Source organism: Cardiocondyla obscurior, unplaced genomic scaffold (genome assembly GCF_019399895.1).
Source record: "Cardiocondyla obscurior isolate alpha-2009 unplaced genomic scaffold, Cobs3.1 scaffold33_214576_698314, whole genome shotgun sequence".
In the NCBI taxonomy this organism is placed as follows: Eukaryota; Metazoa; Arthropoda; class Insecta; order Hymenoptera; family Formicidae; genus Cardiocondyla; species Cardiocondyla obscurior.
In genome coordinates, this window is record NW_027228790.1 from 318,533 (window position 1) to 373,932 (window position 55,400).

At 39.9% G+C, this 55,400-nt stretch overlaps 2 protein-coding genes, 1 long non-coding RNA gene and 2 pseudogenes across 3 annotated transcripts; 1 reads left to right on the top strand and 4 right to left on the bottom strand.

Moving 5' to 3' along the window:
* Nucleotides 1-522: 522 nt before the first annotated feature.
* LOC139112647 (uncharacterized) lies at nucleotides 523-3,393 on the bottom strand. The gene is made up of 5 exons (XM_070673727.1): nucleotides 3,255-3,393; nucleotides 2,047-3,137; nucleotides 1,474-1,849; nucleotides 1,075-1,320; nucleotides 523-1,016 (listed from the first exon to the last, which is right to left on the bottom strand). Exons 1-5 carry the CDS (start codon nucleotides 3,391-3,393, stop codon nucleotides 523-525), a joined length of 2,346 nt encoding a protein of 781 aa, XP_070529828.1.
* Nucleotides 3,394-15,855: 12,462 nt separating this feature from the next.
* Nucleotides 15,856-19,176, bottom strand: LOC139112648 (uncharacterized; annotated as a pseudogene).
* A 53-nt stretch (nucleotides 19,177-19,229) lies between these two features.
* Nucleotides 19,230-21,693, bottom strand: LOC139112660 (uncharacterized). Its single transcript, XR_011547408.1, has 4 exons — nucleotides 21,425-21,693; nucleotides 19,854-19,941; nucleotides 19,456-19,764; nucleotides 19,230-19,366 (listed from the first exon to the last, which is right to left on the bottom strand). It is a non-coding gene; the product is annotated as an uncharacterized lncRNA (long non-coding RNA).
* Nucleotides 21,694-31,862: 10,169 nt separating this feature from the next.
* On the top strand, nucleotides 31,863-34,706 carry LOC139112655 (inositol 1,4,5-trisphosphate receptor-like). Its single transcript, XM_070673734.1, has 6 exons — nucleotides 31,863-31,947; nucleotides 32,428-32,776; nucleotides 32,844-33,009; nucleotides 33,090-33,306; nucleotides 33,404-33,944; nucleotides 34,026-34,706. The coding sequence occupies exons 1-5, from the start codon at nucleotides 31,878-31,880 to the stop codon at nucleotides 33,733-33,735; spliced, it is 1,134 nt and encodes a 377-aa protein (XP_070529835.1). The 5' UTR covers nucleotides 31,863-31,877; the 3' UTR covers nucleotides 33,736-33,944; nucleotides 34,026-34,706.
* Nucleotides 34,707-42,430: 7,724 nt separating this feature from the next.
* On the bottom strand, nucleotides 42,431-48,311 carry LOC139112663 (uncharacterized; annotated as a pseudogene).
* Nucleotides 48,312-55,400: the final 7,089 nt, after the last annotated feature.

The following is a 55,400-nucleotide window of genomic DNA, read 5'->3' on the forward strand; positions in this document are numbered from 1 at the left end:
ACGATATGAGCGGTCCTTAATTAATTAAATGAGCAATGAGCAAACCGGCACGGTGATTAACACACGAAGAGCAGTCTAAAAGAATGAGGTGTATTCCGCAAAAATGAGCGCGCGTAGCGAGAACGCCGTGAGCGTGTGCTCGAGCACGTTGCAATCACGTGCACGGACAGTGAAGCTGTATCCGTACTTTTCGTGAGCCGACTGTGTTGACAATGAATGAAAAAGATTCTTGCACTCCCTAAACTACCACCGGTTACTTTACTACTGAGCTATCACCACAAAAAACTATGAGATTGCCAAGACACATCGAGAGCCGTCTGTACGCACTGACTTTCGGAACAAGAAGAAGGATTAGAACCGGCAAAAGCCGCACGTGGCGCGGATTATCGATAAATTACCGGTCCATAACGTGGTGCCATCGCGTAATTTTGCGCGACACTAATTGAAAGCGCGGTCTCACTGAGCGGGCCCGTTAAATCGCGAACATTCTGCCCGCCATCAGCAGAAATGCTGATGTAAAGTTTATGAGCGATCCGGTAACGGGGCAAGCTTGACGATTGGACGAGTGAGCGTTGTCGTTGCTGTCTTGATCGTCACAATCCTGGTAAGTCCATCCGTTTCTGGGTGTAATTCCAGTACTCTGGCTAAGGGCCACCTTGAAGGAGGAAGCCTTTCATCCGTGAGCAACACCAATGATCCGACCTTGACGAAAGTTTGATGGATGATGCCATTTTGATATTGCTTGTTGTCTCTGCAAATAATGAGATGACCACTGGGTCCAGAAATGCTAAACTCGTTGTTGAATGAGCTGCCATCGTGACAATCTTGATGTAGGAAGATGAAGCAATGATGGCTCTGGCATTGCATTGAGAGCGGAGCCGATAAGAAAGTGTCCCGGCGTGAGCGCTGATACATCATCTGGATCATCACTGTGCGGTTCCAGTGGTCGAAAATTGAGAATTGCCTCGATTTGAGCCAGCAATATTGCATACTCTTCAAATGTGAGCAGGGTTTCTCTAATAATGCGTCGTAGATGGAATTTGACAGATTTAACTACTGCCTCTCATTTTTCACCCATATGAGGAGAGGCAGGAGAGTTGAACCTCCATAATGTACTTTCCTTTGATAAATTCTGTATGAGGTTTTTATGTTCTTGTGAGCTATCTTTGAAGAGTTTCTTGAGAGCCATATCTGCGCCGATGAAATTTGTTCCGCAGTCTGAATATAATACTTGAGCAGTTCCTCTGCGTAATGAGAATCTTCGATAAGCTGCAAGAAATCCATCAGTGGCGTAATCAGTAACGACTTCTAAATGAACCGCTGATGTTGTAAAACAGACAAAGACGCAGATCCATCCCTTATGAACTTTAGCTCCTCTGTCCTTCCATGTTTTGAGTTGAATTGGTCCGGCATAAATTACTCCAGTGTGTTAGAAAGGTCTTGATGGTGTAACTCTTGACAACGGAAGCTGACCCAAAAGTTGTTGAGCTCGAACGCCTCTTTGGCGAGCACATGGCACGCAACGCAAAATGTGAGCTTTAACTGGAGCCCTTCCGCCAATTATCCAGTAGTTTTGGCGAATTTTTGAGAGCGTAAGCTGGGTGCCACCGTGAAGAGTTACTTTGTGAGCTTGATCAATGATGAAAGCTGACAATTGTGAGTTCCTTGGAAGAATCGCCGGATGTCGTTCTTTGTAACTGAGCGGTGCTTTATCAAACCGTCTTCCAACTCTAACTACTCCTGAGTCGTCAATAAACGCAGTAAGTCGAGAAAATGCATGTGCAGCAGGTAGATGCGATCCCCGAGTGAGCAACTTTAATTCATGAGCAAAGTATGTTGCTTGAGTAGCCTTAATCCAAAAGAGCTTCGCTTGTTCCAAGTTTTGAGCTGAGATTTAAACTGGAGGTGAATTAATCGAGCGACTGAGCCGATTGATAAAGCTAGAACAGAGTGCAGTAATTCGAAGTAATTTGTGTAATGATGAGTACTGAAAAACTAACTCCCAGTGCTCAGATGGTGATGAAGATGTGGCAATTAATGTCACACCAGCCGAGCTTCAGAGCTGCCAGCAGATGACGACAATTCTGGTTGACTTGGCCATGAATTGTAATCTTGCGTGAGCCACTGTGGCCCGGTCCACCACAATGGATGATCCTTGAGCTGTTCGGTTATAACACCTCGAGACGCACAGTCTGCTGGATTCATTGTGCCAGGAACATGATGCCAGGTAACAGTCGGGCCCAGTTCTTGTATTTGCGCGACTTTGTTTCTGACGTAATCTTTCCAGCGTGATGCTTGTGACTTGATCCACGTGAGCGTAACTTGAGAATCCGTCCACAGATGAGTTGCGCCTACCTTGAGCTTCAATGTGGCTGTTATGTGAGATACAAGCTTGGTGAGCATGAGTGCTGCTGTGAGCTCGAGCCGAGGTATAGTAAGTTTCTTCAAAGATGCTACCTTAGTTTTGGAACATACTAAGGCTGATGATTTTTCTGAGGACGGCGAGCTAACAGTTAAATAAATAACTGCTCCCATGGTTAATTGAGATGCGTCGGCAAATCCATGAAGTTCCACTGCTGACTCACTCCATGTGTTTAACCATCGCGGAATTGAGATGCTCGCGAGCGAGTTGAGTTGAGTCCTTAATAAGAGCCACCGTGAGTTGACTGAGGCTGGTAAAAGATCATCCCAGCTGAGCTTGAGCAACCAGAGCTTCTGCATGAAAACCTTTGCTCTGATAACCACCGGTGAGACAAAGCCAAGAGGATCAAATATCTGAGCCACTTTAGATAATACAAGGCGTTTGGTGAACTGATTCGGAGGTGAGTCGAACTTAGACGAGAAGATGAACTGATCCTTATGAGGCATCCATTTTAATCCGAGTAATTTGGTTTCGCAGTTGTCGAGTGATACCATTGAATCTTTCGCTTTTGAGTTCAGAATTGAAATGTTAGAAAGCAGCTGATTATCCGTTGCGTGCCACTTTGCGAGAGGAAATCTGCCCGCATTGCACAAGCCGAGTACATCTTGAGCTACTGCCGTTAATTCGTTAATTGTATCCGCTCCACCGAAGATGTCATCAACATATCGACCATTTGTTATAGACGGCACTGCTAGAGGAAACGACCTGCCTTCATCTTCAACAAGTTGAAGAAGAACTCTAGTTGCAAGAAAGGAAGCAGCTCGAGTGCCATATGTAACAGTCGTAAGATGAAAAGAGACTTCATTGAACTGATCGTCCACTCAGAGAATACGTTGTAAGTCCCAGTCGTCTGGATGTACTTGAATTTGTCGGTACATCTTTGTGATGTCGGTGGCAAAAACATGACGATGGCGTCGAATCCAAATGAGCACATCCATGATGTTTGGTAGTAAATTTGCACCAGTGTGCATAATATCATTAACTGATTTGCCCGATTGTTGCACCGGAGCGGTGCACGGGGTCCGTCCTTCGAATATACACGTTCCGAATGGAGTTGGTGTAAAATAAATTGTGGTAGTTTGATATATTCGTTGAAGTATTTATTCTTCCTTGACTCTCGGCGTTGGAGTTACGGGACGCTACCTCGTATACTTCGACTGACTTGCACGAGCTTCGGAGCTCGTGCATTATATATTATTATTTTCGGTCTTGTCAGCGAAATAACAGAAGAAAGTGGCCGCGTGCCCTACTGCCTTCTGCTGATAGCGCGCGATGTCGAAAGGCTGACAAGACGGATTCTTAGGCTCAGCAGATTCCAACAGTTTGGCAATCTGCTGAGTTGTGTATAAAAATGTGGCGCATGCGGTGGTCAATGACCAGCGTGCGCTGTCGGGTTACAACACGATGATGATGGGTTTGAGCCGTTGTAAACTACCCTGAGCTTCGTCGTTGAGCTGTCTGGTCGTAACACTCCATGATGAGGTAGATAATAAGGGCAATACACAGATGAGACGTCAGACGAGACCGCATTTTGGACCCTTAACCCTCTTGACACCGAAGTGTTATGTGCCAGGTTACCCAAGGAATTGGAATCATCGTTCGCCACTCTCCGCATATGGCCGAGCTCCTCATATTCTTGCAAGAATTTTCTGTAGAGTTGATTGTATTGGGTGCCTCAACTTAATCGACGAAGCAATCTCCAGGCATTGAGACGCTATTTGCTTGGATTGTCCCAAGGCAGATGTTAAGCAAATGAGCGGTATTCGCACCACATATCTTTCAGCTGAATCTCTTGTGTAAGTTGATTGAAAATGAGCTTCACATTCCTTTTCCATTTGTGTGAGTGAGGGCTGAACAGACAAAGGTAACTTCTCTTGAATCCAAACTCGAGTAAACAATTCATAAAGAGCGTCTTCCTTTTGCATTAGTGATTGATAAAAACAACAGGATACTGAGCTGGTCACATGAACAGGTCCAAGAATGATCCATTCAAAAATTGATCGTTGAGCAATGGGTGACGTTGGCGCGCTTTTCACAATTTCATAAAACATAAAAAAGTATAATTTTAATTTTACTCGTACTTATTAAGCAAATTCTAGCTCATTGTAATTTATGTTTGCAGGTTTGAAGCTTTTCTCGTCCTTGTCATTAGTCTCTCTTATGGTAGCAATGTATTGCTTCTCGTAAAACAATATAATTCTTTCAAGAAGAATACTCGATTATTTATTAAATTTAATTAATAAAATCTTTTATTGTTTCAATTAGATTATTTAAATAAATATCACTATACTTTAAGTACATACTTTAAGTACACTATATTTAAAGTACATTACGAATCAACAAATATGAATGTTTAAATCTATATTTGCGAGAAAGTTGTAAGCCATTATTATTAGTTTTGTTGTAAAAAAGTTTCTTACCTAGACTGTCGATAAGGGCGAATCCCTCGAAGAATGGAGATAGCGTCAGTGGAAGAAGCCTTCAGCGAGGGAGCTGCGAAACGTTGGTCTGTCAATAGCGTTTTGCCTTGCTTTAGCTGTATGGAGTCATGGACTTGACTTGGACCGCTTGGAGTGCAGTCGCCAACGCGCACAGCTAGCGTGAGCATCCGTTTTGTCGGCGTGAGTTGTAAAGTGTCATCCGGGAACATCGCAATCTTGGAGACAAATATCAAGGAACACTGCAAAAATATTACGTGTTAATAAAAAAAAAAAACAGGTGCGATATTGTGAAAGAGATGTGAGTTAAAAATACAATTGCTTTAAAATAGTAATTAATACAACAAATGCTTGAAATATAAAATTATAACATGGATGTAAAAATCAAACTGATTATCAAGTTATGAAATAGTTTCAAAAATATATCGAGAAATAGTGCGTACTGATAAAATTAAGTAGATACAAAAAAACATTAGTTTAGTCCACTCGTGACTTAATATTAATTATATAAACTTTGTAAGAATATAAATTAAGTGTTGCTCAATAATTTAAATAAAAGTTAAAGTCAATACCATAATTTTAACATGCCGGATAATTAAGCAAGACGCAAAATTAATTTTTTACTTGTCAGATTTTGATCGGAGATTAATTGATCAGAGCTCCCTATAAAATAATTGTTGTAAATGATAAAGCGACTTTCTACTGACTAATTGAACTGTCGTGTTTCAATTTGAAAAAAAAGACAAAATCGCAGGCACGACTGTTTTAAGGACAGTATTTTTATGACCCAGTAATCTTTTCCTCTCCTCCACGAAAAATCGCGGAGATTGCGGAGTCGTGGAGACCGGATCTACGCTCCTGATTCTCACAGTTAGGTGAATGTCGAGTAGAGCCGCTCATAATTAAAGAACAAAGAGTCTGTTCCCTACGGCCGCCTGTTATTCGATTTAACAATGTGTTTTGGAAATGAGATTACAACATACGTGAGTCTTCAACAAAGCTCGTAATTGTACGAAATGTTAGATATTGCGTAAATAAGATTAGACCATTAAATTAACTGCCGTTTTAATTATGTCACTAACGTCGTCAATACGATCTAGGAGTAATTACCGAAGGGACCAATTTAATTCGATCTAATTATTCGATCTCTTTTCATTCAAATTCCTCATTTAAATTATTTATTTTTATTTCTTTTTTTAATTATTATTATTTTTTAAATTATTGTCTATAAATGGACCATGTCGCATCAATCACGTTCGAGCAAGAAATCACAGAAATCACGTGCATTTATCGTTCGAATGGTTTTCGCTCGTAATACGGTACTCTTGGGCACAACAATGGCTTCTGCTGTTGTGCGATGTAGCACCGCGTTGCGCAACGTAAACCGAAACTATAGAAACGTAGGGCGCTAAACTCGTTTTGTTGTTCGCCGCGATCGACCTTCGAGCGCGTTCCCGGGACCGTCATTGAAAGTCCAAGCGGACAACTTCGCCCACGGTTTTGTGTCGACAGACCTGCGGCATTGAAAAGCCGCTGGTGAACGCTCGGAGTGTCCACGCTTGTAGGAAGCGCAAAGGCGGAAGTTTTTGCGAAGCATTTGCATAATCCGGTGAAATATAAATCAAACTATTAACTATCGAACTATTAACGCAGAAGAGAAGCAACGCTGAGTTTGCGAAGTAAAGCGTATCGTGTTCCAAGAAAATCAAAGGGCCCGCTTGGTTGCTCTCGCGCGTAATTCTTTCCGCGGCTAGTGCTCCCGTCGACCAACGGAAGGATGACGTTTCTTGAAGAACACGTCGAGCATTTGCGCGTGTTAGACATTAGACGTTGTGATTTTAATTAAAATCGAACGGGACCGGGATGCGTTAGGACGATTTAACACCTGTTACTCGTTGACAATTCGACGCGCGCGAAACCATTCTCAGCGATTACCGTCAATGAATACGCGATATGTACACATTTACACTGTAATGCATCGTATTCACAAAATCGACAAAACAAAATAATGCTATAGCGACAAACTTGCTCGCATGCGATTATTATCTACCGCGAGGGTCTGTCTGCAAATTGCAGCGAAAGAAAGATCTCTTACGTTGGAAATTAGTTAACTCTCTGCTACGGTACCAATTTTAACTCCATCGATGAAGACAGTGAATCGACATTTCAATTAATTCTTTAAACAAAAGATAGATTAATTAGTTGTTAAAAAGTCGAGAATCAATCCGACTACATCAGAGAAAACAAAGTCAAAATCTCACGATCTTTTATCGCGTGAGACGTGTCTAATAAACTTACGTAAATCCGAAGAGTGACGTTCCAGATTGATTTGTCAAGAACCGACGGTGATCGATGCCACACCTGGGATAAGTGAGGAAGAGGCGACGGATATAGGTGATCAGGGTACGCCTTGATGATGTTCACCCGAGGGTGTATCCGGGTCTCCCTGCCTACGATCGCCCAACAATTGAACGGACGAGGGGATCATGCGATCATCGTCGTGAGCTGAACAGGGGAGTCGAGGCTGTCGGGAATCGTGACGTGGCGGCCTTCGAGCGATCAAGACAATCGGCCGGGCGATTCCCCGTCTCTCCCGCGCGGCATCTGAAAATGACAACAAGTCAGTGGCGGCGGCGATGATGAAACGTCCCGTATGCGGCGTTAATCCGCTGTCGCGAGGATGACCGGAACGTGGACGGTATACGGTTTCACGGGGCTGCTCATCTTCGTACCCGTTACTGTCTGCGCGACAATCACCTACGTCACCGGCAACGAGGACTACCTGCCCCCGCGATGCGGCGACCGCGTTAACGCTAATCGCAGCAACCGTAAGCTCAAGACGAAACGACGTCGGTGATATCGTGGCGCAATTCGGCTTTCATTAATCAATAAGGACGAGGCGGTTACGTCTTGCATGTCGGAAGCTCGTAAAACGCAAGGCTCCTTCGATCGTTCATCCTTTACGGATCGTACCTAATCGATTATCCGACCGTGCTAGTTGCGTCACGGTTAATTGACCAGCGAATAAAGCCGATTACGTCACGTATCCGCTGACGTCTCTCTTTACTTTTTTTTAATTAGACGTGAATACAATTTTACGCTTAATTTCCCCTTTCTTTTTGCTTTTTTTTTCTTTTCTTTCTGTCACGAGGTAGCCACAAAAATTGTTGATTGAGGTCCGGTTACACCAACACGATGAACGCGAAGTTAATTCAATCGGTCGGTTAACTTTCAGGGCTGCAACTGCCGCATATAAAATTAATGTCAAAAATACATCAGTTTTATAAAACATCAGTTGCAACTCTGAAAGTTAGTCGACCAATTAGATTTTTGCGTTTCACGAAACCGGGCCTAAGGGCACAAACGATATATATGTATCTAGATTTTACCTTATAAGTAATTATTTTCTAAACAAGATAAATATCCTTTTCTTTTTCTCTTATTTCAGAAACATTCTCCCAGTGTAAATACGACGTCGACTGTATTCCGAATGCATTTTGCCGAAACCAGCAGATCTGTTCCTGCAAAGACAATTACATTGAATTTAGGAATAATAACAACTACAAATGTTTGAGAGATATTGCCACACTTTTCTTTTACGTTCACATTGCTCGGGCGCAATAACGTGATCGATTACACGTTAACGTTTTATTACCTCGCAGTCAGAAGTAAAGTAGAATTTTTAGAGGAAAGAATAGGAGCGGAGAAGGCTGCTCTAGATCTCGATCTAATTATTTTTAATTTATTACTAGGTTAGGTTAAATTAAATAAAATTAAATTGAAATTTAATGAATATATTACTTTATTATAAATTTTATATTGCATTTATATTGTTTCTTTTATGCATTAAAATTATAAATAACAAAAAATCCTATTACAATTCTTATGTTACATTTTCATTACAAAATCCTCAAAGAAGAACAAAACAGTCGTTCGTTTTACATCAACATCACCGGTGCGACTCTGTTACTTTCATGTAGCGATCTTAGCACCTATCAGCTTATTCTTACAATACAACGCCGCATAAAAATAAAATAGTTTCAAAATAACCATTAACTGTTACTATACTTCTGTTAATTACTGTAAAACAAAATTTAGAATCGCATTTTAATAACAGAAAACATAAATATTATCGTAATAATTATATATAATTCGAAGTACTTTTCAGACTAGTGTAAAACTATCTAACAATCTCATATTATACCTTATACATGTAACATCTTTTCTAAGTAACGACAAATTAAAATATATACGCGGCATTCCAAATTTTGCGCTTGAATTTTAACGAAAATTACATATTAGATTACGTTAAGATAATTTACGTTACTGTAACATGTTTCTGTGTTTGCCGATAAACAGTCACCAATCGATACGAAAGAATATTCCTTATTGAGTACAAAACTATTGAAAAAGAACATAGCAGTCGTTCGTTTTACACTAATATCACCGGTGCGGACTCTGCCACTCGAAAGTGACAGTCCCAGCACCCACCGGAGATATTAGTGTAAATCGAAAGACTAATTTATTTCATTTTCTTTCTTTCTCCAGACGTCCTTTGGCATGGGCCAACCATATTTTGATGGGACTTGAAATATCTTCGTCCGTCGCATTATCATGTAGTCTTCTTATTGCACCTACAAAAACACATAATGTTTATTTAAATTCTCATAAATAAATGTTAATCAAAGTACGTTGTCAAAGTAAATTAATTTTACTCACACATAATTACTTTACAGATTTATAATTGCGAGAATTTTTATTTCTTTTTGGCTCCATACCAGCTGTAATTTGCTGCTAAATAATTTGAAAATACTTTTCTCATCAAATGGATACATGATGTTTTTATGTCGCGACATGTTACGCGAGACAATTGTTTATTCTGTAATATTAAATAATATTAGTACAAAATTTTAACTTTAGATTAAATTGATATTATTAGATAATCGTAATGGACTTACCAGTTGTTTTCTGTAGACTTCATTGTCTTGTAATTTATTTTCCATATCTTGGAGATCGTTTTCATTTTTTAACGGAAAATCGTGTGATACGTCAATATTTTCTTTGTCTTCGTTGTTATTAAATGGAAGTTTTTCCAGAATAAGCTTTTGATGCCTTTTAATAGCATTTATTTTTAATTCAATGGCCACAAATTTTTTTATTACAAATCGTTGAAAATTATCCGTTTCTGGAACACATAAAAGAGAAAAATAATCATAAATAAATCATTTTTAAATTAATATTCACTGAATTTTAAATTAATAAAAAATGTTCAGTTACATTAATTACCTATGTTGTTAACAGAGACATTTGAAGGCTGCGAAAGAAGAGATTTGCTATTTTGTATTAATACGTTTGGAATATTTTGTTCATTTACAACAAATGATGCAACACATGTATCCAGGTTTTGTTCATTCAAATACAAATCTGAAAATTAATATTTCAATAAATACAAACTTAAAGCGTTCTGTTGAATAATCTTTACAATTGTTAATGTATAAGAAAATATTCAAATTATTAACTACAATTACGTGTTTTTTACCTTCTTCATTAATTACCAATACATTTGATGTCTCTGTTTCTGAACATATTGGCATATTTAGATAAGAATCGGATGTAGTAGATGTATGTGGCACATTTTCATTTTTGAGTATATCTGTAAATATAAATTTTAGTATTATACTATTTCTAACGCAATAACGTTGTTGAATAAAAATGTGACTTACTAGGCTCATGTATTTGTTTTCAGAAATTTTTTGTTTTGTTTTACTCCTTCTGAGAAATGGTGATCTGTAATTCATAAATTAACATTTAATTTTAACAATATTATTACATATGTATAATCTATTATCAATACTTTTTACCTATTTGCAAATTCTTGTTATTTTTGAACGGTGTAAGTCTATTTTCGGCAGTTTTGAAACGTTTGGTAGGAAATTGTGGAATGTCTGTCAATACCAGGTCGTCTGATAATTGAGAAATTGAACGAACTTACCTAGTGAAGTTCGATTACAATTATGCTTGTCTCGTCCGGATGGATACTTGTAGTAGCGTTCCGCTGCTGCTCACTTACAACAGGCTAGTTCAGCTAAAAAATTTAGGATGGCACCCCGCGCGGCGCCGCGTGCGCCACTCCCGCGCACGCACCGACCCAACCGTCATTAGTTTAACACATACAAATCTGAGGAAAGAAAAAACCCCTGGGGTTGGGAGGGAGGGAATCTCCATCCGGACGAGACAAGCATAATTGTAATTGAACTTCACTAGGTAAGTTCGTTCAATTTCTCAATTATGCCCCGTCTCGTCCGGATGGATACTTGTAGATGTTCAACCTACAGATTTGTATCCCTAACACACACCAAAGGTAGGAACAACAAGGAGAGAAGGGGAGAAAATCATTCTGTGACATAGTCAAGAAATGCAGCCTTTAATCCTCATGGAACTAAAAAGAAAACCAAACTCACAATCGCAGAAAAGAAAAATTAACGCAGGGATGTCAGAACTTAAGATTACAAACATAAACGCTTTGTGCAAACACGATAAAATAAAAACGCTTAATGAGAATTAAGAATAGAGGCTTGAAAGGAGTTCTCTATTATGGGTCGATTATAAAAACGAGCAAAAACGTTGGAGGCGCTACTCCAACCTGCGGTGCGTCTAATTTCCTCCAGGCTGACGCCCTTTTGGGCTGCAAAAGAAGTAGCCGAGTGGCGGGTAGAATGTGCCGAAAAAACCGAGGTATCTACGCCAGACGCTGTCAAAATGGTTTTCACCCAACGAGCCAGAGTTTGGGACGACACTGGGAGGAAGGGTGGACGAAACGAAATAAAAAACTCCTCACCACCTTCTTTCCGAAGGGGTCTAGTGACCTCCAAGTAATGCCTTACTATTGAAAAAATGCATAACTCCGGACGGGCCGTAAACGGTTTAAAGCTCAGTAGAGGTTAAGCCCTACCAATACCCGACGTTTTAAGTCTGTCCGGGACCTTAATAACTAGAGACTCCGAAAAAATAATATTTTTTAATCGAAAAGCGGCGAAAGTTTGCATCCTTTGGGCTGTTGATAATGCCAATAGGGTGATTAGTTTTTTGGAAAGGAGTTCCAAAGAGGCTTTCCAGCGGATGCAGTGAGGCTAAGTATTCAATCACTGGGGTAGGTTCCCAGACGAACTCATAACGCGGTCGCTGTGGTTTTAAAGCTGCTACACCTCTAAAAAATCTTTTAATCAAAGGGTGCGAACCAACCCCGTCTACCGAAATTAGCGATACCGCCGATCTATGTAGGTTTACAGAAGCATAGGACCGGCTGTTAGATAGCACGGTAGATAAAAAGGCTAAAAAGGAGTTGATAGGTGGTGAGAAGTGATCTATTCGGTTCTGTCGGCAAAACAACCACCATAAACGGAGTGGTTTTGCGTATTGCGCTATTGTGCCCGCTGTGATGGACGCCAGCATCGTTTCCACGGCTGCCGGAGGAGAGCCCTTGTTTAAAAATGCCTGGCGGATAACTTCACGGCCACCAGGGAAATCTTCCGCCAATTCGGGTGAATCTCTCTAAAAGGGGAAGATGGCAAATTACTATTAGGTTTAAAACGAATCGGTTGATCAATAGACATACGTTGCAACAAAGGAAACCATGGCTGGGTTGGCCACCATGGAACAAGTAAGACACCCTCCGCTTTGTCTGCAATTATCTTTCTTAGGCATTTTAAGATGAGAATAAAAGGAGGGAAAGCGTAGAAAAACAAATCATTCCAGTCTATGGAAAAAGCATCCACTGTCGTTGCCTGAGGATCAGGTCGCCAAGAAACGAAACGTCTACACTTAGCATTAATATGCGTGGCGAACAGATCGATATCAAAGCGACCAAAGTGAGCCTCAATTTCTTCAAAAAAGACTTGTCCCAAAGACCATTCTGTTTCGTCTGAAACCGTACGTGATTCAGCGTCTGCTTCAACGTTCTGTGCGGACGGAATATATGACGCAAAAATAAATATGTTACGGTTCTCGCACCAAAGCCAAATCTTTCTAGCTAAGTCTGAGAGATGTGGAAACCTAATCGAACCCATACGATTTATATACGCAATAGCCGTAGAGTTATCCATTCTAAGGAGAATATCTATATTCGTCAACTGCGAAGCGAAACATTTCAAACCGTAAAATGCAGCTAAGAGTTCCAGATAATTAATGTGAAATCTCTTATCTTCCTTAGTCCAAAACCCGTGGGTGCGGTATCCTCCACAGACTGCGCCCCATCCTGTAAGAGAAGCGTCCGTATAGATTTCTTGTTCAAAACGCCCGGACCTAATCTTATTACATTGAGAATCATCCTCCAACGTCGCCTTCCACCAAAGGAGATCGTCCCTAATGGAGGCTGGCAGGCTCATTCGCGCTTCGAAGTCATCATCTGCCTCAGAAAGAGCCAAGAATTTTTCTCTTTCTAAAATCTTGGTATATAGCATACCATAAGGCACTGCCGGGCAAATTGAAATTAGAGATCCTATAACACTTGCGAAAAAACGAATCTTGCAACTTTTCTTTGAAAAGGTAGACCTGACCAATTCTAATAAACGAGATCTCTTATCCGGCGGTATAGAGATAGAAAAGGATTCTGTGTTAAAAAGAAAACCTAAAAAACGACAAGATCTTGCTGGCTTAAGCATACTTTTTTTCCCGGTTAATTAAAAAAACCTAAATCCGAAAGCAGATTCGTTGTAACAATAATGTTTTCATAACATTGCTTATATGACGGGGCTATAAGCAAAAAATCATCTAAATAGGCTACCGAGAATAATCCTTTCCCTCTAAGTGAACATAACACTGGTTTCAGAATTCTGGTAAAAATATAAGGAGCCGATGCCAGGCCAAAAGGAATGATACGAAATTGATAAAGCTGGCCCCTGAATCTAAAACGCAAGTATTTTCTGTCCTCATGATCTACAGCAACGAGCAGATAAGCATCCTTCAAATCTATAGAAGCTAAAAAATCTCCTGGAGAAAGTAAACGAATTACGGTTTTCCAGTCTTCCATTTTAAAATGGGGGACAATAAGGAAATTATTTAAATTTTTCAAATTTAGGATAAATCTCCAACCTCCTGAGGATTTCCTGAGGACAAAAAACGGAGATAAGTATTGTCCCTCACAATCGTTTACTGCTTCCACCGCTCCCTCCTTAATTAACCTGTCAATTTCGTTGGCGCAGGCTTGTTCTTCCAAATTGTCAAGGTGGACGGAAGGTTCAGAACGCTGACAAGGGGGAACGTGTCTAAACGGTAGCCTATACCCAGCAATGGCTTCTAAAATCACTGGATCACACGTGATTCTCTTCCATCTAGGAAGGAAATAAGATAGTCTGCCCCCTAAGATTACCTGTTCTAGTGGCGTCTCCTCGAACGAGACCTGGAACGGTGGGTGGTCTTCTGGCGGACATTCTGCGCCCCAGGTTTCCGCGGTGTTGTCCTCGACGACCTCGGAGGGGCACGGGAGTTTCCCGACTTGGCGGAAGGTGTTTGAGAAGTCTGAAGCGACTGCAAAGGCTTCCTAGAGAATGACGGAGCAGCCCTGACAATATCTTTAGAGCATTTCTGCATCGAGCTGGCCTTCTTAATCTCCTCCCCAAAAGTTGAGCCAAACAGAAAATTGTCTGCGGGGAGAGCATCGGCTGTCGATTTTGCTACCAAGTTCAGGACCGAAGTAAACTGCGCTCTTCGATGCAGCGATATACGGAAAAACAGGTCTGCCATTATTTTTCCAGCATCTCTGATTTTGCACAGGGCCAAACGAGCTTCAGAAGATAAAGACGGCTGGACCTCCGGTCTAAGCATGTCTGAGAGTGCCTCCCCTAAGCTATATAAGCCAATGCCTGCTTGGTCCTCAGGTGACGCCAGCTCTCCTTCCTCAGCAACCTCCGCCGCAGCTGCAAAATGAACTGTCCAATCATCATCACGAGATGGACTAAAGAGTGCGACATTATGCCGCCTGCATTTCGCAAATGCAGAACCAGCATGTCTGTACACACCTTGTGGCGGTGCCGGTGTAACCGAGCACTCAGATGCCCCCGCCTGGGGTACAATAACCGTTGAAGCCGCCGGCTGTTCCATCCCGGCTTCCTGCACGGAGACGTGCGATCCCGATGAGACGGATGGAGAACGGCGAGACGAGCTAACCTCATCTGCTACACGTGTCATGAAATCCATGATCCGCGCGATTTTCTCCTCGATATCATTGAGACGGCTCTCCGACGAGGAATGTCTCCTCTTTCGGGATTTATGCGAATGCTTACCCATAATGGAAGCTAATAATAACGAAGAAATCACGATGAAGAAACCTGTAACCTGTGCAAGCGAACGCAACAGGAAAAACAATGACGGTTGGGTCGGTGCGTGCGCGGGAGTGGCGCACGCGGCGCCGCGCGGGGTGCCATCCTAAATTTTTTAGCTGAACTAGCCTGTTGTAAGTGAGCAGCAGCGGAACGCTACTACAAGTATCCATCCGGACGAGACGGGGCATAATTCGTCGTTACTGGAGTCGTTAAATGTTTTAGCTGCTCTGATTTTTCTTGACTTTTTCAAATTTTCTTGGACGTCACTTCCAGAATTAATATCAGATAATAATTCAGCATCTTTTAACTTTCTTCTTGCCAATTCGTAATTATCTAAAAAACACAATTTATTATATTAATAAAATAAGTAGGTACAATGCAAACAGTAAAAAATAATAAATAAAAAATAATTTTATACTATAGCTGTGTGCTACTTACTGTATGTTCCATAAATTTTCACAATGGGATATTGCACCCACGTACATTTTGAATCCTCCATCAATTTAACAGCTTTATCGTAACGCTTGTTGTTTAAGGTTGTAAATGTTGGCCAGTAAGCTCCACTTAAGTCTGCATTAAACCATTTACTTGGTATAACTTGTAATCCATCTTCGAATTCTACGATTGCATATTTTTCACCCATTCTGCGTAGATAAATATCAATGTTCATTTGTCATTAAAAGTGTAGTAATGGAAAAACTGCATATGTTGAATTTTCGAGAGAAAACTTGACATATTTTTCAATAACATTTGTTAATGACCAGCATTTCAAATCAGAGTAAGATTTCACAGAATAAATTCCAAGCAACGAAGATTGGCAAGGAGTAATAAACAAATCTTTTTTATCCAAAAATTGGTATCCGATAATGACAAGAATATTTTGTTTTGTACAGTGAGTCACATTTTCAATACATACTATAGCACCACAACTCAAACCACAACAACTATCAGCAAGTGTTTTAGCTTTAAATGTTAATCCTTTGAATTTAACAACTTTATATTGTGGATTATTGCAATAACGTAAAAGAGGACCATCGGTATGTGATGACAATAAATTGTGTTCTGAATCCAATGAATCAATCGGTGCAGTATTTAAATTAATTTCTTCTTCCATGTATCTTCGTACAATTTGCTCTAAAGGTTTATCCGCTTTTCTCAGATAGTTTTTCAACACTTGCATGTAGTTTTCAAATTTAAAGGCACTAAAGTTGTCAAGAGATCCAAATTGTCTGACATCGTTCACAATATGTATGAGACTGTGAACATTGTGTGACACGTTGTACATGTTATACAGTTTGACAAATGTTTTAATAAAAAACCGTACCAAATCTTGAACGTAATCTAGATATTCATAACGTATATTGTTTGAACATAAGATTCTTATAATGACATGTAAAGTCATGAAATGAGTGTACAAGTTTTTTTTTAATATGCCTTTAAAAGCTATTGGTTCTGTATACAACAGTATTAACCTGAATTCTGTGGCTTTCCATAGTTTTACATTTTCTATTCTTCGTGGTTTTCTGGCAAACTCTGTAGGTATCGATGATTTTATTTCAGTTGTTAAACGTGTCGATATTTCTTCAATTGCTCTATGTTGTAACCGTCAATATAAATCTCCATCTAACCACATGTATATTAATTTGCGCATTATTCCCAAACACAATAAGTGCATATAATCAAGCGGAACATTTAAAACAGGCTTGAAATAAGGTATTTGCAGTAAGCTGCATTTTAAGTTAGCTTTGTGAAAGCTATCATCTACTTTTTGAATAAAATCTTCATCCGCTCTTAGTGGCGCATCAATTTCTGGGAAACATAAACGATTTTGTACATATTCTCCTTCTGTACTGCACTTCGTGCAGCTTGAATATCCAGTATGTCCTTTAATACATAAAACAAAAGCTTTTGTTGGTGTATCACAAATTAAAGCTTTTATTCTGCATTGTATATTACGACCTTTAATATCAATTCCATTTGTGCATATTTCAGTTGCCTCATTTACAAAATCTTTTAAAAAATTATTTACGTCTGCAGGTTTTTCATGACCATAATAAATTCCAATTGCAAATACATTACTGTACGAAAGAATTGAACCAAGTATGGGCCAGAATTGTTGTTTGGATGATTTTGAATTTGGTAATCCATCAATATTTACAGCTATGTTGATACTTCCAACATTTTCCTTGATACCGGTTAATATATTTAATATTCCTTTTTTCAATCCAAAATGACAGTAAGTTCCTGGTGGAACCAAGCGTACTTCTTGATTTCTCGGAGTTTTCAATAACGAACGTGCATCCGAAGGTAATAATGAAAAACATGAATGATTATCTATTTTCTGAAGCAATGCTGTTAGAGCCTTATGCGAAATTTGATATTGTACTGCCCAGGTAGCAAGAATTTTTTTTATACCATCTTCTATTACATTTTCATTATCTGATTTTGTGTTAGTTTCTGAATGACAGAAATCGATAACGTTTTACACCTCGTGAAATAAATCATTTTCTTTTTTTGTTTTATACTTGAATCTGTACAATTTTCCAGATGTGTTTCCATGTGTAAATCTTCTGTAGATTTACATTGAACATTATTATATAATGTTACACTTGAACTAAATAATGCATTTGAAACATTTTGTGATTCTTGTAGAATTAGTCTGTTCATATGTCGTTTAGACATAAATGCAATGTCTTTTCTTTTCCGTTTTTTATCCATTTTAAATTATCTTATTTTTGTTAACATAATAAACGTAAAAAAAAAAAAATCATTTATTTACATATGCGCTGTATGTATGAGTATGTGTACATTAATAGCCCACAAAAGTATTTAAACATCAACTATAAAACACTTTATTAATTATAATAAAAGTAGAAAAAGCGCCAAAAAAAACAGATTATATGACGAAGTATGGAAGTATATGCCAAAAAAATAGAACAGGTATTATAAAAGATACTAAATAATGTAAAAAACAAAAGAGGATGTTCAAAAAAATAAAGAAAAGGAATTATATATTCGATTTGTAACAAAAGCAAAAAGAGCAACGCCAAAAATTTTTAAGAAATAACCCTATTGAATTCGGCATATAAAATATATGCAAGCATCTTTAACGAAAAAAAAGAAGTTATAAAAAAAGTTACACAAAATGTAATTCAGATTCAGAAAAGAGAGAGGAACGATTAATGCAGTATATGTAAGGACACAGTTAACAAAAAAGAAAAAAAAAGTTTTTGCATTCGTTGTACATATTAAGGCAGCTTTTGGTAGGAAATATAGAAGCAAATTTAATACTATATTGAGAGAAATAAAAATAAGAAATATTTTAAGTAAAAAAGTTATGAAAGTATACAAAGAAACAAGAAATTTAATTAAAATAAGAAAAAGAATCAGAGAAACTTTGGACGAATTTCGGAGTGAGATAAAAATGTCCAAAGAACCTGACGCTTTTTAATGTTTACTTCAAGAATCTCAAAAAGAAAATAAAGAAAATACAAACGGGGAAAATAGTAATAAAAAAAGATAAAATATGCACAATAACATATGCAAATAATACGATTTAAATAAAGAAAGAAATAAGAACAACAAAAACAAAAATAAAAGTACCAAAGTGTCAAAACGTAAAAATGTAAATAAAAATGTAAAAAATGTAGTCTCTCATACAAATAAATATCGTACGAACCTGTATTTCAATTGACAATGTCCGTGGTGCGTGGCAATAAATACAAAATCCAGCTCCAGCTCACGCTGTTCGTGCAGCACGTATGTGTGTTTATTACATGCTCGTTTAACCTGCAACATAAAAAACAAGAATTATTAAGAATTATTGTCACCGTACAAGGCAATGTGTAATCTCTCATGCAAATAAATATCGTACGAACCTGTATTTCGGTTGATAATGTCCGTGGTGCGTGGCAATAAATACAAAATCCAGCTCCAGCTCACGCTGTTCGTGCAGCACGTATGTGTGCTTATTACATGCTCGTCTAACCTGCAACATAAAAAACAAGAGTTATTAAAAATTATTGTCACCGTACAAGGCAATGTGTAGTCTCTCATACAAATAAATATCGTACGAACCTGTATTTCAATTGACAATGTCCGTGGTGCGTGGCAATAAATACAAAATCCAGCTCCAGCTCACGCTGTTCGTGCAGCACGTATGTGTGTTTATTACATGCTCGTTTAACCTGCAACATAAAAAACAAGAATTATTAAGAATTATTGTCACCGTACAAGGCAATGTGTAATCTCTCATGCAAATAAATATCGTACGAACCTGTATTTCGGTTGATAATGTCCGTGGTGCGTGGCAATAAATACAAAATCCAGCTCCAGCTCACGCTGTTCGTGCAGCACGTATGTGTGCTTATTACATGCTCGTCTAACCTGCAACATAAAAAACAAGAGTTATTAAAAATTATTGTCACCGTACAAGGCAATGTGTAATCGCTCATGCAAATAAATATCGTACGAACCTGTATTTCGGTTGATAATGTCCGTGGTGCGTGGCAATAAATACAAAATCCAGCTCCAGCTCACGCTGTTCGTGCAGCACGTATGTGTGCTTATTACATGCTCGTCTAACCTGCAACATAAAAAACAAGAGTTATTAAAAATTATTGTCACCGTACAAGGCAATGTGTAATCTCTCATGCAAATAAATATCGTACGAACCTGTATTTCTAGCGACAATGTGCGTGGCGTTGTACTGCAATTCCCCCCAGAACCTTACTTAAACTTAGTTTTAGCCGCACGAGCATAACTGCATAACAGAAAAATATCGACATGTGCATAAAAATATAGTATAATATTATACAAGATAAACTTTAATTTTAATAAAATAAATATTAAAATGTGTTTAAATACAAAGATGTAAAGGATGTTTTAGATTATTACCTGTGAGGTTATGCTCGTAAAGCTCCGATCGGACCGGCGGAACCACAGACTTCTATATTATAGGCTAGACCGCTAACTAGTTTCTTTAACTGTTGCCAGAAAATATGCCCATTTCTCGCGCATGTGCAGTATAAGGTTCAGGCATGCGCAATCACTGATGTTTTTATATACTAAGGAACCGTATTCAAAACGTGTATACAGCATTAATTGTAGTTTGAATACAGCTGTTGTCGTAATACGCATGCCTAAAACTAAACCTTATATTGCGCATCCTTTTCTGCGCAGACAACAGCTTTACATAAAAGAAATGAGAGGAGTTAGCGGTCTAGCCTATAATATAGAAGTCTGTGGGCGGAACGGAAGGAAAGACTGTAGAAACAGTAATTCAAAATGGCGTACCAATGAGTATGTTCAGAAGATATAATTAGATGCAACTTATCACGAGCGTTCTTTGAACGTTTTCTAAACATACTTAATATGGCGGTATGTTCTTAGTATATTTTGAGAACATACGAAAAAATACTTTTCAGATGTTATTCGAATATTCTCAGTATATTACTTACATTTAGTATAGATATTGTGAATTTATTCTGAGAATATACAACAAAATAACATACTATTAAGATGTTGTACGAATATTCTTTGTATATTACTTACGTTACGTATATTTATAGTAAAAATGTAGAATATTCGAATGATATCATGTGTTATTAGGGCTGCATATTATCCGCAAACCAACGGCGCACTCGAACGATCGCATCGAACACTGGCCGAGTATCTACGACACTACATTAATGAAGATCAATCCGATTGGGACGATTGGTTGCCATACGCAATGTTTACATATAATACAACCCCGCATACGGTAACCGGATTGACTCCCTTCGAACTCATCTACGGACATCGTGCTACATTACCGACAGCACTGAAAACCGCGCCGAAAGAAACATACTCGTACGACGACTACGCGAATGAATTAAGCGAACGATTACGGGCCTCTAACTCCCTCGCACACGATCACGCAAAAACCAAAAAAGAAAAGGCGAAAGAAAATTATGACAAAGATTCCCGAAAACGCGAGTTCAGAGTAGGAGATTCCGTTCTTCTTTATGACGAAACGGTTTGACGCGGCCGGTCCAAGAAATTAGACGCGCTTTGGATAGGATCGTACACAATAATACATAAGCACAGTGATGTTAATTATAACATAAGAAAAGGTAGAAAACTAATGAGAGTACATGCGAATAAATTGAAAGCATTTATAGAACACTAGCAATAAGGATAAGCATAAGCAAAAAACAAATTAGACAATAAGCAAAAAAAAAAAAAAATTTTTTTTCTGTACTCACCTATAAAATCCCCCGGCACCAGCCTAACCTCCCTATATTTTAAATCCCGGGTGGTCCTCATTATAAGTTGTGGCTCTAACTTATGCCACAACAATTTCAATTCGTGCCGCAACACCTGCACAGCACAAGAGGGGCATATCCCCGGCTTGAATGCCAAATAACACTCACGGCAAACGCTAAAGTACTCCTGAGGCACCACTACACATAAAACAAAAAGGAAAACGATAATGACAAAAAATAATAATAATAATAATAATACACAAAATATGTATATATATATATATATATATGCGCACACATATACATGTACAGTCACCGGCAATAATGGCCTGTCGCACTGCGGCGATGGCGGCTCCCGTACGTGAGGTGGGGTAGTGTGCGTGAGGCCTCACCGCGGATCGCGTACGTGAGGCGCGGAACGCTGAAAGGAGCGAGAGAACGGGGTTTGCGGGGGCGACGCCTCGCTCGCGAGAGAAGAGCATGAGCGCACTGAAGCTCTTCTCACGCGTTCGTGTTTATAGGCAGATTAAGATAGATATCGCTATTCTAGCGTATACTTTAAGATATTTCGCGACTTTTAACAATCGAAATTAAATACCATGTTACTTATATTTTAAATATATATTTTTACATTACGTATAATTTAATTTTGAGATAATTTTCGTTTTCTATCTTGAGAAAGACAATTTTTTTCTCAAGACAGAAAACGAAAATTATCTCAAAATTAAATTATACGTAATGTAAAAATATATATTTAAAATATAAGTAACATGAGTATTTAATTTCAATTGTTAAAAGTCGCGAAATGTCTTAAAGTATACGCTAGAATTAATAGCGTACTCTGCGATATACTCTATCCTTGTCTACCCGTATAAACACGAACGCGTGCAAGAGAGAGAGCGAAGATGCGCCTATAATAATTCCTTAGCGTTCACTTATGCTTTCTCTCTCACTCACGGGTCGGAGAGAGATGAGAACGCCCCAAATTTTCCCCCGTCCTCTCGCTCCTTTCGGCGTTCCACGCCTCACGTACGCGATCCGCGGTAGGCCTCACGCACACTACCCCACCTCACGCACGGAAGCCGCCGTCGCCGCAGTGCGACAGGCCATTATTGCCGGTGACTGTACATATACCTTTTACGCGTATGGTAGTAATTTCATAATAACAATAAAGTTCGATCTTTTTGCATTGTACGATGCGTTGATGTATCATGATTGATATGATAAATTTTTCTTTTTATTCTTTTAACTATTTTTATGCAGCTTCTAAATTCCAATTTCAAACATTTTTTCGGAAACTTGTATATAACGTTCTTTTTTATGCTGTAATATATTCATATTGTATGCAATCCATGCTTTGTATTATATGAAATCCCTTCAAAAACAAAATACCTTTATAAAACTGTGTTGTAACCCAAACCCCGTTACAACACGAAACATGACGCAGGGCATTTCGGAATAAGTATCTCGTAATTAAATAACCTCGGAGGATGCAAGATCAGCAAACCTCCTTAAGAAATTAAATAATAAAAGAAACACGTGCGAGAACTTATTGCCGAAATCGCTGAGGTTGCATTCGCCGAACTACCGAAGTTCGGCATTGCAACCCGAGGAGGCCAAGGCCCTGCGTCACTATTAAATAACCGCGGACCGTCACGGACGGGCAGTCGCATCATAGTCCGTACCGTAAACTGAGAGCGGTGATAACGAAAGTTCGGTCGCGTGCCAAGTAAGAAGAGACCTCGCGGAGACGAGGACGCGTGACAACGCGAGGACGTGTGCCGAACCGACAGAAGGAAAACTTAGGGAGATAGAAAAGTGCAACAGTGTAATCAAATAAAACTCCTAATCTTTTATTTCAATAAATCAATTATTTCGCCCTCTCTCTCACGAATCCCGAAGGACGGACCCCGTGCACCGGCCCCGGTGCAACAAAAGTGGTGGCAACGGTGGGATCCGCCCTCCGGGAGGCGCAGTCGCCTACTCTGCGACGGCGAGGACGATTTCTGGAACAAAGATAAAATCAAAGATTAGTACAAAACTTATTAACGAGACGAGACGGACACACCATAGTGAAAAAAGTATTGAGTCAGCAGTAGACTCAGTATCTGAACCCGTGATAAAAGAAAGGAAGGAAGAAACAGCCAAGCAGTGCGACGAGGAAGCAACATAGCGGCCAAGCAGTGCGACGAGGAAGCAACATAGCGGCCAAGCAGTGCGACGAGGAAAGCAACATAGCAGCCAAGCAGTGCGACAAGGAAAGCAACATAGCAGCCAAGCAGTGCGACAAGGAGAGCAGTATAGCAGCCAGCAACAAAGCAAATCAAACATGCGAGTCACAGCGTTAATGTAAGTCCGAAATATTTTGTAACCGACCGATCCATGTCGGATAGCGAATTAGAATTACAACGCCGCGTTGCAAACAATTCGTGGCTACACAGCCAAGCGGCTAGACGAGCGTTACAGCCGACACCTGTGCGACCATTGCGAGTCGCCATAAACGCATTAAACGACATTAGAAATAGGGTACGCCGCGTGTTAGAATACGAAGACGACCCCGCGACAGAAAGCGAGGAATCCGTGAATGTTATCACGCCGCGCGAATTTGATTTTGGCGAAATAGACGACGCGTTATTAAACCGCGGAGACGGAAATATTGCGCGCCGTACACATAATCAAATACTCGCAGACACCCCGAGCGACATTAGCGGTATTTCGGACAGGGGAGAATTCTCCTTAACGTCATACGATAGTAGCGTGTTTGATCCCGCGGAAATTTTCGCAAATAATTTAAACACTACCCGTGAAAAAATGACACATAACTACTCATTGCTGGACGGAGCGGTTGGGGGAGTACCGGAGATACTCATCGACAGAGAGGTAAACGCGTTGCGAGAGTTACATACCGCGACGCCACACCCGACACAACGACAAGAACGATTATTAGAACAAGTACTCGAAAACTTGCGGGAAATGAATTCCCGAATTGTTCGCCTCGAACGTCGACCAAACGAAAACCGAGAAACGCGGGGAAATCAAGAACTCATCGAAGGAAATGAACGCCCGCACGGAGAGGTACGAAATAGACCGACAGAACCAATATCTACGTTTAAACTTAAGGACGCGCGAGAAATGATTCCGACGGTAGACGGAACAAATCATGCTCAAACGAAAGAATTTTTAAAAGCTTGCGCGTACGCCGCGAGACATGTCGCACGCGAAGACACCGAAACGCTCTTAGAAGCAGTACTCTGCACGAAATTGAAAGGCGCCGCGCTATTAGATTTCGACGCAAGAGACATCACGACGTTTGACCAATTCCTAAAAGAATTCGAAAAAACATATTTGAGAAAAAAGGGGACTTCGCGTTTACAGACAGAAATGAGCTCGTTGAAACAAAAATACGGAGAAAGTGCGACTACATACGGACTACGCGTACAAAAAACCGCGATGGAATTATACGAAGCGATGACGGATGAAGAAGAAATGACCAGCGAACAGAAACGGACGGTTTTAAAATTAATACAGCGACAAGCGTTACATTATTTTCACATGGGACTAACAGACGACATTAAAACAATGGTCCGCTCGCAACATTTCGAGACGTTAAAAGACGCGATAGAAGGCGCAGTGGAAGAAGAAAAAATAAGGATAACGAAATATAAAGGCACGTATGAGAAAACGCGAACAAACGAAACGCACGAAAAACCGCGATCATCAAGCATTACATGCAACAAATGCGGGAAAGCAGGGCATATAGCACGCGAATGCCGAAGCAGCAAACATATAAACGGATTCAACTTGCCGCGAGCCGAAACACGTGCGAGAATTAATAACACAGAGAAATTCTGCACACACTGCAGAAAGCCAGGACACACTCGAGACGAATGCTGGTCGGTGAACGGACGGCCAGACACGCGATGGCAAAGAAAAGACAACAGACAAACAATACGCACAAGACAATCACCCGCGATAAACATAGCTCGCACAAGTAGGAATAGAAAATAAACCAGCCGAAGCAAGGAAAGCGGAAGCGAGAGCGAAGAAGAAAGACAGAGACCAAAAGTGATAAGAGCGGCGAGAGAATATCAAGTTGCGAATATAGCGACGAAAGAAGTGAGCAACGGATTAAAACTCATCACGCTAAACGTCGAACAAGCGAAAAAGGGAAGATTAAATTTATTGGTGGATTCAGGAGCAACAATCACACTAATAAAAGTAGGAAATTTAAAGGAAGACACACCGATAATAGAAGAAAAAATGGCATTAACGGGTGTCACAGGACATAAAATCAATACGATAGGGAAAATAAGAGCAACAATTAAAATAGGCAGGAAAAATGTAAAACAAAAAATGTACGTAGTAAGAGACGATTTCCCGATCGAGTACGAAGGAATACTAGGGATAGATTTTCTGACAAAACAACGAGCATCTTGCTTGCACGGAAAGGAGCAGATAGTAATAGACGGAGTAAAATTTAAATTACATCCGTACGAAAAATATATACTACCCCCGCGCAGCGAAACAATACTCCGAGCAATTACAAGTCAGAATCAAGTAGGAGTAATTAATGCGGAAGAAACAAAACCAGGAGTATTTATAGGAAACTGCCTGGTAGCACCTAAAGATAACGAGTGCCCAGTAAGTGTGCTCAACATGACAGAAGAACCGATGGAAATACATACACCGCAAGTGGAGATAGAAGAACTGAGAACCATCAACTCCGCGAAAGTGCTGACGCTGAATAAAAGAACCGACAACGAAACGATACAGGAGCGCAGCGAAAAACTAATGAAGCAGCTAAGAACGAATCATCTAAACAAAGAAGAAAAAAGGGAGCTCGAAAAAATATGCCTACATTACTGTGACATATTTTATTTAGAAGGTGACGCACTAACGTACACAGCAGCTGTCAAACACGAGGTAAATACACCAAACGAAAATCCGCCAATAAATAGTCGCCCGTATAGACTACCAGAAAAACACAAAGAAGAAGTAAATAGACAAATAGACAAAATGTTGAAAGAAGACATAATTCGCCAGAGTAGCAGCCAATGGAACGCGCCTATACTGGTAGTACCAAAGAAAGTAGACGCGTCAGGAAAAGCAAAATTGAGAATAGTGGTGGATTTCCGAAAAATCAACGAAATAACAATAGGTGATTCATTTCCAATACCAAATATCACCGAAATACTAGATCAGCTAGGAAACGCGAAATACTTTACCACATTAGACCTTGCATCTGGGTATCACCAAATACAAATGAAAGAAGAACATAAATGCAAAACAGCATTCTCAACACCACATGGGCATTACGAATTTAATAGAATGCCCTTCGGGCTAAAAACGCCCCGCAACGTTCCAAAGACTAATGAACTCAATACTAGCAGGATTACAAGGTATCAAGTGTCTAGTATACCTGGACGACGTCGTGATATACGGACCGACACTTGAAGAACATAACAAAAGGCTGACGAGCGTATTTAGCAGACTAAGAGAAAATAATCTGAAACTCCAACCAGACAAGTGCGAATTCCTACGGAAGGAAGTATTATTCCTAGGACACATAATTACAGAAAACGGAATACAACCAGATCCAGCAAAAATAAACGCAGTAAAAAACTACCCGACGCCGAAAAAAGTAAAAGATATACAAGCGTTTATAGGTCTGGCAGGATATTACCGGAAATTCATAGAAAATTTTTCGAAAATCGCGAAACCACTAACAAAACTGACAAAAAAGGGAGAAAAATTCGAATGGGGAATAGAACAGCAGAACGCATTCGAAATATTAAAAGACAAGCTAACGACAGCTCCGGTGTTAAGTTACCCGGACTTCACGAGACAGTTCCTGGTAACAACAGATGCCTCAGATTATGCAATCGGAGCAATACTATCACAGGGACGGTCGGAGAAGACAAGCCGATCGCTTATGCCAGCAGAATTCTAAATAAAGCGGAACGAAATTATAGTACAACGGAAAAAGAACTGCTAGCAATAGAATGGGCGGTAAAACATTTCCGACCATACGTATACGGAACAAAATTCATGATAATAACGGATCACAAACCATTAACATGGTTATTCAACGTAAATGATCCAGGCTCAAGACTGATACGCTGGAGATTAAAATTAGAAGAATACACATATCAGATAGTGCACAAAGACGGAAAGAAAAATACAAACGCTGATGCACTAAGTAGAAACCCGATCGAAGAAACCGAAATAAATAAAATAGAAAACGAAACAAAAAAATATTCTGAAGAAGAAAAAATGGAAATATTAAAAGAATACCACGACTGTCCATTGGGAGGACACCAGGGTGTGAAACGTACAATAAATAGAATAAAACTCAACCATAATCGGCCAGGCATGAACAAAGAAGTAGAAGAATACATCAGTAAATGCGAAAAATGCCAAAAGAACAAACTAAGCAGAAAAACGAAAATGCCAATGGTAATAACCGACACGCCGGAAAAGCCATTCGAAAAATGCGCACTCGACATCGTAGGACCATTAACAGTAACAAACGCAGGAAATAAATACATCCTAACATTTCAAGATGCCTTAACGAAATTTAGCAAGGCAATACCAGTAGCAAATCAAGAAGCAACAACCGTGGCGAAAGCATTCGCAACAAAAATAATTTTTGAAAATGGAATCCCAGAAAAAATACTAACAGATCAAGGAACAAACTTTGTAAGCGAAATGTTCAAAAACATATGTAAATTATTGAAAATCGAGAAAATACAGACAACGGCGTATCATCCGGAAAGCAATGGGGCGCTAGAGAGATCACATCGAACTCTAGCAGAATACCTAAGACATTATATAAACGGAGACCAAACCGATTGGGACGAGTGGGTACCGTATGCGATGTTTGCATATAATACGACACCGCACACAGCAACAGGGTACACACCGTTTGAATTAGTGTACGGGCACCAAGCCACACTGCCGACGGCACTGGCAACGGCACCAAGGAAAACGTACACATACGACGACTACGCGCAGGAACTAAGGGAACGATTACGCGCATCAAATACAATCGCGAAGGAACATTTAAAAGGAGAGAAAGAAAAATCGAAAACAAACTTCGATAAGAAAACAAGGGAAAGAAAATTTAAAATAGGAGACCAAGTTTTATTGCACGATGAAACAGTGAGAAGAGGAAGATCAAAGAAATTAGAAGCACAATGGATAGGGCCGTACACAGTAATAGAAAAGTGCGGAGAAGTAAATTACAAAATAAAAGGAGGCAGAAGAAGCATAAGAGTGCATGCAAACAGGCTAAAGACTTTTGTAGAGCACTAATAACAAAAAAAAAAAAAAAAAAAAAAAAAATTTGTACTCACCAGAATACATCGGATAGACAGCGCGATGTTCGCCGTCCGGCCGATCCTCCACAACAATTAAAAAATTAGGCACCAGGGTGGGACGGTAGGCCCGCGGCCGCACAGGAGACACCTCCCGCACCAAACAATCACGGCACCGAAGTGCCATGAATTCCCGCCGGCAGGTGGTACAAGCCACCCACCGACGGGAAGATTCCGCAGAGTCGAAAACAACATCAACGGACGAACTATAGAAAATAACAAAAAAAATAAGTGGAAAAACACAATAACGCTCGAAGAAATAAAGAAAAAAATCAAAAAACGTACGACATTATAAATTCTTTTCTCAAAAGAAAGACACTCAATGAAATAAGACGGCGAGAAGGCAACTGACGGACTGACGGAACGGACAACGAGACCAAGAGACAAATCCGACGCGATATAAAAATGCATATAAAAATTTCGAGAAGTGCAACGCGAAACCGCGCGAACACAGCAGAGAAAAGTTATAAAGACTTACCTCGTATCATAATACACAGTCGCTCCCACGAAGAACACACACACATAACAGATAACACACACGAAAAGAAATAAAAAATTAAAACCGCGAAAAAAGTCAATCTGAAAGAAAATCATCTTTCAGAACAATAATCACCGTGACGCTGGGCGCAAGCGACAAACCGCCGGAGATAAGCTCACCGTACACGGTAACGCAGTTCGTACATGAACCCGGACTCTACTACGAAAACGTGGGACAATTGCAGCTATCAGACGCGTCGTGGAAATTAGTAATAATAACTAAAACACAGGAATTAAAAGCGCAATATGAAAAACTACAAGAACGGGTAAAAGACGGAGAAAAAGCGTGCGAAACATATAGCGGAGAATTACTTAAGGATAAATGTAAATACTTAGCAGAAACAGTACAATCCCAAAACGAAAAATTAACAACAGCGATAGAATTATTAACGACATACGAAGCACAAAAAACAAAGCGAGGATTAGTAGACGTAATAGGAACAATAAGTAAAAAACTATTCGGAACAATGGACGCGGACGACGAAAAAGTAATAAGCGAACAGTTAGAAATACTAACGAAAAGACAACAAACATTACAACATGTAGCAAAAAATCAATTAAAAGTAATAAATAGTTCGATTGGTCACATACAGGAATTAGAGGAAACAATAAAATACCATGAGAAAGTTATAACAAACGCGACGAAGCTATTAAGCAAAAAAGTAGACGGGGTAACGGGACAAGTAGAAATGACGGAACATTTCTACATATTAAGAATGCTAATAACAGATTTATTAACAAACGTGCAAGAAACGATGGAATTCATAGCACAAACGAAATTGGGGATAAAAAACACGCGAATGTTACCGGTTAATAAAATAATAGAAGAATTGAAAGAAGCAACCGCGCACTTCAAAGAAGGGACGTATTTCCCCTTCAGAATAAATACAAAAAATTGGAACGCGATAGAACAATATGCGGAAATAAGCGCATATAGTGACGAGCAGATGATAGTCACGATAATAAGATTCCCGATAGTAGACGACGCAAGATACGAATTAAAAAGAGTAACGCCGTTTCCTGTATTGGACAAATCGAACGAGAACATATTTAAAATAATAGAAATAGAAAATGAATACATAGCAGTAGATAGAGAAAACAATAATTACCTAACATTAAAAAGAGAAGATATCAGGCAATGTGTAAATAACGATAATATATATATATGCGAACAAAGCATCCCGGTATACCATACCAAGGCAAGCGCACCGTGCGAGGTAAGAGCGATTACCGAGCCAGCAAAAAAGCCGGACACGTGCGTAACGCGAGAAGTTGCATCACGGGCAACAGTATGGATAGCAGTAAGCGAACCACAAGAGTGGATATACTCCACGACAAAGGAGCAAACTATAGAAATTCAATGTAGACATAGACCGAGTAAAAAATTAGAAATAAATAGAACAGGAATAGTAAAATTAAGAACTGCATGTAAACTTACAACAACAGAAATGACAATAAAAACAAGAAACACGATAGGAGAAAGTAAAATAGAACGACTCGTACCGACGTATAATTTAACAAACATAGAAACAGAACAGGGCGAAAAAACCGACTCAATAATAAAGAAAATAGAAGAAATAAGCCGCGACAAGGTAATAAAAAACCCGAACGAATTAAATAAATTAGGGATAGAATTAAGTAGAATGGACAAGCAACTAGACGGAAATGTAATATTAACAAATAGAATAATCATGTATACAACGGGCACAAGCGCCACAATAATAGCTATAATAGCGACTATAGTACTAGCAATAGTAATAGTAAAATTGTACAAAAAGAAAAAGAATAAAGTAACCGAACAAATAATCCTACCCAGCGAAATAAAAGAAGAAAAAGAAAGAAACGCCGAGTGTAAAAACACCACGACCGACGGTGATACAATTGTAAATAGAATAAGAAAACATATTGTAAGGAAGAAAAGATTGAGGTGTATAAACACACTCAACCTTTTCTTCCCCCTAGGGGGGAGGGATGTTGTAACCTAAACCCCGTTACAACACGAAACATGACGCAGGGCATTTCGGAATAAGTATCTCGTAATTAAATAACCTCGGAGGATGCAAGATCAGCAAACCTCCTTAAGAAATTAAATAATAAAAGAAACACGTGCGAGAACTTATTGCCGAAATCGCTGAGGTTGCATTCGCCGAACTACCGAAGTTCGGCATTGCAACCCGAGGAGGCCAAGGCCCTGCGTCACTATTAAATAACCGCGGACCGTCACGGACGGGCAGTCGCATCATAGTCCGTACCGTAAACTGAGAGCGGTGATAACGAAAGTTCGGTCGCGTGCCAAGTAAGAAGAGACCTCGCGGAGACGAGGACGCGTGACAACGCGAGGACGTGTGCCGAACCGACAGAAGGAAAACTTAGGGAGATAGAAAAGTGCAACAGTGTAATCAAATAAAACTCCTAATCTTTTATTTCAATAAATCAATTATTTCGCCCTCTCTCTCACGGATCCCGAAGAACGGACCCCGTGCACCGGCCCCGGTGCAACAACTGGTTTTATTATTTATAACATATATAGTGTAGTAAATATGTTTAAAACTAATCAATTTACTCTTGTAAATATTTCAACCACAGTTGATACGGATTCTGAGGAGGCAGGTAATATCCTATTAGAAAGCTTGTTGAAAGCTAACTAAATCGTAATATGTGGAATGAATATTAATAAGATTAAGCATGCGATCTTATCATATACTTTGTACAAAGTAGATTTATAAACCTTTTAATTGCTTAAACATCTTTATAATAATATTATTTTGCTGAAATAAATAAGAAATAAAAAATTTCTATATTAACAATTTATAAAGTGCAATATCTTGAATTATCACATCGATACAATCATTATCTTGTTATTATTATTTTTTTTTTTTTTTTAATAATTTTCCTGTCTTTTTTAAATAATAGATTGCAAAAAAAAATTTTTCTATATTTTATAAAAAAGTAATATTTTTTAAAATCTAAAATAAATTTTTTATGCACTTTAATTTTTAATAACAATTTTTATGTGATAAACGTGTAATGTTATATAACTATTATTTTTCGTTATTGATTTAATATAAATTTTTATTTATGATCATATAGCTGAAGGAGGCATTTTTAGATGCATTGGCGATATGGGCGCTGTGATGACGAATTTAACATTAGGACCAGCCGGTCAAGTTCTAGCTAGTTCTACTCCAAGACCAAAGCCATTAATGAAGAAGGAATATCCTTTGGTGATGGACACAAAACTCAAGATAATCGAGATCTTGCAGTTTATTTTGGATGTCCGATTGGATTATAGAATCTCTTGTCTTTTGAGTATATTCAAACGGGAATTCGATGAAACGGCATCGACAGTTGCGGAAAAAATGGGAGACGTTAATTTAGGACAAAAAACTATTGATTTAGAATCAATCGGTGCACAAGCAGAAGGAATATTTGGAAGCAGGTAATATTTGTTTGAATATAACACATGAGGATTGTATCTTATCAACGTGTTTAATTTTTTTATGTAGTAAGGAATGCGCAGCACTGGATTTAGATGGTCAAGGAGGAAGAACATTTTTACGCGTTTTATTACATCTGGCTATGCACGATTATCCGCCATTGGTTTCTGGAGCTTTACATTTATTATTTAGGCACTTTAGCCAGCGGCAAGAAGTTTTACAAGCATTTAAACAGGTTAGACTTTTTTGGATATTAAATTTTCTCATAATCTAATTACGAGAACAATTATTAAATAATACGAACTTGATTAACAGGTGCAGCTGTTGGTTTCGGATAGCGACGTAGAATCATACAAACAAATAAAAGCAGATTTAGATATTTTGCGCCAGTCTGTTGAAAAATCTGAACTTTGGGTGTATAAATCTAAGGCAACAGAGGAACATGGAACTAAAAAGAAAAAGAGTAAAGAAGAAGAAAATGAGGCGACTGCTCCTCGCAAAACACCTCTATTATCTACATTAGACAAACAAGGTTTTCGTCTTATTAATTATTTTATAAATTTATTTTATAAATTTATAATTTATTTTATAAATTGTTTTATAAAAAATAAATACATAATTTCTCAAAGGATCTGTTACTGATTTGGATATTGGACCACCCTTACATCCCGAGCAAGCGGAAGAATATAAAAAAATTCAGCAAATACTAGTAAGAATGAACAAATTATGCATTCAAAATCTACCAGGCGGTCAAGTAAAGGCACGCAAACATGAACAGAGACTCCTGCGCAATGTCGGAGTACATACCGTCGTTTTAGACTTATTACAAGTTCCATATGATGTCAAGGAGGATATTAGAATGAATGAATTAATGCGCTTGGCACATGATTTTTTGCAAAACTTTGTCTGTCTAATCAACAAAATCAAGTTCTTTTGCACAAGCAACTGGATCTGTTCTTAAATCCTGGCATAAGAGAAGCGCAGACAGTATGCAGTATTTTTCAAGATAACTCTGTACTTTGCAATGAAGTCGGTGCGAAAGTTATACAACATTTCGTACATTGCATAGAAACTCATGGAAAACATGTGCAATATTTGAAATTTTTACAAACGATAGTAAAAGCTGAGAATCAATTTATTAGAAAATGTCAAGAAATGGTGATGCAAGAGGTGAGATATTCTTACATACACATAATTTATACATACATAACTTTTGTAAGATATTGTCGTATATAATTTTCTTTTTATTAGTTGGTTCAAGCGGGAGAAGATGTTCTAATTTTTTACAATGATAGAGCTTCGTTTAATCATTTTGTGGAAATAATGCGATCTGAAAGACATCGAATGGATGAGAGCAGCCCTCTTCAGTAAGTTATTTCAATTTTTTGTAAAGTGGTGATTATTATCATATTTTACATAATATTTTATTAATATATTTGAATATTTCAAAGTATTAGACAAAGTATATGAAAATTGTAATATTCGGCAACCTTAAATCCCTGCCAAAACAAAGTTCCGCCGGAGAAAACTCAGTAATTTCATGCTTCGAAGACCTATAAGCTAACAGAAACATTGAAATCCAACGATTCCAATCTTTTTGATTTTCTAAAACAAATTTTGAAAGATATTCCAAAACTGTACGATGCTGACGCTCCACCTGCCCATCCGATTGCGGATGTAAAGCAGTAGTCTTAGTTTTCCTAACCCCCAAAAGATTCAATAACTCTTTCAAAAGGCCGAACTCAAAATTTCGTCCCTGATCCGTATGTATTTCCTCAGGAACTCCGAACCTCGAAATAATTTCTCTAACAAAAACCTCAGCTACCGTTTTCGCTCTAATATTCTTCACTGGAAATATTTCCACCCATTTAGAAAAACAATCCACAATTACCAAAAGAAACCTATTCCCAGAAGAAGATATAGGAAAAGGACCGAGAACGTCCATCTGTAATCTCTGAAATGGAAATCCAACATTGTAAATTTGCAAAGGAGATTTTCCTTTGCCGGAAGGTCCTTTCTTTGAACAACAAACCGAACACGAACGACACCAATCTTCTACATCTTGTTTACAAGAAACCCAATAAAAACGCTTACGAATTCTATCCAGAGTTTTGTTGATCCCGAAGTGCCCAACCGAAGGAGAATCATGGGCATCAGTCAGAACCTCTTTAACTCGTTTACGAGGAACCACTAACTGGAACAGCACCTTCCTCAAATTCGGAGCTATCTACTTCTTATAAAGAATTCCGTCCTCCAAAACAAGGGAATTCCAATATGAATTAAGAGCTCTTCCCGTTGTATCTGAAGAAGAAAATCCCGAATGGGAAAGACGTTCCCCAGACTCCTTTGCCTGAATCAAAACATTCAGACTCGGATCTTCCCGCTGATCCTTTTTCCAAAGATCTAATTCTTCTGCTTGGAAGACTATTCGAGCCACAGTCTCACCTCCTTTGGAAAGACTTTTTTGCTTAACCTTAAAACAATACCGACAGTTTTCCACTTCACAAAGTCGTCTCGATAAACCATCGGCATTCCCATGAGAAGTCCCCTTCCTGTAAGCAATTTCGAACTAAAATTGTTGTAACCTCTCTACCCAACGAGCTAACTGGCCCTCAAGTTTCTTAAAAAACAAAAGTCACCTTAAAGAAATATGACCTGTACGAATTAAAAATTTCTCTCCTAAAAGAAAATGACGAAAAGATTTGACTGCATCAACGATGGCTAAAAGCTCGCGTCGAGTAACACAATAATTTCTTTCAGACTTAGACAAAACCCGACTGAAATACGCTATAACTTTCTTCTCATCTCCTTGTTTCTGTGAAAGAACTGCCCCGATTTCTATTCCAGAAGCGTCAGTATCTAAAATAAACTGATCTTCCTCCTTCGGGAACGCTAACACTGGAGGAGAAGTTAAAGCCCGCTTCAAGGATTCAAAAGCCTTTTGACAGTCATCCGTCTAAGAAAATTTCACCAAATTTCCTGTCAAAGAATGAAGTGGTTTTGCTATTGAAGAAAAACCTTTCACGAATCTCCGATAATATGAGCAAATACCTAAGAAGCTTCTCAATTGCTTCTTCGTATGAGGAACTGGCCAATCTATCACTGCCGCTACTTTCTCCTGATCAGTAGCTACCCCTTCTGAAGAAACTACATGACCCAAGTTCTTAATTTTCCTACTGAAAAGACCACACTTCCCCGGATTAATTTTTAAATTAAATTTTCTTAAACAAAGAAACACTTTATTAAGATTCTCCATAAGTCCTTCGAAACTCTTTCCGAAAACTATTACATTATCTAAATACACAAAACAGCTCTTAGAAAGAAGCCCTTCCAAGACCCTTTCCATAAACCGTTCAAAAGTTGCCGGAGCATTTGTGAGACCAAAGGGCATGACAGTGAATTGCCAAAGTCCCTTTCCTACGGAGAAAGCCGTTTTCTCCATGTCTCTTGGATCCATCCTGATTTGCCAATACCCACTCTTAAGATCAAGAGTAGCAAACCAGGAATTCCCAGCTAAGCGATCTAGAATATCATCTATCCTTGGAAGAGAAAAAGAATCTTGTACTGTAACCGCATTAACTTTCCTATAATCAACGCAGAATCTAATTGTCCCGTCCTTCTTTTTGACTAAAACAGCTGGTGAAATCCAAGGACTTTGCGATTCCTCAATAACCCCACGATTTTTCATATCTTCGATAATTCCGTCAACCTCATCCCTCATTCGAAAAGGAACCCGACGAGGAACCTGTTTAATCGAAAGAGCGTCCGCTACATCGATCATATGTCTTACTAGTTCGCAATTCTCTGCAACTATTTCTTCCGAAAATATTCCCTGGAATTCTCTAAAGAATGAAGACGCTACTTTCTTCTGCTCATCATTCAGTTCCTTTAAGCTTTCTTCAAAAAGCTTCTAAGGAAAAGAAGAATTCACCCCGGAAGTCTGTTTGATTCTGGCAACCTTCAAAGAATTCTGACAAGTACTAAAAGCTTCATCAAAGATTTTGGAAAAACCAACCTTCCCCAGAAAATCCGCCCCGAGAAGGCAATCATCCGAAATTTCTGCCACAAACATACTCATTTCAAGAGCAAACTTCCCTACTTCCATAGAAACTTTAGCTTTTCCCTTAATAGAAACATCTTCCCCTGTAAGATATCGAAATCTTAGCCCCTCTCTAAGCGATCGTAAACCTGAATTCCCCTTTCCGAAAAACCTAGAACTCAAAATAGTAATATCAGAGCCCGTGTCAACTCGGAAATTACACTTCCTACCATTAATCTTTCCTGCAAAACAAAAATCACGTGAAGAATAGCCGATTCTCCTGGAAAATAACTCCTTCGGGGCCCCCTTTTCTTTAGGCGACCTCCCCCCGAAAAGGTCGACTACCCCGAGTTTTCCTTACGGGTGAGGCACTGATTCTGGCTTCCCACAAAGCCAACACTCTCCTCGGGCCCTCCCCTTCGTTTACCGAGAAAATTTACTACTTTTATTCTTTTTAAAATTCGCCGAACTTTCCCCCTTTTCTCCGCTTTCCTCAACATCCCCCCTGGACTTTTCCAAACGAGAAGAATTAAAACTCCGAAAAGAATTCGCACGCCTCTGAAAACTTGGCGCTCTCCTATCAAAGGATTCCCCAAAAATCGTTTTTATCACCTTCGATCTCTCGATCGCCTTTTTAAGCGAAGAAATTCCTTCTAATTGGAGAGTTCTCCTAAACCTGCCATCTAACAATGCAGAAATAAATTGTGCACAAGCAATCTTGTCCCGTACTTCGTAGGGACATTCAGGATAAGCTAACTGAGATAACCGCTCTAATTCCGTCCCAAAAGAAGCGAAATCCTCTCCTTCCTTTTGTCTCCGATTAGTGAAAAGAGAATAATAATTTTGCGAAGACCGCGGTTCCCCAAAACACAACTCAAGCTTTGTTCTGAGCTCCGCGTAGCTCATGCCTTCGGAATCCTGTAAAGTACAAAGAATTGAACGCGCTCTGCCTCAAAGGCAAGAAACAAGGACAACAGTTCTCGCTTCCTGTCCCCACTGCTTTGCTCGAGCGATTAAATCAAATTGGGAAAAAACTCCCGCAACAGAACGGAACCGTCATACGTGTCAAGTTTTAAATTTAACCTGGACACAGAACGCGCGTCACCCTCAACCGGAGGGACATCCGGAACGAAACTCGCGCCCCCCTCCGCCGGAAGAACACCGGAAACGCACGAAAAATTATTGGAGGGACTTAGCTGCAGGATTCGGCTCTGCATCTTCGTAATTGCATCATCGCGCAGACGTATCTCGGCCCGCAGGCTCTCCTCCCTCTGCTCCTGCTCGACCCGCAGCTGACGCATCTCCTGACGAAGCGACTCGAACGCCGCCGCCTCCGACGAAACAGGATCCTCCTGACGGAATCGCCTTCTCTTCGCCGTATGCGTAGCCATCCCGGACGAGCCCCCAAAATGTTACGCCGGGAACGGGTCAACAAAACGTCTCCGCGTTCACGTCTCTCACACTCACACACTCACACTCGCGGCGCCTGAACTCCGCGAAAGAAAGGAAGACGTTTTATAAAAATAAACAGGAACGTTTTATTAATAATACATGCAAGCGATACGACGTCTGCACTCATTCGAGACACGGGCAGAACTGTAATTCTATCCATAACAACAAAACTTCGTTTCCCTGGCAACGGGGAACCGAAACCTCGGAGCGAGCCGGCAGCTTCATGCCGCTCCGTATACCGGGCGTAACAATAGTATATTGCTCGTAGATACTGTCACTTTTTTTTTTTGAGTTAACATAGCCTTGCGCTGAGGTAGTTTATTTTTAAGACAATCTGTCATGTCTTGCGTTTGCAAATTTAAATTACATTCTTTATTAAATGAGACTTCCGTATCATTTTCTGTTTTTTTAACATAATATTCCACATTATTGAGATTTCCTAAATCTAATTATATTTCGCGCCTCTTCCTCAAGATCAAAATGTAGTACCCTCTGCCATGTTCCGATGTGACCACAAATTTTAAAGTTTAAAAACGCCGCCAGATGGCGGTTTCCGAGCCTGCACGGTGTTTGTGGCTGATAGCTCATTCTTCTTCTTTGTGCCGATGTCATCGCACGCTAGATTAAGTTTTACAAAATATAATGGGGAAGAAATGTCGAAATTCGGATAAGAAGAACAACGACCATCGCCTTCTAAAGCGGATTTAAAAGCTAGAACGAAAATTAGCAGATCGTGAATTAGTTTCACGAGGTAAGCTAGTAAACGATTTCATCACTCGTTATTGATGTTTTATCTCTTTCTTAACCTTTTCGAGTTGGTCAGCTACCAACGGCGATTGCTAGGTGGAAAGATTAATACAACCAGCCAAATTTAGTGCTGGAAGAGAGAATAATTCTTTAGAATAAAGAAATGGTCTTCTTCTTAACCTTTTTCGTATCGGTCTGCAACCGACTCCGTTTGCTAGGTAGAAGAATCGATGACCTCTTTCTTTTAATATCAATTTGACGGTTAAAAAACAAAAACCTTTGTTTCGTTGAATCAAAAAATTTTCGATGCTAACAACAACACAAATGTTCAGAGTCATTACTCGATCATTCTAACTTAATTCCTTGGTTGTACAACGTTTAATATAATTCCATTATTTATTTCGATTCAGACAGGAAAAGAGGATATTCTCGCGAGAATTCTCCAGAGAGGGAAAGACACCATCGTCGCTATGATTCTTCTAATCAAGAATCTGCTTATGATGCTTCTCCTAGAAGAGAGAGTAAATCAAGATCTGCTTATGATGCTTCTCCTAGAAGAGAGTAAATCAAGATCTGCTTCTGTGCAACCTGAAGGAACGATTTCTTTAGTCCAGGATGTATCTAATTTACCAGGAACATCTAAACCATCAGACGATGTTATAAACAGACCAACCAGCACCTCAAGGACAAGATGCTGCACAACTATCTTCCTCTGCACAAGATAATCCTCTAGATGCAAAAATTTTCGAAATTCTCGGTGCCCGGGTAAAACCGGAAAAAGCCTTTACATCTGCTATTCACGAGGACTTGGCTATTCGTATCTCCGAAATCAGTCGGAGAGGATTACCGCAGGAAGAAAAGAAATATTTGTTGAAAAAATTTCTGTTACCGAGTAATTGTGCAACTTTAGATTCTCCAAAACTAAATCCGGAGATTAAAGTTTGTCTTCAGGAAGCTATCATTAAGAAATAATCGTATTGCAGAAAAGCAACAAAGTATTGCGGCTGCTCTAGCAGCAGTCATTGAAGTCTTAACAAAGATTTTTCAGTTAGAATTTTCAGAAAAGTTTGATTTCTTGGGAAGTCTAAATGGCGCAGTACGTTTGATTTCTGATCTACAATACAATGAATCCATTATCCGGAGAAGTTTAATTCTTAAAAATTTAGACGCATTTAGGTGACCAAAAGGGATTCATACAGTCACACTTACTAAATTTACTACTACTACTACTACTACTACTAATGATGCTTCGGTTAAAGCATATTTATTATTTTTGCAATATTCTTTAAACTTTTTTAATAGCTTTAATGCTTTATTTCAGTCGCGTAATATTTTAATTCATACGTTACACAAACATAGTCAACAATTAATAATTTAATTTGCTCAAAATTTTGTAAAATTTAACGTGATAAATGATATTTTTAATTTAGATTTGAAAGATAAAAATAATTTACAATCTATAAATGAAATATATGTAGGACCGGAGTGTGAAAGCTTTTTAGAGACATTATCTGTAGAGTGCGCGCAAAAAATTAGATTAACATGCTTACATTTTTATATTACTGCAGTTCAAGAAATGTTAAACCGTCTACCGTGTAAAAATATTCTTTTTGATCAATTATCATTTTAAAACCCCAACATAGCTTTATACAATAAAGGTAGAACTAAAATTTAGTTATTTTTCAATATAGTCGAGTATTACCGACTGTACCGGTATCGAATAGGTATCAGTATTACCGACAGTCATATAGTCGAGTATATTCAATATAATCGGATAGAGTAGAAGATAAAGTTTATCTTCTACGAATTATCATTCCATATCTTTTTTTTTTTCTCCTGGTAGCGTTGCACAAACGCCCGCATTATTAAAAAACGCTTTTAAATAAATAGGAAAATATTGGAAAGCCGTTGGATAGCGTTAACTTCTGCGACATAATAAAACGTCGGAATGCAACGTTAGTAATTTTAATTTTCTTGCTTACAATAATGCTAATGAAAAGGCACAGCGTTGAAATTAGAATATTTGAACCTGGCTTTTGATGGGAAACTGCACAGTAGGCTTGGAATTTTACTGATACGAAGAATCGGAAATGATAAGTCGGTTACCTTGAACAGAGGATGCAAACGTTACAAATAGATAAAAATTTAAGGTCAGGAACTCGTGCTCGACGTATAAATAAAATCTAAATTCTGCAAAAATGTATGGCTTTCGAAGTTTCATAATATTATAAGCTATTAAGATAGATTCGAATATACTTGAAACTTTACGCTAAAAAAAAATGTAACACGATTCCTATTATGTAATAATTTAATTATGCAGAGCAAACTTGAGTTTAATTTCTTTACTATACGTTGACATATTTTTGCATAACAGTGACGTAAAATTTTATCGAGTTTCACGTTTATACGAGGAAAAAATTTAACTTAAGAGCAAAGAAAATAATATAAAAATCTGTTAAGTATTTTAAATTTTAAGTATATGATACTTTGTTACTTAATATAAGACAGAATTTATTTCGTTTATTAGGGATATTTTATTCCGAGAGGGACAGAAGATTTGGTTTTTTAATCCTTGTAGAGTTAGAGGTAAGGCTCCTAAATTACAAAGTAATTGGGAAGGACCTTACTTGATTTTGAAAAAGTTAGGGGAGGTAGTGTTCTGTATTCAGAAGTCGCCTAAGCATAGGAAGAAAGTCGTTCATGCGGATAAGTTGGCTCCGTATTTTGAAAGGAAAAATTATAAGGTTTTGGGGGTCGTGTTTTTTTTTTTTTTTTAGGGAAAATTGATTTTATTTAGATACTGTTTTTCTTCTTTTTCTCTTTTGAGGAGAAGTTTGACTAGACGGAGAGGGAGGAGAATTTTCTTCAGGAGGGACACGTTCTGCCCCATTTTGAGATAAAAAAAGACTTTCCTTTTTAAGAAGACTGTTCTTCCCATGGTTTTTGATCTGTGGTTTTCCATGGGACGTAGGGCTAATGCCGGAACAGGAACTTGGGGAGACCTTGAATCGGAGGGTCCACAGAAAGTTATGCCCCCCCCTTGTTTGAAGATTTTAATTTCGTGTGGAGGAACAGCGGGAGCGAGTTGAAGGGCAAGGACTTCGAAGAAGATGACGGAGGGACACCTGTAGTGGGAAGAGGATTCCGAGTTTTCGGGGAAAAATTGGCCACTCTTCTCAGAAAAGGACGGAGGTATCTTCGCGCTGAAGGGGGAATCTTCGCGTCAGTTCGTGGTGTTCGTAAACTTGGGCAGGAGTCCAAGATGGAACAGGAAGCCACGAAAGCCCCCCCTGATTGTCGGGGCGACAATCTGGAGGAGCGGGGGGGGGGCAGTGTTACGCCCGGTATACGGAGCGGCATGAAGCTGCCGGCTCGCTCCGAGGTTTCAGTTCCCCGCTGCCAGGGGAACGAAGTTTTGTTGTTATGGTTAGAATTACAGTTCTGCCCGTGTCTCGAATGAGTGCAGACGTCGTATCGCTTGCATGTATTATTATTAAACCGTTCCTGTTCATTTTTATAAAACGTCTTCCTTTCTTTCGCGGAGTTCAGGCGCCGCGAGTGTGAGTGTGTGAGTGTGAGAGACGTGAACGCGGAAACGTTTCGTTGACCCGTTCCCGGCGTAACACTATATATCCATTATATAAAAAAAAGAAAATAAAACTGCAACTGCTTTGTATCAAATGCTAAAAATTCAAAATGTACCTTTGGATAATCGTGAAAAAATTTGGATTTGATGTGTTTTCCAAAGTTATATCCGTTTGGTTTGAATGGAGAATATGACAAAAAAAGACCGATCAAACTACAAGAGCATGAATATATTAAATGCTCTTGAAGCGGCAGATACATTACTAAGTATTCCTTTGTATGAAACTGATCGTAATACAATTATCAAATGGTTAAACGTTAATCGTATATGACAGAAAAAATTAAAAAGTCGTACAGAGATTGAAGCTCTTGATGATGAATCTATAGATATATTTTGTGCATCTATAATAATGATTATTATCCAAAAAGATCGGAAAAATTGGAATCTGTGTGTTGTTGTAACCCGAACCCATTTACAACACGTAACATGACGTAAAGCATTTCGGCATAAGATCTCGTAATAAAATAACATCGGAGGATGCGATATCAGCAAGCCTCCTTAAGCTATTAAATAATAAGAAATAAAAGAGAGAAACAATTGCGAGAACTTATTGCCGAAATCGCTAAGGTTGCATTCGCCGAACAACCGAAGTTCGGCATTGCAACCCGATGACGCCAAGGCCCTGCGTCACTATTAAATAACCGCGGACCGTCACGGGCGGGCAGTCACGTCAGAGTCAAAGGAGGAAGAGTCCGTGTAGAAAAACGATACCGCGTAGTGATTCAAGTTCGGTCGCATGCCGTGAAAGAGGAGACCTCGCGGAGCCGAGGACGCGTGATAACGCCGGAACGCGCACCGAATCAACTAAGGAAAAATTGAGGGAAGCGAAGGACTTGTAACGCAGAATCAAATAAAAACTAAGTGTTTATTTCTTTATCTAAACTTTATCGCCCTTTCCCCACGGATCCGGAAGGACGGACCCCGTGCACCGGCTGCGGTGCAACAGTGTGTTCAAGACGTGCCCATGCACTCCGATCAAGCGATGTAATTTAATTTCAGCTATTAAAATAATTTGTTTCGACAGCATTCATGTAAAGACTCAATACTCGCACATCTGTTTTCAGTTTCGTCGCTCAGCGTTTGTTGATGTCTTCGCGTTCTCGCGGCTTTGTTGCTAGGCTAAATGTAGACGTATGTTCCATTGTCGAGCTAGTGCTGTTTTCTTAGTTTTTCAAAGTCGCCGAATTAGCGATCGAATTCCTCGAAGCTTGGAGAATTTTCGCAGTATAAAAGGCCCGGATCTTCGAAGCCGGGCACTTAGTCGTCGAGCGTATCAACACCTCATCGCGTCTCTGTTTTCTTTGCGTTTTTTCCGAGATACGTATTCTCGTGCTTATAATTTCGCTTTCTTCGCGTTGCTTGCACGTGCTGTGAATTGTATTCACTTCGGTGGTTTCATATTATAAACTGTAAATTTTATATTAAAACTGTTCTTTATTCACGAACATTTTTTTCGGATTATTTCTTACACGCGCTTCCAGACAGTGTGTCTATATAAATTCGCACAGTGGTACAATGTCACGACAGTCGAATCACAAAGTAATATGATTGAATATTATAAAATAGATAGCAGTCATTTTCTTAAACAGCGACGACGCGCATGTCTTATTAATCTTTATAAATATAATGTTGAAACACAACCCAAAAATTATTTCTTTTCTTTATTGTTTATGTTTAAATCATGGCGAACTTTAGACGATCTTAAAGATAGTTGTGATACTTATGCGGAAGCATTTGAAAAAGCAAAACAATTAGTTCAACAAACTGATGAAGATTTAGAACAAAAGAATTTGACACAGGATGTGTGTCAACAATAAGGTTGGCCTTGTCGCGCATTTACATTTCTTTATCTTTTTATCGAACACCTTTCCGTTTATCGTTTGAATTTTAAGAAGTTTGCATGTTAATTACTCGAACAGTTATAATAAAGTATATTATTCTCACCAGTCAAATGTATATGCGTTCTCAATGTATTCAGAGTCAAGCAAGTCGACTAAATTTTGTCGCATCGATTGTGTACATTACATTTACATCGACCTGCTTGTCTAACAAGATTTGTTGTTTTCTTGAAATAAATAAAAACGATCAAGTTGCTTGCGAGATTCACGATTCTGATAATATAGCAACAAATTGCTCAAATTAGAATTAAAAAATAAGTTTGCTCGTTGATCGTTTTATTCGCTTTTTCTATATGTATTTTGTAAAAGCGTTGTGTTTTAAAAAATAAAAAAATATAAATACCTTGACAAGAGGTTGCGCGTTGTATATGGTCCCGTGGGAGATGTTGCACCCGTTTATAATGATACGGATGCAACCCATCTTCTTGTATCACGCGGGGCACAAAAGTTTTGAAACACAATTTTATCAACGCGCCGCACACTATTTGTCGGATTATTTTCGAATTTGTTTAAAATTTCTTTCTCACGATTAATTTTCCGATGCACACCACGATGAAACTGCATTATATTTTGTCTCTGCACACCGACATATCCCGTATTTTTTGTACGCTGAACATATCTTAAAATTGTTTCAACCGTAGAATGTGCCTGGTTGGGAAATCTGTCTCGGTAAATATGGGCTGCATCAAATGCATTTTCGTGAGTATTGTCGTAACAGATTAGCATGTCTGTATACTCATTTGGTGTTAACCGCATTTTTTTAAATAAAATTTTGTGCTTAAGGGTATTCTAGTGTAGAGGCATGAATTTTGCCCGGTTTTTGAAGCGCTGTACAAAAGAAACAAAAAATATTTTTACTATCCATTTTTTTATCATTTGTTTATTGATGTTTTATTATTACATAAAAAAACTAACAAAAAAAAAAAATTAAAATTCACAAAATTATGAACAGTCAAAGTGAGGGGTCTAAAAAAAAGGGTGCCTTGGCGTAAATGATTTCAACCCTTTTGGTAATCTGAAAAATAAAAAACAGACGGATTTTTCATTATTATAGATGTCGCTATCACATGACCCTTGAACAAGTAAAAAAAATTTCTTTCATAAAATAGCGGTTGTTTGAAAAAAAAATGTTTTTTTTTCATATTTTTTTAACAATTTCGAATTTTTTAAAAATACAAAATGAAAAGTTATAGCTTTGGGCAAGGTCCAAGTTAGAAAGGGATGTATAAAGAACATCCTCTCCAAATTTGAAGTAAATCGGTTAATTAGAACTCGAGATATCGTTACCGCCAGCTCAAAAAAAGTAGTTTCGAGAAAAACGCGTTCGAAGTTTTGAGACAAGTTTTCGGCAATTTTTTTTATATAATGGTACAGAATCCTTATATATTCTTAATCGGCAATACCTGCTTCATATAGGAAACCTTCCTCTTCTTCAAAATCCTCATTTTCTGATGTTCTCTCGTGAAGACGAGCAGTTCTACCCTCTTTTGAAGCCTCTGAAGTCCGGAGTTCCGAGCGCTCGATACGCGCATCGTTTCGTCGCGCTACAAAAGCATTAGCATCTAGGCCAATCGTGATTCCCATAACTTCTAACATTTTTAATATGGGTATAAAACCTTCATTAAAAATACTAACTGCGAAGAAAGTGGCAATTTCAACTGTCTTTGGTCCAGCGTGAATGTGCTTCGGAGCAAACGTCCATATTAACGAGTTTAAAGATTCGTTATTATTTTGGGTTTCAGAACCCAAACATCGTTTCAATAAATTATCAGCTGATAAACTTTCGTAGATTGGTTTTATTACTCGTAAAACGTTGTCACTTACAGGAGGATTTTCGTGATCAAATTCATCAATAGTGCCGTCTTCTATTGCCTTTAGATATTTGCACCAACTAGGCGAACAATTCATGTGTTGAGGATTTTCGTTGGTTGAAATTTCATGATAATAAGTTGCCCACACATCTCTCTTCATGTCTTCAACAGAATTTGGATTGCGACGAATGGCCAAACCATAATATAAAGACAATTCATTGATTAGCTTATCAGTGAGTTTACCAGCGCCTCTGCCACCAATACCTTTATTCTCTTTTTTTGCTTTACGTAACCGTGAACCCATGCGTTTTTGAACATGCTCAACACACTCCTTTTTTTCTACTATCGGGTTATCATCGTAAGGGTTTATATTTAGAATGCCTTTGAAAGTTTTTGAATCACCATTTCCGATATATCGGACATATTTGGCATTATGCTTGATTTCTGACCTCCCAAACATTTCAATTCAACCTCCATTTTTCCGGCGCTTCCTTTATGATTTATAGTACAGACTTTTTCATGCTCTTCGTACCAATCTTGATAAGTTTCGATGTCATTATTTTTTTTTTGTTTCCATAGATTACACCCTTGACAAAAACTTGATTTTACTACCGTATCAACAACTTTTTTACTGTACTTGCCAACGAGCGTAGTAACACCAAAGAGAGAATTAAAGTCTCGTTTTTTCCACGTGCCATCGCCCGAAACAGTCAAATGATTAGGATTAGCGTGAGGATCAGACTCTTCTATTAATTCCTTTTCTTCTCTTACGGCTTTTGAAATAACTAGATCGTAAACCGCTGAAGCGGCCGTATATAAATTGTCAAGGCAACTGTAATATGTACCAATGGTCAAGCCTTGACAAATGTTCATTATACTACAAAATATGTTTATACCTTCTCTTCCAACTCCTAGCAATCTTATAGCTGCTACAATTCTACGATTCATTTCGAATGCTTTATTTATAAAGGGCGATGATTGAATATCTTACTTGCTCACACTCACATTGTAAAGCAATTTTGAACCCTAATTTACGAGCAGCTGCACGGCTAAATTTTATTTCTTTCTTACATGTTGAACACAAGATCAATGTTGAAAGCGTGGTAAAAACAGAAAAAAATTCTAAAATACAATAACCGTAATTGTTATTAATAATAACTTTCTCATCCTGCGAATGTTTTAATTTTGCTGCAGATGCTCTAGTGAAACTGGTTTCTGTTTCTGCAGTAAATTGATTACCGGAAATGTTTTTTTTGATCTGCATGGCCGTGAAGAACTAAATTTTGAAAATTGCTTATCCATGACACTATAAATAAATTCACAATTCACAATTTACGAAATAATTTTCACTTGAAAAATTTTGAACACGTTGTCAAGGTTTAGCACGTCCACTCAGTACGAAGGTTGGCTAAAAACTAACTTAAAATAAAACTAAAAGGAGAATATTCCAGCAAAACTCGTTTCTATGGCTTTCAATTAAATATAAATTTCAGAGAAATACTATACAATAAGGATTTTAAGAAAGTTATTAATTCGTAACGATCCGGGAACGCTTACCGTCTTTTGTTCACTAATGCAAATAAGACCGGAACCGATGCAACGTCACAAAAACAGCTATAACTTATTAAATAATAGGAATTTTGAAAAATCCATTTAATGGCATATTTTTGAATGTCTACACTTTCGAAATATCAAAAAAAAAATTTTTGATTTTTTCAAAATTCTACACTAGAATACCCCTTTAAATGTTTCTCAATATGGTCGTACAACGAAGCACTCGATTATTAAGAAAAACAACAATTTAATTTCATAAACATTGTTTGTGCTGCTTTCGTAACAAAGCGCCTAATACCATAACTAATAATTTTAATACTGGTCGGTAAATACGTACAACTTTTGCGTGTTAATTCCCATTAATAAAATTTTTTTTTTTTTAAATAATTTTTGTTAAATTTTTATTTTTTCGTATAAAATTGACCACTCGCCAAAGTTGTACGCCGGCCGCCGTCGCAACACCACGAACGCCATTTTTGATGGTCAGTGTACACTAATAAGAAAATTGATGGTATTGAAATAGCCATTTGAAATCTAGACCACGTGAGTGTCAAATAGGATATTAGAGGATTCATTAAATGTCGGATTAAAAACGACACGTAGAAAAAAACCGACATATACGAGCGCCATTCGATTCTAATAATTTCGATAAGTAAAACAAAGCTGAAGAATATAATTTCGCCAGTGGATACGGCACAAAAAAACTTAAGTACCAAAAACAATTTGTACTACGGAACAAATAAACTTGCAAATCTTATTACCGATTGTAACATAATGGCAATCAACAATGGTTTTTTTCGGCCAATTCTATCAGCCATTATACTAAAAATTAAATTGCCAACAAGCACACCAAACATTGTACAAGATTGTGCAAAATTCGCTAACTGCTGCCTATCATATATCAAATTCTACTCCGTTATAATACTTTTTTAAATATTTGTTTTTTATTTTGGAAATCAATGCAGTTTTTTATAGTGCCATTTTCAACGTTAACCTCTCATTGTATCTGCATAGATTCGTTAGTTGCTGACTTAGGAGCGATACATGTGAAATCAATGAGCGGTGCAAGAAATATTATAAAAAGCTAATGCCACAGCTACAAGGAACTTGACAAGAAAAATTGCTACAGCGATGACAATATGCCATAAGTTCATGGAGCCTGTAGGTATTAGCGTGACGTGTGGATAGTGAATTCGGCTTAAAAATGAACACTCAGCTTTAAGGTCTATTTACAATGTATTTACACTATTATATACAGTTATGTTTGTAATTCGATTAAATCGCACCCACTGGTGCTTTTTACAAAAAGATAGGCGTGTACGCCTTACACTTTGCGCTCTCTGTAAGAGATATGTGGGGCCGTGAGCGTGACTCTAATAGGGCCCCATTTGTCGTCCCCTGGTAGTCGTGGGGGTTCCGCGTCTGAGGACGAGGTGGTGGCCCAGGGATCGCACTGGACCCCACACTCGTTTACTATTGGAGCGTGTTGGATGGCTCTTTTCACAATGCTAGGCCCGCACTGTATGCCTCGGTCTGTACGCGCTGGTGGCGTGGGCGGAACCGGTGAGAGAGGCTCAGCTACTTGATTCCAGCGCGGGCTGGTATAGCGCCAGATCCTTACGTCCCCAGGAGCCAAGAAGATCCTTGGCGGTCTTGTTAGATTCGGCGGCGTAAAGTTCGCTAGCTGTGGCTTCCACTCGAGTAGCTGCAAATGTGCGTGTCGTGGCGGCTTCCGGAACCCTGGTGGCCGTAGGATGCCGGCCAGCGGCTGCTGGGGCGGGAAAACTTCCACTGACACTATGCGAGGAGTCTGTGCTTCTTCCACCGGAGGTGATGGCGGACTCTCCGGTACTGTCTCCGGTGTGAAAGCAGTCTTCTTCTTGCGGCTCCTCCTGGTGCGCTTACGATTGGCCCCGGTCCCTGGGCTCTTGTCTGCGATGGCCGGTGGTAGCGGCATACGGCTGCGTTTTGGTTCGCGGCAACGACTACTGCCTCGTTGTCTGCACAGTGTGCGTCGGCGGAGCACTACCTCTTATTACGATAAGTGTGCGTCTTATCGAGCACTACGAATGCGTATTCAAAAGGCGATCTCACTATCGAAGATAGGCGATGTCGGGAGCTTCTTCGGTGCCGTAAGCGGCACCTATATAAGTATAGCGGTCCTTGCCGCTCCTGACTCCCGAGAAAACTCTCGTCTTCCGCGCCGCCTGGCGGTCGCGGTTGTTACTCGCTGGGCCCGGAGCTTTTTCTTCCGCGAGCTTCCGGGCCCTCCGGCATACGCCGGTGTATGTCGGGCTGCATTCCTTGTGGCGCGCCGTGTGTCGGCTGTCAATTTGTCGATTCGACCGCCACAGAGCCCATAGCTTCTTGAACAGAATTGCACCGGGGCCGGTGCACGGGGTCCGTCCTTCGGAACCGTTGAAAAAAGAGAGAAAGTTCTCGGAGGCTCGAAAATACATAAAATAGATATAACATATGCAAATTACAAAGGCTTTTGTCTATTCGGCATAGAGTATTAACCCAACGCTAAGGTTAACGGCCGCGATATAAACAGAACATACAAAAGAAAAGTAAATATCAAACGAGACAAAGGAAACGAGATAAATGCTATTGCATATAAATTTGGGTGAATCCCAAACATACCACCCGCCTCGCAAAACTATAACGCTAAATTACAGCAAAGTTTTATGTAACAGGGAAACGCTAATCGCAAAACAAATTAATTATAATTAGAAGATCGAGTCGGCGGTGAAACCACGAAAGATTGAACGCAATACAATTCAGTCAACGCGAATATACATAAAAACACGGACAATTGACAAAATTCCATACGCAATCGAATCACGCAGCAAGAATGAGATGCGAATGAAAACAACACAATGAAGTCCGCGTGCGAATCGCAATGCGGTTATGAACTGTACAAAAAAATGAGACAAGATGAATTAATTGTCGGAAGACTCCGATTCAGAGAAGCCCACTTCAAGGAGAAGCACAATCTTTACAATCGGCCTAGTAAATGAAAACCGGGCCGTACGCACGGAGACAACACGCACACCTCCATCGCTTCCAGGGTGCACTGCCGTGATCCGAGCAGGAGGCCACCGTGCAGGAGTAGAGAGCTCGATCCTCAATAAACACAGCTGACCAACAGCGGGAGCGAGCGTAGGGAAGCACCATTTTGGTCTAGACGAAACTCCCTGGAGATACTCGTTCGACCACCGCTTCCAGAACTGATCTTGCATTCACTGGACCTTCTGCCAACGAGCGAGGTGATTGACAGAAACGTTTAAGAGTGAGGGCTCTGGAATACTCAGAAGAGCAGACCCGATCAGAAAATGTCCGAGCGTCAAGCGGAAAAATCACCTGGGTCATCGCTCAAAGGGAAGAGGGGCCGAGTATTTAAGTACGCCTCTACCTCAGTCAAGAAGGTGGTCATCTCCTCGAACGTCAAGGTCGACTCGCCAATGACCCGTCTAAGATGGTGATTTACCGACTTTACAGCTGCCTCCCAAAGTTCACCGAAGTGAGGAGTGACAGGAGGGTTGAACGGCCACTGAATTTGCTCCTCCTTCAGAGCACGAAAGATAGAGCTCGACTCCTTGTTTTCAGCCTTGAAAAGTCGCCGAAGCTCGGCCTTGGCTCCTGCAAAATTAGTGCCACAGTCGCTGTAGATTGACTGTGGCAAGCTTCTCTACGAAATAAATCGCCTGAAGGCTGCCAAAAACGCCTCTTCCGTGTAGTCAGACACCAATTTCACATGCACAGCGCGAGTACAGAAGCATAAGAAACGACAATAAATGCCTTGGAGGCCTTGTGTCCTTTCCCCTTGGAGATCCGCATCAAGATAGGACCGGCATAATTTATGCCGATGTGAAGAAAAAGCCGTGAAGGCCGGGGGATTTGGCGGCGGGGAGATCAGTCATGATCTGCTGTGATACTGCCGCCCGCCATCGCGCACACCGCACGCAACGAAAGATGTGTCCTTTGACCAATAACCGACCTCCAGGCACCCAATAACGCTGGCGAAGAAGTCCCAGGGATTGCTGCACACTTCCATGCAAAACTCGAGCGTGACAGGAAGACACAACCAATTGTGTGAAATCTGAGTCTTTTGGTAGAATGACAGAATGCTTCTCATCGTAAGACAGCAAAGAATGTCGCAATCTTCTACCTACTCGTAACAATCTTCAATCATCTAGAAATGGAATCAGCTTGACAAGGGAGTGGCCGGGAAAGACCCTTTACTGAAGCAATCAATTTCATCTCGGCCGAGAAATGCGCAGTCTGGGTCATGCGCACCCATGCAGTTAGGCTGCGTTGAAGCTCGTCAACAGATAGCTTCAAGGATTCAAGGGCCATCGCAACGCCCCCCGACCTTGTTCACCGGAGACACCAGGTAGAGACACGCAAGAGCTTTGGCAGCGAAAAAAACCTGCGCAACAATTCGGAATCACCTAACTCACCAATGGCATCACAATGATGGCTCTTAACCCGAGCCTCGGGCAAATCAGCGTCCTCCATCGCAATATTCGCGTGAGCCACCCAATTAGATGAACCAGATAGCCAAGCGAGACATCTTCACCACAGCTCTAGTGATTTAAGCTCCTCAGGATCTAGCCTTCAGGAGACGCAGTCAGTCGGGTTGCTAGTACCGTCTACGTGATGCCAAATGGCATCCGGCAAGGTTCGCTGCACCTCCGACACTCGGTTGGCCACGAAGGTTGTCCACCGCGAGAAGTGACGCCGTATCTATCCCATTGCGACCATGGAATCGGACCACAAATGAATCGGGGCAGTTGCAACGCCAAACTGACGGAGCAAGTGCTTGGCCACTTTCGTCAGCAACACGGCCGCACACAATTCGAACCGAGGAATGGAAATCTGCTTCAGACACGCCACGCGAGTTTTCGCCTTTACCAGAGTAGAGTTCTACTCAAGGTCCCTAAAAAGACGAGACCGAAAGTAAAGCACGGCGCAAAGGCCCACTCCGAAGCGTCGGCGAATCTGTGTACTTCGAATTCGCCGCGCTCATTCATTCTGAGCCAGCGAGGGATACGCAGCTCAGCCAGCATAGGGATAGCCTCCACATATCTTTGCCAGAAGATCTCGTCATCTTCAGACAGGGCAGCGTCCCAATCTAATCCCTTCAGCCACAGTCCCTGGATGAAAATCTTCGCCCTCACCACAGCGGGCACCAGCCATCCCAAGGGATCAAACAATTGCGCCGCCTGCGCAAATACCGTACGTTTCGTAATTTATTCTGCCGGCTGCATCCGTATGCTGAAAGAAAAGTCGTCTGACTTAAAATGCCACGGTAGGCCCAGCGTCGCATAACTGGTCTGAGGATCCCAAGTCTGGACTTCCGGCAAAGACAGATCCGTAGCAGGAATACGATCAAGCAGGCAAATATCATTAGCGGCCCATTTTTTCAGCGGGAACCCGCCCGCCAAGCACAGCTCTCGCAGTTCGTATAGCCTTCGGGACGCTTTCTCTAAAGACTCACTGCCCGATAAAATGTCGTCCACATACGATTCTTCTACTAACGCTTTTGCACAGAGAGGGAAGCGAGCATTTTCGTCTCGTGCAAGTTGTCGCAATGCACGGATAGCCAGAAAAGGCGCTGATGTCAATCCGTATATGACGGTGTTCAGCCTATATTCTCTGACAGGCTGAGAGCTGCATTCCCGCCAAAGAATGCGTTGTAGGTCGCGATGGTCAGAATGCACCTCATGGGGCACCGCGAGTCGCGCATTCTCTATAAGTAATAGAGTGTCTTTCTCAAGTTGGGTTACTGGTTGTCTGGCTTTAACCTTCAGGCTAATAAGCCTGAACCAGTAAAGCGCTGTAGCGTAATAGTTCAAATACTCTGGTAAGAGTCTTCTGAGTATTAAAGTCGTCAGCAACAAATTCAGCGTAACACAATCTCAATATTTCAATAAGCGTTGGTGCTGATGGCTCAAATCGAGTATCGTTGCTAGCTTCTCTAACGGACATTGACTCTACAAAAATGCTATTCCGCGCCGAGTCCTCATTATTAGGTTGGATGTCTTTCGACAAACTCGCCTCCAGTCTTGTAGGCTGGTTTATTGTTTTAGGGAGTACTCGTCGGGGTTTGCCCGTAAGCTTTGGAGTCGCAACCTTTGGTTGTTGAGTTCCCGCTTGTTGGCGGGGAAGCAATACTGCTTCTGGGTTTTTCTGATTCTCAGGCCTTCCGCGATATGGTCGGCGTTGCTGTTGTTGCATTTGGTCGTGTTGCTGCTGTTCAGCGTCCATAACTGGGATTGGTTAGGTCGATTTCAAAATGGAAGCTTTGTTAAAGCTTAAAAAGTAATTTCCTCGGTTTTGCGAACTTCGTTCTACAAGAAAATTGGGAGGATGCACCTCAACTTGGCGGTACATCTTCTCTATGTCCGCTGAAAAGACGAAAGCGTGTTTGCGCCACCGCAGCAACACGTCTGCCAGTGTCGGTAAAAGATTGGGGCCAGCCAAAAAGCTTTTGTTGAGCGATAAGCTTCCGGTCAATTCAGCGGAGCCATTAAATACAACGCGGAGCTTTGCCGTTGGCCCGCTGTCCTTGAAAACTTTATGGTGCAAAAGAAAGCATGCTCGTACTGATTCCGTCGCGTCCTTCGCGAGCGACATGTGCCTCAAGTGTTCATACTCCCGCATGAACGCAATGTACCGCTTTTTAAACTCCGGGTTTTGCGCAAAACGACGCTTTATCTCGGAGAGAGCTCGGTGAGCCAAGGCACGTGTGCCTTTAAGGTCCAAAACCGCCTCACGTAGTGGACGTCGCACAATGTATTTCCCGGACGCGTTACGCAAATGAAATAATTCGAAAAATTCGTTGCATTTTACGTCTTCCGCGGACACTACAGGCTGATTTTCCGGCAATTTCTTCTGTTCTCAGAATCGACGCACCAATGCCGACAACGGATCACCCATCGCGTAACTCATACCACTGCTTGCAACAGTGCACTTCTCGTGTCTCACCGGGCCGGAGACGATCCAACCAAAACTAGTTTCCTGGGCGATGGGTTCAAGCGGCTTTTTCTTCCTCCCTGCACTATTCCCGGTCGCAAAATCGCGGCAAAGACATCTGCACCGAGCATCAATTCAAGTTTCTCGCTCGACATAAAGTCTCGGTCAACCAGCGTTATACCGCAGAGATGCGGCCACTCGCGAACGGCAGCACTTGACAAACCGGCATAAACAGTCAATTTAGGCATTATTACCACGCGAATATTTAAATCAGTCTCACCAGAGAGCGAAGAAATCCGCAGATTAACCCTGCCGCGGGCTACTCTAGTCTGCCGGTCGCCAACCCCAAAGATTGCAACGCTCACTCTCTCCCTCGGCAGCCTCAACTGTTGCATCAAACTCTGCATCACCAGCGACGTCTCTGATCCTTGATCTACTAACGCGCGGACGTGATGAGTCACGTCGGATTCATATCTTGAACGGCTACACGAGCTGTGG

Coding starts and splice junctions, on each gene's coding strand:
- LOC139112647 (XM_070673727.1), bottom strand. CDS start 3,393: ATGCACACTGGTGCAAATTTACTACCAAACATCATGGATGTGCTCATT. Junction 3,138..3,254: donor AGACGACTGGGACTTACAAC/GTATTCTCTGAG, acceptor AACTTGTTGAAG/ATGAAGGCAGGTCGTTTCCT. Junction 1,017..1,074: donor TCCTGCCTCTCCTCATATGG/GTGAAAAATGAG, acceptor ACGCATTATTAG/AGAAACCCTGCTCACATTTG.
- LOC139112655 (XM_070673734.1), top strand. CDS start 31,878: ATGTTTAAAACTAATCAATTTACTCTTGTAAATATTTCAACCACAGTT. Junction 33,010..33,089: donor TTTTACAAGCATTTAAACAG/GTTAGACTTTTT, acceptor CTTGATTAACAG/GTGCAGCTGTTGGTTTCGGA. Junction 33,307..33,403: donor ATCTACATTAGACAAACAAG/GTTTTCGTCTTA, acceptor AATTTCTCAAAG/GATCTGTTACTGATTTGGAT.